We start from the raw sequence: 71,623 nt of genomic DNA, 5'->3' as shown, positions 1-71,623 counted from the left end.
ACCCACGAGTGACGTGGGGGTTAAGGAGCTGCAGGAGTTTGTAGCAGAGGGTGGCGGGCTGTTCGTTGGAGCCCAAGCCTGGTGGTGGGCCTTTAAGAACCCAGGAGTGTCCCCTCTGGCTCGCTTCCCAGGAAACCTGCTCCTCAACCCTTTTGGCATCAGTATCACAAGCCAAAGCCTCAACCCAGGCCCATTCCGCACCCCTAAGTCAGGAGTAAGGACCTATCACTTCCGCTCGACCCTGGCAGAGTTTGAGGTGATAATGGGCAGGAAGAGAGGGAATGTGGAGAAGGGCTGGCTAGCCAAGCTGGGACCAGATGGGGCAGCTTTTCTGCAGATTCCTGCAGAGGAGATCCCTGTTTACATGTCCGTGCACCGACTCCTGAGGAAGCTGCTGAGCCGCTATCGGCTCCCAGTGGCAACCCGAGAAAACCCTGTTATCAATGACTGTTGTAGGGGGGCCATGCTTTCCCTGGCCACAGGTCTGGCCCACTCTGGAAGTGACCTCTCACTACTAGTCCCAGAAATTGAAGACATGTACAGCAGCCTCTATCTGCGCCCCCCAGAGTCTCCCATCACCGTGGATGTCAACTGCACCAATCGAGGTATGGCAGGAGGATGAAAGCTTAGTTTTATGTGCATCAACAAAACGGGGACATGAGATTTCTGTGGTGTTGGTAAGTTTGGTCACCTGCAGAGGGTCATTGCTATTCTTCACTGTCTTTCTCTTCAAGAAGACAGGGGTTGGGTGTTGAGCAGTGTTTGGAAGAGTCAGCACTGAGGCGGGGAAATGAGTGGTTGGCTCCATGGGGTCTGTGCAGCACTGTATGAAGCAGAGATAAAGTGCCCTTCCTGTGCTTTGGCAGGCACACGATACTGCTGGATGAGCACTGGACTCTATATACCCGGAAGGCAAGTCATAGAGGTCTCCTTGCCTGAAGATGCTGCCTCTGCTGATCTGAAGGTAAGGCCACTCCCCATCTCACCAAATGCTCTTGCTGTCCCAGTTGGCATTGTATGGGGTCGGCATAATGCCCTTCTGGTAATTCAGGGCAGTTTTTAAACACTTTTCCCTTCTTAATGATGAGGAAACTATGTTTTGATATATAACAAAATATATCAAAGTGACACATTTTGGAGCCCAGGACTCTGTATCATCCTGCCTCAGAATACCAATCTCTGCTCTTAAAATTTGTTCTTTTGACTTATATCATAGAGTGAGGACTAAGAGACCTCAATGGAAGGTTCCCTGACATTCTATAGGTGTTCAGTCGGTGAATATTAGTTTACTTTCTACCTCATAACTTAGCGCATATGAACTCAAGAAATGCTCTGATTTCATGACTATCATACACGATATCATCAATGGTACATGGGGTCATAGCCTAATGCTCTTTCCTGAGTTTGCCTCCTATTCTCTCTTCTACCACCACCACCCCCATCACTCATGTGACTGTGAGGGTGATGTCTCTGCTCTAGATACAAATCGGCTGTCATACTGATGACCTGACCAGGGCCAGCAAGTTGTTCCGAGGCCCCCTTGTGATTAACAGATGTTGCTTAGACAAGCCCACGAAATCAATCACCTGCCTCTGGGGTGGTCTCCTTTATATCATCGTGCCTCAGCATAGCAAGTTGGGGTCTGTGCCCATCACAGTGAAGGGGGCTGTCCGTGCGCCATACTTCAAGCTTGGTAAGTCAGCACTACAAGGTACACAGTGAGAGGTGGGAGATGCGGAGAATGAAGAAGTTTCTGGGGCTATTTATTACAGGGGACAGGGGTAGACCAGTGGAGGGAGGTGGTTGGTTTCTTACGTTCTGCTTTGATGCCAAGAAACAAAATCAAATTATACCCATAGGGGCTTCCAAGAAGGGTGGAGAAAAGGGATGTCACTGGTTTTCATCTTGGGATTCTCATCTGGGGCCCAGGTTGTAAGTATGTTTTTACTTAAGGGATTTGAAAAAGGACAGTTCAAAGTCTATTGCCTCTCTTCATAGGGGAAACATCCCAGGCAGAATGGAAGAGGCGTCTCCAGGAACATCCTGGTCCGTGGGGAGAGCTGGCCACCAACAACATCATCCTGACTGTGCCAACTGCAAATCTTCGAGCTCTGGAGAATCCCGAGTCCCTGCTTCGCCTCTGGGACGAGGTGATGAAGGCTGTGGCGAGGCTGGGTGGCGAGCCCTTCCCTTTGCGTCTGCCACAGAGGATTGTGGCAGATGTGCAGATCTCAGTCGGTGGGTATTCTGAGTGATGCTCACTTCCTCAAGTACTTTCCTTCTTTCCACAGCCTTGAAGGTACAGAGAGTAAAAATGTTTTTGCTAGCAAGACATATAGACATATTTCTTGTGGTTTAAATGGAAAGGGGAGAAATTACATCAAGATAAATAGTAGCTTAAGTTAGCATGTCAAGAAATGTCATCAAAGAAGTCAAGAGATGTCGCCTGAGCTTTGCTAGGTTCCCCTCAGGGAATCTTAAGAAGTGGGAAAACACAGTAGAAGGCCTTGACCTAGTTGAGATTACTGGAAGACTCTGAACAAAGAGCTAGTTGAAAATGAACCAAGGAGCCTGAACAAAGGGGGTGGGTACAAACAAGGAAGCCCCATGAAATTTCTCTAGATCCTCATTTTTACATTGCATAAATAAATCCTGTAATATGGTGTCAATGTAGGTAATCCCATATTGAGGAGTGGGGCAGAGGCATCTTCAAAGAATCTTAGAAAGGGTTGTAAATTACACAGTCTCCCGTGGGTACCACCACCACCCTGCCCCATAAAATAGGACACTCCAATAACAGCGTATATGGACCTCAGCAACCTATACTCCCCCAGGGCTCAAGTCAGAAGAAAGATGAAAATCCCACTGCAAAATGAGCAGAGGGAAAACCTGGGAGTGTCTGGGCTTGGATGACCTCTTGAAGCAGTAGGGTGTTAGAAGGAGCCTGGGGCTACTATGTGTTTTGGAAAAGAAACAGTTCCGAGATAGATTTCATGATGAGGTGGGAGGATTCTGACCTTATCCTCTTTATTCTGCATCTCCAGGCTGGATGCATGCAGGGTATCCCATCATGTGCCATCTGGAGTCAGTGCAGGAGCTCATCAATGAGAAGCTCATCAGGTCCAAGGGACTGTGGGGCCCTGTTCATGAGCTGGGCCGCAACCAGCAGAGGCAGGAGTGGGAGTTCCCGCCACACACTACTGAAGCCACCTGCAACCTGTGGTGTGTTTACGTACATGAAACAGTGCTGGGCATACCTCGAAGCCGTGCCAATATTGCCCTGTGGCCCCCTGTTCGGGAAAAGAGAGTCCGAATCTACCTAAGCAAGGGGCCCAATATAAAGAACTGGACTGCCTGGACTGCGTTGGAAACGTACTTACAGGTACTGAGAAAGACTGGGAGGTGGTAAGACAAGTGGGGCCACCAAGCCCACATGGTTAATTCATAAGCTAGTGACTCTGGAGATTACCTACTCCATCCGGTTCCCACATTCAGCCATATGAAACCCTGAGAGAGTCTGGGGATAACAGATAATGTAATGATGCCTCTCAGTGCAATCCTTTGTATGACCCTACAAAGTGCATAGCCCTGCACTGACTTCACAGTGTCAACCACACCCCCAGAGAGAGGCACTGAGAGCATAGCACAGAGAAATCTAAAATCTGGTTGAGGCACATGGAGTACTACAAATACACTTTACTCAATGTGGCTTTAAAGCCAGGCATACTGATGATCGAAGCCAACCTTTCCTACTTCACAGCTATCAGGCCACCCTCCTCACACATTCTATGATGGGTTGTGACCCAATTTTTCCTTAGATGAGCATACTTCTTCCTTGCTATGGTTTAGCCTTGCCACAGATTCCACTGTATGTAGGCAGTGCAGGACTCCTCTCTGCCTTGGGTCTGGAGGTTCACCTTGCCTTTGAACTGTCTTTCTATGCCCCAGTTTTCAGCCCCAGTGCCTAGATCAGTCCCTAGATCACTGCGGGGGGGGGGGGGGGGGTGACATTATGTTGGATTCAAGCCCGACATGATTTATTCTGGTTCTTCCACCTGTTCATATCCTTCACTGTCCATGCTCACTGCTACTTTCTCCTCACGTGAGCTACTTGGCTCATCCATGAAGTAAAGACAGGTTAGTTGTAATAACTACCAAGAGGCCCCTTAGCTCCAAAACCCTGTGACCGTAGATAGCATGGTCTCATTCCAATAGTCTCATGAGGGTTACTTTTTTTTTTTTTTTTTTTTGGTTTTTCGAGACAGGGTTTCTCTGTGTAGCTTTGCGCCTTTCCTGGGACTCACTTGGTAGCCCAGGCTGGCCTCGAACTCACAGAGATCCGCCTGGCTCTGCCTCCCGAGTGCTGGGATTAAAGGCATGCATCACCACCGCCCAGCGAGGGTTACTTTTAAACAGGCCCTATGACTTTGTCAAGCATGGGCTCTTTCCAATAGCCCCAGAGGATGACGACTTCTAACACTTCTAATGAGCTCATTCTTTGTTACAATTATCTAGACTGTATAGACTTCTACCTGATTCACTTTCTACCTCAAAGGCCATTTTTAGTGGCCTTGTGAATTAGTATTAGGATGAATGAGGGTTGTGGGCATTTCCAAGCTATTGGAATTTAACCTTGCAACTGTGAAAGATAATGAGGATTGTTCCACCCCACCCAGTGTTAAATCCCCGTGTTCTTATCACATTATTCTTTCCATGATCTCACGAGTAGATGAGCAGTGACAGTGGAGGGAAGCACTGATCATTGGAGCTGCTTCTGCAGCTGCCACTCACTGAGGGTCTGCCAAGCGCTGTGCTGTCCTGGACACTTTCCTTAAGATTAGTAAATGACAGAGGAGGGCATGAGGCCAGCACACAAGATGGTCAGTGAAGGATGCAAAGCTAACTAACATTTAGGAGACTGAACTGACTAACTTCACTTGTGTGTGTTGGGGGGCCTTCTTTTGGTAGATTGGATGTCTCACCTACTTGGAACTTTCCCTTTCCAGCTCCAAGAGGCCTTCGGTTGGGAGCCATTTATTCGCCTCTTCACTGAGTACAGAAGCCAGACCAACACGCCTACAGATAATGCCGACAAAATGAATCTGTGGGTGAAGTTGTTCTCCCAGCAAGTGCAGAAGAATCTGGCTCCGTTCTTTGAGTCCTGGGCCTGGCCCATCCACAAGGAAGTGGCTACCAGCCTAGCCTATCTGCCTGAGTGGAAGGAAAATATAATGAAACTGTACCTCCTCACACAGATGTAAGGAGTGCCCATCGAGGTGGCAGGTAGAGAGGTTTGGGGAGGTAGGCAGAGGTGGGGGTTTATTCCTCTACCTCTGTCTTCAAAAGTTCTGGCTTTGTCTTCTTAATTCATTGCTCCTGTGTCTTATTCCTGACTCCTGTCTCTAGGAAGTGGGTTAAGAACACGGCACAAAGTGAAGCCAGAATCTCTTAGGAACAAGGCCTGTCTGTGTTTATGAGCTCTACCCCTTTGCTTCTCAGTTGTCAGGTACCCTCCTGACCCTGCCCAGTGCTGGGAGCTTGAGCATTTGTTTCTGTGCTGGCCCTTGGTCTGTCTTGATGAACCGTGGAGGACAATCCTTCCCTTGGCCTCCATGTCTTCGGGATAGGTGCAAAAGTCTCTGCCTCTTGGAGTGGTCATGGAGTGTCTGACTGATGGTTTTAAAGGAACGTGTGAACTATGTGGTGCCTGATAACTAAAGGGTTGCTTCATTTCATGCTGACCCATTCTCTTTCACAGCTCAGAGGTTAACATCACCCTTTTTCTTAGTAGACTCCCTGTACTCAAACTCTAGGTCTTTTATTGACCATTTCTATGTTATTGGCAAGATCCTTGACTTGTCCATGGCTCTATGATCTCATTCTATAAAATCAGATCTATTGCATCTGATTATTGGGAGAATTGAGTTTTACAATGCCTCTAAAGTGATTACAGCAGTAAGAGGGTATTGAGGAAATGTCATTTGGCATTTTTATTTCCTAATTAACCCAAAATTATTCTAGAGCCAGACTTCACTTTTAGGTGGTATTAACAGATGCTATCATAGCCTTTTAATTTTTTAAACTGATACATGAAAATATAAAACCTGCATATATCAACAAGATACCATGTGATGTCTAATGCATGGATACATTTTTATGCCTGAATTGAGTACAACACATCTGTCTACTCGAGCATCTGTCATTTCTTCAAAATCATTTATAGGTTTTGTTTTTTTTTTTTTAGATAGACAGTGCATAACTGTTACTGAAGGCCAGAGAGAGGACTCAGTGGGTAAAGACACCTGCTGCCAGGACTCAAAACCTGAGTTCAATCCTCAGAAGTCACATGGTGGAAGGAGAGACCCAACTCTTATATGTTGTCCTCTGGCCTCCACATGTGTTCTGTGACACATACACAAACACACTAAACAAACTTAAAAGAAATAATTGTTATCTGTCCTACACTATCCTACACTACACATACCAACCTCTAAGATTATTTTGGTATATTACTTTATGAATCTAAAGGAAGTATTCTAAACTCACAATGGAGTTTTTTTGATGGTTGTTTGAGACCAGGCTTCTCTATTTAGGCAGGGCTGGCTGACTTCAAACTCAATGATTTTTTTCATCCTCAGCCTCCAAGTGTTGGTGTTACAGATGTGTACAGCCACACCCAGTTACACAATGCAGTCCTTTTTCTTTTGTCTCTCACAGCTACTTATATTTGATCCCTTTACCCAGTTCCTTGAGCTCAAATTTCTTCTTTGATAAAATCTAAAGATCTTGACAAAAACCAGAACAATCATGAGATAGTGTTTAGCCTTAGCAAACAATAGATACCAATCTTTTATTATTTTTCCACAGTGAGATTCAAGACATAGTTGCTGTCAAGGGTTACTGATTACACGCATATAGAAAACTTCACTTTGGGACAAGATAATTCCACAGAGCTAACCCAACTTTAATTTAATTACTACACATTCAAAGATCTCTTGGTTTTCCCCATTTTCATTTAAAGTATCTTTTGTGGTTTTAATGAGTGTTACCTCTAGGATTGATGTTGTGCATAACCAGTTTTCCCACTTATTTTCAATTTATTTTAGTCTAATCTATTTTATTTGCATAGCTTCTCAGTGAGTGAATGCACAGACTATAAAATTTGTGTGTGTGTGTGTGTGTGTGTGTGTGTGTGTGTTTATTTACCATGCAACTTCTCAATTCTAGATTTATTTCATGTATATTTATCATTTAGGCATTTTGAACATAAACATTCAATCTTTAAAATAATTATCAATTACAAGGTATTGAGTGTTTCCAGGCATTATACTCATCCCCATATATAGGTATATCATTTAATCTCCCCAATAATCTTATGAAGTAGAAATTATTATCACTTATTTCATGAATAAGAGAAAATAAGATTTTATGGAGATTGTGTCAATTATGTAAGATACCACTGCTAATAAATTGTAGGTCCATGATTTTGAAGCCAAGCATTCTGATTGCAGAATAGGTATTCATAATTGTGGTGCTTTGAATAAACAAATTAAGAAACAAGCCAGCAATGCAGAACATTTATATTCCGGATTGTCAGAGCCTGGACTCTTCATACTTAGCCCTTATCTAACCTTAGCAGGACAAAAAGTCTCTGATTCTCCCGAACATCAGTGGAGAGGAAGAATTTAAAACAGGCTCCTAAAGCTCCTCCCGGTAGAAGTGTGAGTGAGCCATTAGCATCAGGCAGCTCCTTAGGTTCTGGTTATTCAGAGTGCTTGTCATTCTCCCCTGGGTACATGAAAGCAGTTTTTGGTTTATTGGATTTTGAGTCACGGGCTATTTTAGTGAAGTACCTGATTTCCCAAAGTCCCAGATGCTTCATGTTCTCAGAGAAAATTAGATTCTCAATCTTTTAGAATAAGCTTTTTTCCATTCTCACTCCCTTCCCCTTAATCTGTTTCCATTCCCACCCCACCCCTTTAATCTGCTTTCAGCAGTAGAGCCTGGGATCTTTTAAATCAAGTTATCTATGCTGTTCCCCTGTCTGAAACTTCCAGTGGTACTCCCGACGTAAGATGATGGACTAAACATGTAAGTTTGTCTTCCCTCCTTTCCTAGGCCCCACTGAAACTGAAGTGAAAGAATACAAGAGAGAATTGAGACCATGCAGCAAAGGAATCTGAAAGCATTTGGTTGGAGAAGATCTCAACACATTTCTGGAAGAGATAAAGTAAATGAAGCTTGTTAATGAATGGGAAACACGAAGGCACATTTCAGACAGAATACACAGATCTGACCACCGTAACCCCAAAGAGACTTGAGCACTAGGAAAGTCTAGCTACTAAATAATTGTACCAGTTGTAAATTGACCCCCATTCTATTCTGCCCCAACCCTTGTACATAGAACACAGAAAATCTCCCATTGGTCCTAGTGAAGCTGTCTTTGTTATTGTTGTTTGAATAAAGGAATCAAATAAACCACCTGAGGAGAGGGAAGAATTAGTGCTCCAGATGATATTCTTTTCGTGGATGTAAGTGGCCCCCTAGCCTGTCTGTTAATTTTCTTCTGAGAATTGAGGCCCCTACTCACATACCCAGGGCTTCTAGTCATAGCAGAGATTTGCTAGAGAAACAGGAGTCCTTTAAAAAGACAATAGTTAGCACGGTTCTTAATGTGTGTTTTCTGATAGGAATTTCCAAGAGAGACTCATAAGAAAAATAACCACTTAGATGTAAAAAGATTGAAAAAGTATTATAAACTAGAGGAAACAAAGTTCATACAGGGAAAAAAAATCCTTAAAATTTTGACCATCTCTCCAGAGAGATTTGAGGTGCATTTGTAAGATAATATACTAAGAGAAAATTCTGAACATTTGTAAAGCAAAATAAGATTGCCAAAAATATTCCACAGATAGGCTGGAAAATGAAGTAGAATGAATCTCCTGATATAGGCAACAAAGTGAAATAACAAACAATAGGAAGGAAGGAAAGAGAAATAGACAATCACTGTTTAACCATTATGAGTTCCCAGAAGACAGGCTATAGATAGCACGGATGAAGAGTGAAGAAGGAAGACTTGAGGAATACCAGACTGAGGGAACCCAATACCAGCTACATCTAGGTACAGTGCTAAGAAAACTTGCAATGGTAGGGTTAGAGAGAACTTACTCAGAGTTCCCAGGGAAGGGAAGTCAACTGAGTCAAACCTGAATGAGAAGAGCCTGGCAATGTCAGCTGAATGCTAGAAGTCAAGGCAGCAATGGGTTTACTTGTGTTTGCTTTTGAAAACTTTTGTTTCCAGAACTCCATATAGGGCAGACTGATGAGAGCAATGTAAAAATAAAGATATCTTTTGACAGGTGAGTTTTTAGAAAACCTACTTCTCTCCTTTGTACCCTTATTAAGGAATTTTTCCATTTAAAAAATAAGGAAAAAAGTCCAAAAAAAAATAGAGGAGGAAAGAGGATCTGGCCACCAGTAGACCTCACCCAGGATGTCTTCCGTCCAGAGTGGTAGTTATCTAATAGACTCACTTTAGAGAAGAACACAACCTTGGGCTCTGAGAAGAATGTGCCAGAGTAATACTGAGTAAATGAGACATTTGGAAATGTGGAGGACATACAGTCTTTTATCACACACACAAAAAATAAATAAACAAACAATCCATCAAGAAATGTAGGCTCAACTGTGAAGGAAAACAAAATGAGATAGGATTTCGAAGACTCATAGACTGTGAGAAGAGACTTGATTGGTCATTGGCAGTAGGTAGGTAAGTTTCCTTTCCAATGGTACAGGCATCATGACATTGGGAGTGTAGGAACATGTATATCTTCCACTTGGCTCAGTAAAAAGTATTTTAATAGCCAAAATAATGTATATGCCACTTAGAGATCTTCAGTATGGATCCACCCATGAGCAAATCCTGAAAGGCTAAATGTTTTACCCAGAAGAGAAGTTGAATTGATATCAGCCAGCTGAGGCACAGGAAAGTGGAGACTGAATTAGTTGGGAGAAGAGAAGTAGAAAGAAGAGTGGGGCTACTTGAATATTCAAAGTGGGGTTGAACAGACACTGTCTTCAATTAATGGAACACAGCTATATGGTTAGTGTCCTGGCCAATGCTATATGTTAGACCCTCAAAAGAGTTAAGGTATACCTATCAAACATTTAGAGAAGGACAGGCAGAGAAAGGTGGAGATGGTGTACGTTAAATTCTTATCTTTTGTAAGGGTGAATTATTAAAGATTGTCTACAGTTAATAAGTCAAGAGATTATTGTTCAAACATGTTATTTAAAGGTAGGAAGTTAGCCACCAGAAGATCCAAAAGTAGATATTGTTAAAAGCATCTAGGAAATGGGATTAGAGAAGAGGGTGGGATGGGAAACTCTGTTTTCATTTCAAGTTCCTCTGTACTATTTAATTTTTTACCTTGTGCATGTGTTACTTGGACAAGTTTGTAATAAACTGAAATAAAACATCCTTCAGAGGCTTCAGATTGACGAGGATGTGGTTAAACCAAAACTACTGACTAGCTGATGAGGGCAGCAGGTATTGGGGTTCGTCTGCTGTGCCAGTCTAAGTGATCACAAGTCCTCCATGATTGCAATTCTAGCCACTCTGTCTGGCAAGATTCAAGGACACTTCACCTTCCCTTATTTCTATGGCTATTCTGCAAAACACAAAACCTGCTGCTCTTCTTCCATGTCTTGTGACTAAGGTTCGTATTTAGCAGGCTTGCAGGATTTTCGGAACGAAATAGTGTTCAAAGGGGCATTGGTATTAGATGGTTAATTACTATTCTTTCCCAAGGCCCTAGTGCATGAAACACTTCATGAAGAACCAAAAAGGACTTTAAGATGTTCTGTTCTATTCATTTGCTAACTTTAACAAGTTTTGCTCTTGCATGGGGCCAGTTGGTAGAAGATTCCTACCCATTTCTCAGGTTTTGGCCACTGTCTACACATTATGATCTACTTTTCAGCTATATTCCCCTTGCACTTGGAAGAATCTATCTTCATATTACCACATTTTTTAAGCTTCTATGTGACTTGAGAAGCAGTTTGGATACTTTAGGAGAGGGTGGGAAAAAATAAGGCTCTCCGGTGGATATGATGCTGCTGAGGAGCACTGGCAGTTCTTCAGCCAGAATCCCAATTAAGTTCATCTGCACGGAGGCAAACTAAAGTGGATATAAAGCGGCTTCTGCTTTTGAAAAAGTTGCAGCTGCTCATGCTCGAAAAGACAGAAATTGTCAGCATTTTGTGGCTTGCTCAGACAACGTGGCCTTGTTTCATCTCCTGGTGGTCTCAAAATGATCTAGTCTGATAGTGTGTTAGGAACTTGTTTATCTACCACAGGAGAGTATGGCCTGGCTGAGTGTGCAACGAAGGTTCCTGAGTGCCCAAGGCTTTCACAGAGCAGGAGCCTTTGCTCCTCAGACAGTGGTTCCAATCTGCATTCCTCTTAACTAGGCACAAAGGACAAATTTTTAAAACAATGAGTACAAAGTACACAAGAGGTACCGTGGGTAAGAACTATTTGATAAACTTGTTTGGTAAACCAGAATGAAACTGGAATGGTATCAGCTCCTCCGAGTCACTTGTTGGATGGTTGAAGGCATCTTCACTTCCCAGTACAGATTCTCTGAAACTTTCCTGGGAACAACAGGAAGTGCATTGGGGTACTTGTCTGTATTTCCTTGGGAGAGGTAGCTATGTCCTTAGGGTCCATGAACCCTCCAGCCAGAGATCCATTCAAATATTCATAAAATCCACTTGCAAAGTGCTATTAATTGAACCACATGGAAAGAACTGAAAGTCAAAATGAATTTAAACATTCATTTACATTAGATTGTGTGTGTGTGTGTGTGTGTGTGTGTGTGTGTGTGTATGAATGAATGTGTAATCTAACAAAGGGTAGTACAAAACATTTTCTTCAGTATCCAAATTACCTCACTGAATATGTAACCTGTGTGCAACAGGAAACTAAGCTGGTAAAAATTTTGGCTTCATTTGACTTTCAACTTCTCTGAAAAACTAAATGGAACCACAAGGATAATTACCTCCCCAAGTTAAATCAAACCTCTTCAAATGGAAGGTCTAGAGGGATGTCTCAGCAGTGAAGAGCACTTGCTACTCTTCCAGAGGACCAAAGTTCAATTCCTAGAACACAGACAGCACACAACTGTCTGTAACTTTAGTTCCAAGGGATATGATGCCCTCTTCTGGCCTCTGCAGAACCACCCACACATGGCACACAAACATACCTGCAGGCAAAACATCCATACACATTTAAAATTAATTTTTAAAGAAACATTCATTGAATCATCATAAATTTGGGGCTTTTGTACAATAGCTACTCAACACTGAAGTGCCCTATTTTAGTCTAGCAAGTAAATTCACTCATACATATTTATGTACATTTACCAAAATTGTTCTAGGGCCTAGAAATATAAGTAAATAAAACAAACCTCTTGCTACTCTAGTTTTCTTTCTGTTACTGTCATAAAACACCTTGATCAAAAGCAGCTTGGGTAGAAAAGGGTTTATTGGGCTTATACTTCCATTCTTATATACTAATAGTCCATCACTGAGAGAAGTCAGTACAAAAGCTCAAACAAGGACTTGAAGCAGAAACCATGGAGGAACTCTCTCACTGACTCATGCTTAGCTATCCTTCTTATAAAGACCAGGATCACCTACTTACTTAGAGAAAGGTACCACCCTCATTGGACTGAGCCCTTTGCATCAAATTATAATAAAGGCCACGCTGATGTGAGCAATCCCTCAGCTGAAATTCCCTTCTCAGGTGACTCTAAGCTGTGTACAGTTTAGGCAAAGTTGACTGGGACACTGGTCCTTATGGTGCTATGTTCTAATATGAACATAAAAGTTCTAAAAGAAGATGTGATATGATGTATAGAAGGAAAATATTGTAGCTAAGGATAAGAAAGTGGATCTCTGGGTGGGGGCCCATAAAGTGGGCATGCTTGCTGTTTTATGTAATGTGGTCTAGGGAAGCTTCTGAAGGTGATATTTAAGCTGATTCTCAGAATGATGCAACGAACCATGCAATTAACTCAAAACAAAGGGAAGTAAAATTATATGAAGCACATTGAAGCAGACACTTTGGAATGTCATCACTAGGTAGCTACTTTCCAAGATGTAAATCTTTTTTTCTGATATTTATTTTTATCTATGTGCATTTGTATGTATCTGTGAATGTGTGTGTCTGTCACATGTATGCAGGTGCCATGGAGACCAGAAAGGGGCATCAGATCAACTGGAATTACAATTAACATGTGAGTCACTCAACATGAGTGCTGAGAACTGATTTCTGTCTCCTCCTTGAGAACAATAAGCATTCTTCATGCCCAAGCCATTCTTCCAGTCCCCACTAGATGAAAGTCTTGACCACAGAAGTCTAGTGTAACCATTAGTAGGACTCACCAACTGTTATAGTTAGAAGTATAACCCCCAGCCCCACAAAAAAAAAAAAAAAAAAAAAAAAAAAAAAAAAAAAAAAAAAAAAAAAAAAAAAAAAACCACTCCTGTGTTAAAGGCTTGGACTCAAATTAATTAGGTCCCTTTAAGAGGAGAGACCTAACAGAAATTTGTTCATTAGGAATGTGGCCTTGAAAGGGGTGTTGGAAGTTCAGCTCCTCCCTCTCTCTGTTTCTCAAATGCCATGAGGATCACAAGTATGCTACACTACACATTCCCTGACATGATGTTCTGCCTCTTCCCAAAGCAACAGGAAACAGAGCATAGGCAGGCATGTCTGAAACTTTACGCCCCAACAGACCCTTTCTTAAGTTTTTCATTCCAGGTATCTTGTCGCAGCGATGCATGACTGACCAACACACTGACCTAGTAGAAATTCAGTTGGGACACTTGAAAATGAAATCGTATTTTTCAGTAAAATTTTTGGCCTCTCCATTCTGAAATTACTGTCTAATAGGGAGCAAAGTAGGTTCATTTTAGTAGTTGCCATGTCTTCTGTCAAAGGTAATGAATGGAAATACTCTATATCTTAACACACTAGTATCTGGATCCTTACCAATGACCTGATGCATTCAGGGAACCAGAAATTTGAATCAAGTTCATATGAAGAAAATTGATTAAAAATATGGTTTGCTCAACCATGAAAGTTTTAGTCTTATTTATTGGAACTTACCTGGACAAAAGATGAGAGTACTGGGTAACTTAGGTCCTGTGATTCTGGGCTTCTCATTCCATATCCACCCTCATCCTACTGACTAGACTGATGTCTATTTGGCTTCAGTTGAAATTAAAGACATCCATGATCAGAAATCTCAGTATAATCGGAGACCTTGAGAAGAATTTGTTTTAATATCATAAGAAATTTGGGGAGAGAAAACAATAATTGTTTGTGTTTTCAGAAAAAACAATAAAAGTGCTAGTTTTGCATGCACATGGATATTAACTTACTCATTCTCTGCAAGAGGTTTTCTGGTTTTTTGCTTTTTGTTTTTAAATAGAATCTTTGTTTTGTGGTACTGGGGTAGAACCAGAAGACTTGAACATGGTTAGGTAAGCAGTCTATCCCTAAACTACATTCTCCATCCTTCTTGTGGGGATATTGACCATCAGTGAGTCCCAGTTCCCACTCTCTAACCCCATTGATATCTCAGTATCTTCATCCTGAATAAAGTTGTGCATTAAAATATATATGAAGATATGGGCATCATATTGGTCATGTTGATTAAAGATGATTTTTCTACTGTGCCTAGTGGATACGATATTTCAGAGTCTGAGATGAAGTTTCAATTCTGAACATTTATGCCCCAAACACAAAGGTACCCACATATGTAAAAGAAACATTACTAAAGCTTAAATCACATATAAAACCCCATACATTAACAGTGGGAGACTTCAACACCCCACTCTCACCACTGAACAGATCTGCCAAACTGAAACTTAACAGAGAAATAAAGAACTTAACTTATGTTATGACTCAAATGGACTTAATCGATATCTACAGAACATTCCATCCTAACAAAAAAGGATATACCTTCTTCTCAGCACCCCATGGAACCTTCTCTAAAATTGAGCACATACTTGGCCACAAAGCAATTCTCAACAGATAAAAAAAATTGGAATAACATCCTGTGTTCTATCAGACCACCATGGTTTAAAGTTAGATTTCAACAACAACAAAAACTACAGAAAGCCTACAATCCCATGGAAACTGAATAATGCTCAACTGAATCACCAATGGGTCAAGGAAGAAATAAAGAAAGAAATTAAAGACTTCCTAGAGATCAATGATAATTGTTAGTTTCAGATTAACTTAATTTTGCTGAATCCCAGACAGCTCAAGTCTTCAATAAAATACTGAAGTTTGTATATGACCTAGAGGTGGCAGAGTTTACACATGTAAGACCACCTTTGTTTCTTACTAGAGGAAGAAATCTAGACAGTAATCTGTATCTCTGCAGTGGTAATGTGTTATAATATGTCACTAGAGTATTAGTGGCTCTCACCACAGATGTTCCACACACCTCTAACACCAGCAGACAAAAAATGTAGGTCCTAGTTAATTTCACAAATCTACCAAAGGAGAATATAAAAGCTTTTCTAACTATGACTTAGGACTGGGCACCTGCCAAAATAAAAGCAAAGGAGTCCATTGTTTTCAATGGAGCAGTTTGATGCTTGTCCTTGGAGACAGACTTTGAGATAATTCAAATAAAAGTTATCACAAACATAGCAGAAAATGAAATTGAAATAATGGGTCTTCCATGAATGTGCTCATTAATAATTTTCCCCTTGCTCCTATTAGAAGACAACTTTAATAAATACACTTGAGAGTTAGACTTTGTGGAGCTATATTTCTAATAGTGCTTATGCTCTTCTATCTCCTCTAAGAGGAAGATAGGATACCATGTGTTAGACGTTTATTAAGGGAAGTGACTGTTAGACAATGTGAAGAAGGAGTCAGAGTAGGTTAGAAATAGCACTGGACTGCAGTATAGGAGAAAGAAGGAGCAAAGGCTGACTTTCATACAGATCTCATGAAGGCCACTGTGGAGTTCTTGAGCCAAAATTACCATCAGCATCATCCCTTGTCTTACGATTCCTGTTATACTCAATCATTGGCTGGAGGAATCCTTTGGGCAGAATAGCCTTGGCGCCAAGAGTTCCAGGACACACCAGCTGAGACCGACTGGCACTTGCATGTCCAGCAATTGGAAATCTGAGAGCAGCACTTTCATGGCCAGAACATTATTTGTTCTTAAAAACAGCTGTAGACACCTGTTTTGGAACATCTCTGTGGCTTAGTGAACCTCTCCAGTGACTCACACCAGTAGAAACACATCGGTGGGTTCAGCCATCTCTTTCCCTAAATTAGATCAGAACTAATCTTTTGCACATTCTTAAGAACATTATGGGAAAGAATATACAAGACCACATTAAGTTTAACTCATAGCTAAAAATAATTGTAGAAGGACAAGGACTATTAATAATAGTTCACAGTTAGAACACATGCATATAAAGCTATCCTCATTTGGCTTAGTGATAAACCAGAATAACCACAGATATTGCCCTCTAATCTACAAAACTGGACCAGCATACCATGAGTAATAATAACTATTCAAATTTTCTCTTGTATGGTGGACAATTAAGTCTATTTACTATATGTGTCTTTGTTAAGGTTTCTATTGCTGTGACAAACCAACCATAACCAAAGGCAATGTGGAGAGGAAAGGGTTTATTTCATCTTACAGCTTACAGTCCATCATTGAGGAAAGTCAGGACAGAAACTCAAGCCACAAACCTGGAGATGGGAACTAAAGCAGGGGCCATGGAGGAATGCTGCTTACTGGCTTACTCTCTGTGGCTTGTTCATCATACTTTCTTATACATCCCAGGAACACATGCACAGAGATAGCATCACACCACCATAGGCTGGGTCCATGTGCATCAATCATTAATTGGGAGTTTTCCTATAAGCCACCAAATAGAGTCATTTTCTCTATTGAGGTTCCTCTTCCCAGATAGCTCTGATTTTTTTTGAGCTGACACAAACTCTAACCAGCACAATTGACCTTTTGTCATCTTGACACACCAATACGTTACCATGAAACCATAACTATTCCTTTCTTGTTTATCCCCCAAGATCTCACATTAATATCAACATCATAGCATAGAACATAAACAACTTAGAAACACCCACAGTCTGTAAAATGTCAAACACTTTAAAATTTCAGTCTTTTAAAATATCCAACATCTCTTTCAAAGTTCAAAGCTTCCCTAAACTATTCAAGACTCTCTAAAATACTGAAGTATGTTAACTGAGGAGCTCTCTTGAAATCAAAACACAAGTTAAATACTTTCTTATTCCAATAGGGAATAAGCAGGTTACATCTATACTCAAATCAAAGTAAAACCCAAGTCTAACCATGTAAAAAGTTCACTGTTGAGCATCTGGGATTCTCACAATCTTCTGGGCTCCAAAGGGCCTTACCAGTTTCATTCCTCTAGCTCTGCCCTCCAAAGCACACACAGCTTGTCTCCTAGGCTCAGGCTGGCTCCCCTCCACAGTTGCTGTCTTCAGTGGAATGTAGCATACAGTCTTAACTCCTCAATAGAACAGACAAGTCCCTCCAAACCCAGATCAAATGTCTCCATGGAGCTTCCCATATACAAGACCTACTGACAAGTTCACATGGCAATGGGCATATTGTCCTTCTCAAATGAAGCTTTTCCTATTTATCTGTCTTTGTTTTTTTTTTTTTTTTTTTTGGATATAACTCAGTCTCATACTCTAGCATCATCCACTAGACTCTTCTTGCAGACACTGTGTGGCTTGCTGTTGTTGTTTTTGTTTACTGTCTCCAAGTTCTTCTCTGATCAGCAATAACTGCTTCCCCCTTTTCTTCTATTGCCTTAGCTTGCCGACAAATTCTGGCCCTTAGATGAAATTTTAGCTGTGATGTTATAGTTGTTTTCATGTCAGCTGCCCTATCTTTATTGACTTAAATATTTACCTATAGACTTACCAACCCTAGTATCATTTCTGTCTGACAGAGTGTTCTCAGGATGGCTGTATAGAGAAAGAACAGATTGACCTTCACCTTCATAGTTTCTGGTTAAGCCTAAGGTAGAGGAGAGGTCAGGGGTCTGAACCTTTGCATGACCAATGGCCCTTAAGTTAGCTCCCATGTGTCTCATCATCCTTTAATCTCCTAATTTTTAATGATCTTTGTAATGTTCTTGTACTATTTTGGTTCCATTCCTCAGGCAGGATGTCATTTTGAATGGCAGGTATATTAGCAATGACAGACTTGCTTCTTCACTCTGACTCTCCAAAAGTCTTTTTTTTTTCTTTTAGAGCTAGAGATGGCTCAGAAGTTAAAGGCTAAAGATTGTAACTTGTGGTGGTTTGAGTAGGCTCATATGTTTTTAGTTTAGTCATCAGGGAGTGGCACTACTTGAGAAGGGTTAGGAGGAGGTGGCCTTGTTGGAGGAAGTTTCAAGGGCCCAAGCAAACACAGTAGCTCTCTCTTCTGGCTGCCTGAAGATCCAGATGTAGAACTCTCAACTACTGCTCCAGCACAACGCCTGCCTGTGTACCACAAATTCACTCCCATGATAATAGACTAAACCTCTGAAGCTATAAGCAAGCCACACTTAATGCTTTCCTTTATAAGAGTTGTGGTGAGATCATGGTGTCTCTTTACAGCAATAAAGCAGTGGCTTTGATATAACCAAAAGGATAAGAAAGTCATTTTAAGAGAAAGATGTTAATATCAACACTAAAATACTTAGTTTATAGAATCCACAGCAACTTCCAGTCAGAGAGAAATTTCTCTCCTGAAAAATGACCTCTTTTCTCACCTCTTCTTTATCAGTGCTACCCTAGATATTCCTAACCACTAGCTTCCTCCAATCCCCCTTCCTTAATATGAACAAAATGAGATGGGCATGGTGAGACATGCCTATGATCCCAGTACTCATGGGGGCTGCTGCAGAAGGATTGTGTTTCAGGCTAGCCCAGGCTACACAGTAGTCCCTGTCTCAAAACAAGCAAGAAAACAAAGAAATAACAGATGTGGTACTTTATCATAAAGAGTCAGGTTGACGAAGGGAGGATCTGACTAAAGCCTATGAGCACCATGTGTACAAGAGGTGCTGGGCTGAGCTTCCAATGTAGAGGTTACAGACTCAAGCCCTGTGTTCTCTCTCTCTGTCTCTCACCTTAGTTCTCAAAGGCCAGTGTCTTAGCATGAACTATAAGAATTCAAACTGTTTCACGGCACAATAAGTTTTTAGCATGAGATATTCTGAAAGCATGATAGGTCCTTTCTCATCTAAGTTTATCCTTCGTATTATGTCTGAAATCTGAATGTGTGTTGTTCTTTAGCAACCAGATTTTCACTAGTCCCCCAAAGACCAGTTATTCCACTCATCAGCAGACATTTGTGAGACACTAGCTATGTATTGACTTATGTTTATGCAATTGTTTAGAAGCTAATATCAGGACTGGAGTGATGCTCAGAAATGAAGAGGCACTTGCTATTCTTGCACAACATTAGGACTTGGTTCCTGGTTCCCATATCAGCAGCTCACAATCTGCCTATAATTCCAGTTCCAGGAAATCTAGCCTCTGCAGATACCTGCACACATATGGTGAACACACATATATTCAAGCAGACACCTGCACTTAAAATAATGAACAAAAAAATCCTTTAAAAAAGAAGCTAATGTCCACTACAAGACTGAAAAAAAGAGGAGACAAAATTCATCAAACTGTACTCCTGGAAGGAATGACTGATAAGACATAGGAAAAATAGGTTTGTTTTCTAGGAGGAATTTCCTCTTTAACAATGGGGGGCTGCTGTGCATTCCATAAATTTAAAGGAATTAATTGGGCCAGAATCCTAGGAGAAAATAGGAACCACAATGTCAGTTAAGGATGGTTATCCGCACAAGCCCATGTGAATGACATGTGTCTCGATCAGGATCCTGGGGTTATAGAGAGTCAGCGCATGGCAGCTAACATGATCATCATTGAACTTTGGAACAGACACTGCAATGATACCAAGATGTCTCGGTGGTAAGAATGCTTGTTATACAAGCTTGCTAACCTGATGACTGTCTGGATTTTTTAGTAAGTAATTCTGAACTGTCACTTTATTTCAAATAACTTGGCCATGAATATCTTCTGCTAAACAACCATCGATCCATTTACATAGAGTGAATTTCTAAAACTGAGATTTCTAGGCCATGGAGAACATGCATGCAAATACACACTTTAATAAACACCCATAGATTTCCTTACTCTTACCACTAATATTGCTTGTTCTTTTATATTTTATTTATTGATTTCTTCTTGGCAATAAGTGGAAGGAGAACATGGTTTTGTTGTAAAAGTGAGCCTTGCAAATGTATTTTCTACCCTAAAACCAAATCAGGAACTGGGCACAATTGTATGCATGTATATGTATGTGTGTACACATGTGGGGATAACATATGTTTGAACGAGCATATGGAGGCCAAAGGATAATCAGTACCATCATCAGAGATGCTGTCCACCTCCTTTGAGACAGGTGCTCTCATTGGCCTGGAGCTTGCCAATTAGGCTAGACTGACCGGCCAGAAGGCCCCAAGGATCCTCCTCTCTGTCCCTGAAGTGCTGTGATTACAAGGGTGAACCACTGCACATAACATTTTAATGCAGGTTCTGGGGACAAAATCTATAAATGTTTGGGATGCAAACACTTTACCAGCTACCTCACCCCAATTTGTTCTGGGTCTGTGCAGACCCAAACAACAACACAAAAGTACTTGCTTGATTTTCCTAGGAATACACCTTTAACGTTCTGTAACATGCTTACAGTAAGAGAAGGGCATGTGTATTATTTGTCTAAGACACAATCTGTCACAGGCCGGGTGGCTTGAACAAAGGTGCTTCTGGCAGCTCGAGAGCCTGGCAGTCTGAGATCAAGGGACATGCAGTCTGCCTTATCCTAAGGCCTTCCTCCTTACATCTTTTCACAGTGTCATCACATCTTATTTCTTCTGCATCCTGTCTCCTTTTCTTCTTGTAAGGACACTGGTTATTGGCTGGGGGCCCTACTTTAATGGCCCCCTTTTAACTAAATCATCTCTTTAAAGACTTGCCCTGCAAATACAGTTATATTATGAGATACTGGGCATTGCAACTTCATTTGAGAATTCTGGGGTAAGGGGGCACAAGATATTAAAGTTCGCTATACAAGATCTCAAAGTAAGGAGACAGCCCTAGACTAAATTTAACTTAACTGAAAATACACCCGATAAAGTTCCAAACAGAAACACAGTCAACATTTGCCAGCTGTGAGCTGAAGTCGAGGAGGGAAGCCCCCACTGGTGACCCTGGAAGAACAGGAAGTGCTAGAAGCAGAAGCTGGTTAAGATGTTAATCCTCCTCACCAGCAGAGGGTGGACAGCAGGAAGGAATGCCCTGTGTATACAGAAAAGCATGGATGAGAGTGTAATCAAGTAAACTCTCAGATATCACAAAATAAAAATGCAAAATGGTGGACAAGTTGTCAGCAAGGTCCTGGGGTAGATGCTATTCACTTATAAAGGGAATGAGCCAGAAATCTGGCTCAGCAAGACAGAGCGACTGCTGTAAAAATTCAATATGATGTTTTTGAGAAAAACTAGTGCTTTTAGATAATGCACAAATAGGAAAGCAAGCATATAGCTATTTTAAAAAACACATAGTTTGATAAACTGCAATGTTTAAATGTATGGCTAGTGGTAGCACCAAAGGATCTAAAGTCTCTTTGTAAGTATTCTCGTCGTATCTTCTTACCTCTCTTTTTGTTCCCTTCCTTCCCATCAACAAACAAAACCAAATAATATATGATAGAAGTAAAAACAATATACTGCTATGCAAAACTGTGCTCAAAAGGACATGCTAATCTGCCCTTCCTTCAGCCTTCATTTTTCTGACCCCTTTTGGGCAGAAATTCGGGCAGTATCCACCCTTTAACTTTAGTTTAACTCCTCCAGCTTAGTCTTGCCTGTGTAGATCACGTCACGGTCATGTTTTCTGCCCAGTAACAGAGTCTCTGGAACAGATTACTATGCATACTCAGGCCAAAATGCCTAGCATGTCCTCCCAGCAGATCCCTACAGGTGCACGGCCAGTATCAGCCACCAGGGGGCAGGCCCTGACGCCCGAGCCAGGCTGGGGTTAACCCCGGCAGTGAAGCCCTGGAGTGCTACCAAGCCAGTCGGTGCCAGATTCCGGGTCTGGGAGTGTAGCTGTTTGGTGATTTTTCGCCCTGAATCTGATTTATTGGAGATTTGGAGTTTTATTTTTCTCCCTTGGTCCATCAACAGCTTTGCAGAGTCCTCTCTCCAGGTAGGGTGGGGTCTAGAATCAGGCAGATCTGCGTCAAGGTGAAGTTCCCATCAAGGGTGCAGCCAACCCGCCGGGTTACGGTAATAGCTCAGCTTCCCAAGGGCCTCACCTCTGGGACAGCGCCGCACCTACCCAGCCCAGTTCCCAACTAGCCCACCCCACTGGACAGCCCTGCCCCTAACCACCCCAGTTCCCTGGTAGCAGGGCTCCTGGAGAAGCTCGGCTCTCCAGACCCAACCAGGAGCCCTTCTGCATGACAGCCTACTTCTGTGATAGCCCCGCCCTCTACAGCCCCGCCCCCGGGAGGCCCCGCCCCTAGGCAGACCTTCATTCTGACTGCACTCCTCCTGCCCCTACATTCGGCAGGCACAGCGACCTCCTCCGCGTGAGATTTTTGGTCCTGGTGTGCTCTAGGGTGAGGCTGGGTGTTCGAGCAGCTGGGCTACGCTGGGAGGAAACCCCTACTAAAGTGTCAGAAGGCTACCGGACGTCATTCCCGAGAGTCAGTGTGTCTTCCACAGGTCTGTTTTTCTTTTAGTTTCGTTTGTCTGGTACAATTTTCTAGTTAACTCAGAACTGATTTATCTCCGCTCTTGAGTCGCGAATTTGATGAAGGTGTGTGTTCGCGTGTGCAAGAGCATTTAGTTACAGAGTGGTGGGCCTGTCGTTTCAGGACAGATTACCCACGTGGCTTTTGTTTGTTTACTTTTCCTGCCAAGCTAGGGAAAAATAAGAGAACTTTCTTCTCAGGCAAACTTAACAACAGATTGAGCTTGGGGTTCCTGGTCTATCTGCTGCCTTTTTCTACCCCAGACCACTAAGCGGAATTTCCCACTGTTCACTTTCCTGGGAGCAGTGCCATGAAGTGGGATGGGAAGTGGGGTTGGTGGAGCACATACGGACATGCCAAGACCAATACTTTCACCACACGGGGAGTGGTTGAAATGTGAGGGCTCTATAGAGTTCTTAGTCAAGCAAGAGGAAGGTGGGAATGCATTCTGCAGGCTCAGACCAGCTCAGTTCAGCCTGGTCGTGGCCGAGAGCTAAGCGGACTGGACTATGAGGACAGATGAGAGGAGACTGGCAACATGAGCTATTGACAGTTCATAAGAAGAGGAGGAACAAAGGAGACAAGAGGCACAAGGGTCTGATATGCTCAGGTTCTCCCCTGAAGCTTATTTGGGAAGAGAGCCCTGAAAACCCTAAGTGAAGAATCTGGGTCAAACAGGAAAGGAGGGAGCCTAGCAAGGGTGAGTGCTGGCTGTCTAGAACTGAGCCTGCAGAGCTCAGTCCTTGCAGGGACCCTCCTAGGATGCACCTCAGGGAGGCACTGGGCGTGTATCCATAGTTCCCTCCAGTACCTGAAACTAACTTAAGATATCAGTCACAGCCAATGGAGGGCTGCCCTGTCAGTCATGTGAATGGACAGAAAGTCCCCAGTGGTGAGCTACTCAGATGTGGGGATAGAGAAGTTGTGTGGGACACCTGCTATGATCCATGGCACTTGGGGAAATGAGAAGGGGAAGAAGAGAGAGGGGAAAAACTGAAGGAATACTGGAATGAGCTCAGCTGTCAGCATACAGACTTCAGAAGAATTTGAAAAGACCTCTGACCAGACAGTTGGGGGTGGGGGCTTGCTTCCCATTAGGGCAGATTTGATCATTTGGAAGCCATTTCCAACAGTAAGGAAAGCTGTCAGAACTAATGCAGTTTCTGACAGGTGGTGTGACCCTAACTAATGCAGTTTCTGGCAGGTCATGTTACTCTTTTGTCTGACCGAATACAACAAACACTAAGTCAACTCCTGCATTTGATCCGCCAGGCCATTTAGGAACCTGCACCTCCTTATCTACCTCAGGTCCTGTTCCCCTTTCCCTGACTCTACTGCTGCCCTGGTGGGCCTCTTACCAGCATGTTCTTCCCACAGCACGTCAGGTTTCAGCTTCAAGGCCATATTCTTAGGTGGTCTTTCCTGTCATTCAGTCTAAAGCAGTCTTCCAGTTGACTGGTCTGTATCTCATCATCACACAGCAACTGGAAATTGCTGCACTTTTATTTATAAGCCTACTTATTTATCTTTACTCTTCTTATATATTGGAGTCATAAAAGTGGGGTCCTAATAATTTGCAGATTTAATGCATTTAGTTGCTTGCCTTTTTTTTTTTTCTGGTTCCTCAATCTATTTTGACCAACATGGGTCTCTGTGTCCTCTTGCAGCATCTGGAAGAACCATGGCAACAGCTCCTGATGCTGCTTTTGAGACCCTCATGAATGGAGTGACCAGCTGGGATCTTCCTAAAGAATCCATTCCCAGTGAACTCCTTCTTACTGGGGAGGCTGCCTTCCCAGTGATGGTGAACAACAAGGGCCAGGTGCTCATTGCTGCCTCTTCCTATGGCCAAGGCCGCCTGGTTGTCATATCCCATGAGGGCTACTTGTTGCATGCTGGCTTTACCCCATTTCTTCTCAATGCAGTGAGCTGGCTCTGCCCCTCCCCAGGGGCTCCCATTGTAGTGCATCCCTCCTTGGCATCACTAGTAAACATCCTAGGTGACTCTGGCATAGAGGCGCTGGTTCAGCCTGAACCTGGAGAGACTCTGGGTGTTTACTGCACGGATGCCTACAATGACAATTTGACTGAGAAGCTGGTCCAGTTTGTGAAGCGTGGTGGGGGCTTGCTCATTGGAGGCCAGGCCTGGTACTGGGCCAGTCAACACGGCAGTGACAAGGTGCTATTCAGTTTCCCTGGGAACCAGGTGACAAGTGTGGCTGGAGTGTATTTCACAGATGTCTATGGGGATGGAGATAGGTTCAAGATCTCCAAGAAGGTACCCAAGATCCCACTCCATGTCAGGTGAGTGTGCCACTACAACCCCTAATAGATTCTAACACTTTTTAATAGTGCTGATGTTCCTTTTCCAGTGAGTATCCATTTCAATGCAAGTGATTATTGTTATTCAGTTTTCTAACTGCTGCAAAATCAAAAACACGGTCACTAAAATGCCTCAAGGCACAAGAAAAGCTGGTCCTGCTGGCCACTCCCTTCTATCCACTTACGAGAAAAGCTTGCGCTATCTGCCATTGTTTCTCCACATGGAGTGTCTGAAACAGACTGCTTATCAGTGTCCTAAATGAGTCAGAAAACACTGGTATATCTACATGAACATCTACGATTGGGCCCAGCCCTATGCTGGACACTGGGAACGTAGCAGGAATCAAAACAGACACTGTGTGCTACCATAAAGCTTATGTATCAGTGGAAAAATAAGCAGGTAAGCAAACCAATAGACAAGAAGCCCATCAGATGTTGATAGGAGCCACAAGAAGGGAAGAAGGCATGACTTGAGATATAACAATAAAAAGGAGAATAAAGGCTGTTTAACCTCTTCAGGGAAGGTATATCATTCTAGTTTGGTTGGAATTCTATGGTATTTCAAGCAGAAGAAATTTAGCATACAGAACCCATAGTTCAGGTGAGAGAATATTAGAAAACCACATAGGACTGGACCTCAGCCCAAATAGCAGGGCAGATTGAAGAAAATGGAGGCACTACTGGGGCCCAGGTGTGGTGATCACCATATGGATGCTGAACTCATGATCAGTCTGCCAAGCATCAGTAAGACCCCCGATAAGAGGTCAGTCTAGTGTTAACTGGAGTCCTGGAGAAGACCTGGTATTCAATAGAGATAAACCTCGAAAAAAACCACCAACCTTGGGGCCTTCTTCCTTCCTGCTTCACTGGCTAGATAACCTCTGCCTCTCCTAGCTGAACTCACCAGGGTTAGGGTAAGGGAGCCCAGCAAACACAACACAGAAGATGGCGGAGTACAAACAATGGCCATAAGTGCGAACAAGCCAATGGCCAGCAAAAGGAACCCTATGGTGAACAGACGGTAGGGTGCAATGGAGAGGAGGACACCCATAAGAGGCCACTGAAACAGACCATGTGAGAGCTGCTGATGACATGTCTAGGATGATGTAATAGAGCTACTGGAAAGAGGTATGGCTGTGGCTTTGCTCCCAAGGTAGGATCCAGCAGGCTGGGTCAATGGACTGGATATGGAGCAAGAAATGAAAAAGAGAAATTGATAATTTTGATCATAGTGATTAAAGGTGATGTCATTTAATGAGAGTAGAGGGGGTTGAGAGTTTAATTTTAGATTTTTGGGGTTTTGAGATATTAATGACTAATTGTGCTTTTTCCATATGTAAAAAAGTTACCATAGTGGTTTAACAATTTCTGATTTTATATATCTTATGAAGCCCAGGTAGCCAGTCCAGGGTTATGGCAGTTTCTCCATGATGTCCCCAGCTACATGCTTCCCTCTCTGTCCCCATTTCCACTGTGGTTTGTTGCTTTCACCTTTTGTGGTGATGGCCAGCACTGCCCCGCTCTCTAGTTACACCCAGGTGTGATTCCTGGAGCAGACACACTAGCTGGGTCTATCTGGTTTTCTTTTTTGTAACTTAGAAAATAATCTATTTTCTTGCAGTCTTAACATGGATCTCCATTGATATTTTAGTGAATAAAACTTAATCAGGTGGTCAAATTTAACCACCAAAGGGTCTGAGGATATTTTTAAAGGGGCATCTCTGAAGAAATCAAAATCCTACCCCAAGGGAGAAAGGGAATGTCAGTGTTGAGTGAGCAGTTAGCAGTGCCCATGGCCCTCAGCCCCAGAGAAGGCACATGGGAGTCCTTCCCTACAGAGAGGGTTGGGTTAACCAGTCACAGAGAGGTGAATCTGATTTGCTCTAAGCTGGCTCTGATTCTCTAGCCAATTGAGAAGCTCAGGCCTATGGGCCAGCCCCCTGTTTTTGTAAATAGGGTTTTTACTGGAGCAAGGTCATGACCATGTATTCCCAAATTGCTTGTAGTGCTTTCCAAGTTACAGTAGTCCTTCCAGGAGAAACCATGAACCCCTAAGTGTTGACCTGGCCCTTTAAATGTCTCCTGACCTTAAGTCTCAGCACTGTAGTTCTCTTGGTTGCCTCAAAGAATTCTCCCTTTCAACAAAGGAAAGCTGTTTTTCCTCATCTCCACCTACGTTTTCCATCTCTGCTACTAAACCTGAAGTTTCTTGGTTTTCTTGTTTTGTTTCATTTTCTATGGAACTTTAAGTATATGCAGAAATAGAGCAGTACAATATTCCTCTGGGCAATTGTGGCCCAGTATTGAGAATGGTCAACTCGTGCTCAGTCTTATTTGTCTATTGCAAGAAACTAGTTAGCGGAGAAAAATGGAAGAGTAGATGCAGTTCAACCTCAAAATGGTAAGGGCAGACTTGATTGGCTCAGTACTGGAAGGTCCAGGAGAATGTGCTGTGTAGAGTCTGAGAGTCAGCTCTTTTTCCCCATTTTGTAAGATACCAACATAATGAACTACTTGCTTTACCGTAATATACACCCAACAGTTGCAAAATTCAAATGACAGTACTACCAATAGCAAAATGACTGTGGGATTGCTGACTGATGGGAACTGCAAGGAATATTTACTAGCATTGCCAAGTTGGCTGTATCAGTTGGCTTCCTAAGAAGAAATATATAAATAGACATAGAGAGTTCCCCTTTGGAGGTTGGGTTTCCCAAGAAGCTGACTTGGACAGAGTCATGGAGTGTGGGGAGTTCCTTAAAAACTGCTCTCAGTGAGGAAAAAGAAGGAAGGAAGAAGGTTGGACAGAGGGAAAAGGTAGGCAAATAGCAGCAAACATTCCTTAGCAATAAATAGCAGTGATTATTTCCTGTGCCTTTCATCCTCCTAGCATATTTTCCTAGGGATATTATATGAAGTTAGATCAGTGAACTTTGATGCCCTTTAGAACAGTTCCCTTTTTTTGTGCTTATACCACTGGGTACCTGGAAATGTCCTGTTACTTGTTTATTTGCTTTTGCTATTTAACTTTTAGAATTATGCCAAATAGTTCTGTAGTAGCTCAAAAATAAAATTTTAAACCTGTATTCTCTCCCCACATGTAATGTCTTTCTCCCTTCACTGTTTAAATTCATTAATGCTGCATTATTTCTTTGTATACATGAGCAGACATATGCATACGTATCAGCATTCTCTTTGAGAAAGCAGTGGCACACTATCAGCTTTTCTCCACTTACTCTTTCTGCTCAATAGTATTCTGGATTATCAAGCTAGGTACAGATACATAACAGAATGCTAAGATGCCCTGTTGTTCTGTTGTGCTTCCGTGTGTAGATATCATATAATCTATTAAGTTCCTTAATGGCAGACATTTGAATTGCCAGTATGAATTTTTATTTTTCCAGTATTTTTACTATTACAGATGGGCTGCAATGAATGTCCTGATAGATGTATCTTTATAACCTCGCTGTGTCTGTAGAATTGGGATAGCTGGCTGATGGGGCATGAGTGTGTAATTTTGTTAGCATTACCATGTTAACCCTATTACAGATTGGGTAAGAAGCTTCCTCAGAGACAAAGACGGGTATGCAGAGTCCTCATCAAGAAGCATCCTCAATGGGGGAAAAGAACAAATATAGGACAGAGGCAGAAAGTGGCCTATGAGGCAATATTCAGTACATATTTCTTAGTGATACTGTCACTATTAAGTGAAACACAGTAAGACACATATTGTCTGCAATAGAAGATCTTGAATAATGTATGGTATATACTACAGTTGCAGAGTGAATAATTATGTGGCCATTAAAAATCACATGTTCAGAGACCTCAAAAGGAAAGCAATATACTCACAATACAGTAAACAACATTAAGATACACAATTCTGTTAAAATGATGCCAAATTCATGGAATGGTACATATGCAGGTAGGAATATGAACATGAGAAAACAAATGTGATAACAGGCAGTATATAACTGAGGTTAGTTGATAATGATTATTTTAACATGTTAAATCCTCACCAAATTCCCTATAATTACATTGTAATTACATTTTAAATAACTTTATCTTATTAAACCCATTAACATTAGGAAAACGCTTCTTGATCACATTAAGACGTCATCCTTTTACCTACGTCATGCTGTTACTTGAATATGAAATGTCCCTCACAGGTGTATGCATTAAAGGCCTGGGTTTTTGGTTCATGAGGACTCTGACTTTGCCAGTGCGTTAATCAGCTGATGGAGTCATAATTTGATGGCCTTGTTGGGAGGCGGTAGAAATTAGAACATGGACCACAGCCAAGGAAGTAGAACACTGAAGACATTCCCTGGAAGGGCGTATTTGTTCCCTGCCTTTTTCTTTCTTTTTTTTTGTACTTTCTGCTTCCAGGCATCCATGAGATGAGCAGGGTTGCTTCACAGCATTCTCCCAGCTTGGATGTTCTGCCTCAGCACAGCCTCAAACAGTGGAGCCTGCTGACCTGAGCTGAAACCAAGAGCTAAAATGAACATTCCTCTTTTAAATCAGTTTCTTTAGGTATTTTGTCATAATGACAAAAAGCTGGCTAACACAATTTTTGTTGAGTTTTCTATTTAAAATTTGTTATATATATAAATAAATAAATATATGAGTACTATATATATATATATATATATATATATATATATATATATATATATGTACAATATGAAGCCTTGATGCTTTTGGAACAACCAAAAATGGGTTTTCTTATTGCTCCTTTTCTCCACTATACAATATTCTCTTACTTGGCTCACATGTAGGTTGTCGAATGCCTGTTAAACTCTACCCATCATTCTTGGCAATGGTATTTAGACCTTAACACAGACAACCACTACAAAAATGATTTTTCACATTGCTGCTTTTCATAATCTAAAAAAAAAAAAAAAAAAAAAAAAAAAAAAAAAAAAAAAAAACAAAAACAAAAAAAACACTAAAAAAAAGCAATGTGACACTAAAGTAATTGAATACTTGGAGTTTTCATTAATGTTCTCACAAAGTATTTATTTGCATGTATCTTTAATCACTGTGCAACCAATTATTGGTGTCATTATACACTCCTACTTTGTGTTCTGTTTAAAAATAATTTGATGTTTGAAAAGAATCTTCTTAATGAGAACTTGTAGCCACAATATAATATCAAAACTTTCCATAACTAATTAATTATTTTCTTTTGTTGAGTGTGCAGAATTTTATAGTTTTGTACTTTGAGGAAGAAAAAAAACCCTATAATCATTAGTTTGGCATTCTCTACCAAGGCAAACACTATAACATGTAGGATTAAATGTCTTGTTTTATTAAAAAAAATAGGTATCAAGGCATTTGGAAATCTGGCTATTAAAAAAAAATCTAAGCAGTTAATATCAAACACTTGACTTTCAAGTTGCTTTCTCTATCATACAACTCTCAGCTCTTAAGATGCAGATCCTCCTTATCCAAACTGACACTAACATGCTGAAGACAGGAGCCCTCTCCCAGCCCTATTAAATCAGAACTATGTTGGAGTTTCACTTTACCATACTTCCCAACTCCTGGGCACATCACCTGGCACCATCTCCATGTTAGTCACCTGGCCACCTGCTAATGTCTCTAGCCTACCAGAATGTACAGCTTGGACAAGGTCTGCATGTCATCTGTCCTGCCCAACGTTTCATTCTGTTACGACCTTGGGATCTTGATTGGTTTTGTTTTCTCTGTCAGTTAAAAATTAAAAGGCAGGACAAATCTCTAGGATGGCAGATAGCAGCAGGGAAAAATCGCAAACACAGCTGATTGCAGCAGACGGACTCAGCTGGGAAAGGAAGGCTTTTGTTAGGGGTGAAAAAACACACTCATGCCCCGAAATACACAGAAAGAAAGACCCTCCACAGAGCAGAGCAAGGAGGCATCTCCTGGAGGCCTGGGGGTTTTTGAAATCTTTGAAGGATCTTCTTCCCCAGCGTAGGGTTGGTCAGTTTGAAGAAAGATACACTAGCAGATCTGCCCACAGCTGCTGTGGATCATACCCAGATCATACCGGGAACTTGTTGAACCAGTTCCTCAGCAGGGCCACTACTGATGGGAGGGAAAGCCCACAAGGCCTCTGTTTGAAACTGGCATGCCTTTGTCTCTGGTCAGGAGGGTGAGGAAGAAACCAGCCATCTTGGAATTTTAGTATCTTTATTACCTAGTTATAGCTCCTGTCCTAACTGTCGGCCTACCAGGAAAACTAAATCCTAGCCCCTCAATTCTAAGTGCTCAAAATGTGAAAAAGCAGAGGCTAACAAACATTCGTAAACTATATAAATTAATGAAAAACGTGAGGCAGAACTATCTACCACAAGAGAAAGGGTGGCCTGTGCCCCGAGTGTTAGCTCTGCAGAGAACTTTGCATTATGGAAGGCAGTATAAAACTGAGTTTCAGGAAACAGAGGAGGAGGGCTGACTACACCTTTAAAGTCTAAACTCTGAAAAGATCCCTAGCTTAAATTCTCCTCTACTTCTTCTTTCTGCCTTACAGTTGAGGTTTTCATGAATTTTCCTGCTAACAAGTCTTGGCCAATCACTCCCACCCCCCTCCCCCACCAACCTGACAGGTTCCTTAACTGCAAATCATTGCTGAAAGGTCCTAAAAGCTAGGTGATTGTCCTTTGCACCACCCAGCTTTATCTGCCTAAAGGAAGGGAGGGTCATAAATCCACAAAGGTCTCTCCCCTCCTAGCACCAAGAGCAGCTAATGTACCTGTTTGTAGAAATTCACCCTCACCACAGTCTTGTGAAGTAAAAAGATCTTCACCCAAGGACCTCAGCTTGGTTCTTAGTTCATAGTTTTGTATTTCATATACTCCATAAACATTGACCATTTCCAGGTAAGAATTTGTGTGAAATGAATGAATCAAGGTACTATAAAAAGCCTCACAACCAACTGTAGGTAATGGAAAATTAAAAACTGTGAAAGGGAAATAGCACATAAGCAGGCAGACATGGAAGGTTTTGCTAACGATGCTGTACATGGCTAAGGTACAAGCTGTACCTAGCTAAAGACTGTATTAGCTTGCTAGAGCTGCTATAACAAAGTGCTGCACATTTCTGGCGCAATAGAAATTGATCATCTGATAGATTTTAGAGGCTATTATCTGAGATAAAATATTTCTAGGTTAATCCTGCCTGGTCATGTGGGAAAAACTGTACAGTGCCTTTCTCTGATTCGTGTATTTTGATGGCAATCTTTGCTGGCCTGTCCCTTGGCATCTAGAGGCATCGTCTTAGTGACGTCATTGACACTTGGTATTCTTGAATGCATGTTCAGTGTTCCGGTCTCCATGCTTTATAAGGACTGGCCATAATGAGACACCCTACTTGAATATGGTTTTATAGCTAGCTAGGGTGCCATTTTTCCTCAAGGTCACATTCTGAGGTGCTGCAGTCTACACTTCAACATATGAATTTGGGGTGGGACAGAATTCAGACCATAACAATGACCAGTATTATGTTCCTTGTTTATCAGGTACAGAGTCCCTAAAAAAAAATCAGATCTTCTTAGTGTATTTGTATTTGTTAAATAATCACTAGCATGTTCAAGGCTTACCGTATATATCAGACACTGTATTAGCTAATGCATTAGTGATCTCTTTAAACTCCCAGAAATAGATGAGAAGTGGTGGCTTGGAGGAGGAGAGTAGTTTGCACATGATTGTCTACTTACTTGCCAGAATACAATGATTACACTTTGACAAGTCAAAATACTGAGTGACCCACTTTCTGGATCATAGCAGCTGTGTACAAGCAAAAACATCCATACCTTCATGTAGCTGACTTCTGTCATTCCCACTCCTTGTGCCCAAAGCTTTCTGCCCGCAGCTGAGATTTCACAGAGCGTGGCCTGTTTTACTATTCGTTCTTGTTGCTCAGTGTCAGGATGGCTCAGAATAAGGCTTGAGCCTCTGAAAGAAAAAAAGAAAACAAAACAAAAACCTGAATCCTGAGTCCACATGACACTTGTTGCGTGTGTTTGAAAATGAGATGATGAAATTGAGACATGATTTTTGCTTTATTCTGCACTGATATGGAATTAAGGAGAAACGGCACAAGATGTACTTTCTTCTGTAGACTAATTTCTGAATGGTCTTATTAAATAAAAAAAACACAGAGCCAAATATAGGGGTGATAGACTTAGAGATCAGGGAAATAGGGAGAGCCACCAGCCAACCTTACCTCACCAACCCTGCAGCTTCTAAATGGGAGTTACTTCCTGTCTACCCACACCTTTATATGCCTTGCTTTTCTGCCCTCTCATTGGCTCTTAACCCAGCTACCTCACTTCCTTGTCACTGCCTGTCTGTACAGACCTCCAGGTCTCTATGGTTGGTATTGGGATTAAAGGCGTGTGTCACCATACTTGGCTCTGTTCCCTAGTAAACACACAGAGACCCAGCCTGCTAAATGATCGGATTAAGAGCGTGTGCTGCCTGACTTTGTTTACTTAAAATGGCTGGCCCTTCCCCCTTGATCTCCAGGCAAGCTTTATTTATCAAAGCACAAATAAAATATCACCACATCCTTACAGTGATTAAATGAGCTAACTAATTTTACTTTGAGAAATATTGTACTTTTATTTATAAGTATGTTGTTTTTAAAGTTGAAATGATAAAATTATACAAAAATGATTTAAATGACCTATAACTCTAATAGTCAAGATGATCCCAGAAGACAAATTTTGACAAATATGGGGTAGATTCTGTTTCAATGTCTAGTTTATGATTTTTGGATCTTAGCATTTTTAAAATTTGACTTAGTCTCTTGAGGGTCTAATTTTTACATTCCATTAATCCTCTCCCAATACTGTCTAATTACTGACTTACTATATAATGTCAACATGATTTATTTAATCCATTTCTTATTGTTTGATGCTTAATGTATCTAGAAATTGTGCTTTTTAATTTTTGAAATAAAAAACCTTTTAAAAATTTGTTTTTTATGTTGACCACTTCTAAGTAAAAAATGGTAAATACTGTCAGATTTAAATAAGAATTTTTAAATATTTTTTGTACTTACTTATTCAATGAGTGTGTGTGTGTGTGTGTGTGTGTGTGTGTGTGTGTGTGATGTAATTGCATGTGTGTGTGTGCATGAGTCTGATGTACATGTATGTGTGTGTGGGTGGGTGCACATGTCTTGGTCAGAGGACTTTCAGGCGTTGGTTCTCTTCTTCCAGGGATTGAACTCAGGTCATCAGGCTTGGTGACAAGAGCCTTTACCCTCACCTGCCCTAAGTAAGAATTTCTAAAAGATATATGACTGTATAAATTAAGTAGAAGTTTAAAAAAATTATTTGTAACATGTCCCTGTTTCTGAGCAAACCTGTGGAGCGTCCAGTGTGATGTTTCTACAGTCTGATCTTGTATCTGAAGACTTACTCCAGGGGAAGAATTGGAGGAGTGCTGTCTCCATCCAATATTCTAGATTTTCCAGCTTTGTTTACACGCTTTGATAATGTTCAAGACATGAAATTTGAGCTAGAATATTCACTTGGCTGACTAATGTCAAGAATTCTTGGAGGGGTTCATCTGGAGAATGTGGATTTGGGTATGTATGAACAAGATCACTGCCTCTCTTTTCTTCACATCTGTGATAACCTCAGTTATGAGAAACACTGGTGTTTTGTGTGTTGCTAAGCAAGAGCAAACATGAACAATGATATGTGATTAATGGTGAGACAAAGAAAAAAATGCATTATGTTGATAAGACACACATTATTAAACCCCATAATACTATTGGTAAGAAAGGAAAATTGGTGTGAACTATGTCATCTTTCTCTCCTTGGTGGGATATAGTGAGTGGCTCATTAACTGAATACGGGCTCTTCATCTCTCTCATCTTCTTCCCAGGTGTTGGGAGGAGCTCGGGCATGACCAGGAGCAGCTGCTGAATGGGATCTCTGAGTTGGACATCAAGACTGGAGGTGTCCCCTCACAGCTGTTGGTGCATGGATCCCTAGCCTTCCCTCTGGGGCTCAATACCTCCCTCGGCTGCTTCCTAGCAGCTGCCCACTATGGCCGTGGTCGTGTGATACTGGCTGCCCATGAGGCCATGCTCTGTGCTCCTCAGATGGAACCATTTTTGCTCAATGCTGTACGTTGGTTGGCCAGAGACCAGAGAGGCAATATTGGGGTGAACAAAAGTCTCAAGAATCTGCATTCCCTGTTGTTGGAGCATGGCTTGAGTTGCAGCCTGGAGTCTCGTTTGACCAGTGACATGTGTGTCTACTGCTGTGGGGCTTATAGTGATCAGGATGCCAAGAAAATACAGGAGTTTGTCGCTGAGGGCGGGGGGCTGCTCATTGGTGGCCAGTCCTGGTGGTGGGCTTCCCAGAACACAGGCAGCTCTGCCTTGGAAGGTTTCCCTGGGAATGTCATCCTCAACACCTTGGGCCTCAGCATCCTGCCTCGGACCCTCAGCCCAGGCTGTTTCCCTGTCCTTCCTACAGAGATAAGGAACTACCACTTTCGAAGGGTTCTCTCTGAGTTCCAGGCTGTGTTGAACCACAAAGGTGGGAACTTGGAAAAGAAGTATTTGGCAAGGTTGGGAGTAGATGCCGCAGGCTTCCTTCAGATTCCTGCACAGGGAATTCCTGCTTATATGTCTCTGCACCGGCTGCTGAGGAAGATGTTGAGACAGGCAGGCCTCCCAGCTGTGAGCAAGAAAAATCCAGTTTCCAGTCACTCCTGTGAGGCTGCAATGCTCCATCTGGCCACAGAGCTGGCACATTCTGGGACTGATTGCTCCCAGCTAGCCCAGGGCCTTGGCACTCAGACCTGCTCCTCCAACCTCGGTCCCTCAGAGCATCCCGTCACTGTGGAGATCAGTGGAACCAACCCAGGTATAGAATGGACAGGGAATGCTCGGAGTATTCTTGGCCTGGGAGAAGGTGGGTTTGGTTAACTTTTCAGAACCTGGAAGGTTCTGATCCTCAGAATGAATAGCTCCATGCTGTGCTAGACAATGGGAGCTGGGATTGTGCTTAATTAAGGCCAAGGAGGAAAGGGTACAGGAAGTGAGGATGGATGATTTGGAGTTCATGGAAGAAGCTGCATCTGTGGGAGGCTCCAGGTAGTGTCAGGCCATGTAGAAACACAACTCAGCCTTCTCTGTGACTTGTCAGGTGACGGTGACACCTGGATGAGCACTGGGCTCTACCTTCTGGAAGGTCAAAGTGCAGAGGTCTCTCTCTCTGAAGCTGCTGCCTCTACTGGCCTGAAGGTAAGGCTAGACACTGGGAACCAGCACTTCCCCAAACATAGCCAAGACTCTCCCACATCACAGAGTGGTTTATATCTCCCTTACTGAGTTTATCCAGCAGGAGCCCATGGGAGGGTTATTCTGCCCCTCTTATAGATGGAACAGCAGAAAGTCCAAGCTACTGATGACCCAAGCTCATTCCTAAGCCTGATTTCCACATGTGGCAATTTTACCTACTTAGAGGGATAAGGAAGAGTGACCTTATTACTTATCAGTACTCACCAGTTTTCCTGGTAGCAGAGGCCGGAGTTTGACCTCTTCATCTTGACACCCCTTTAAAGGATGTGTTTAGTCCCATTACCTGTATCATGAAAATATATGACCTCCATGCGGAATTTAAATTCTTCTGCCCTCTCAGTTCTAAGCATCATTTCCTACTACAGTTAAGGGCTCTTCTATCGGCATTCTGAGATAACAGAGTTATCTGCTTCTATCTGACAAAGGCAAAGAGGCAACCCCACAGAGCATGTAAGGGTGAGCTGGACAGAGGAGAGCAGATGAGTTCTCTGCCTCCTGGCTCTACTTGGTAGCATCTGGATGGACTTGTATCTGCTCACAATGGGTAGGCAGCCTGAGATGCCCTGCATCATTCAAAGCATCAGAGTTACTCTGCTGTTTAAGTCTGATATAAGAGCCCAGGATTCTGCCTGGTAGTGAGACTCCACGAGTGCCTACTCAGTTACACCTAGTAATTAGCCAACTCATATCAAATGGAAATTCACTATTAGACTGTTTTACACCCCTAAATAAACCTTAAATTTACATTTGAGTCCAAAAGACTTTGGAGTGCTGCAGTCTCATAGATTACATGTATCCTTCACAGAAAAGGGAAGTTAGGATTTCATATATAATCACCACCATCCATATGTCCCTAACAAAACCCTACATGCTTCTTGGAGGCTCATATTCCCTTCATGTGGTGCAATTGTCTGTCCAGGTACAGATTGGATGTCACACTGATGACCTAAGTGAGGCCAGGAAGCTGTCTCGAGCCCCTGTGGTAACTTACCAGTGTTGTATGGACAGAACTCAACGGTCAGTCTCCTGCCTCTGGGGTGGTCTCCTCTACGTCATTGTGCCCAAAGGCTGTCAGCTTGGTCCTGTCTCTGTTACTATCAAGAAGGCAGTGCCTGCCCCGTACTACAAGCTAGGTGAGTAGACTGGGCATTGAGGGAAAATTGAGCTCCAGGTGCCTTGGTGACTAAGGGGTTATTATTGAAGAGAGAGAGAATAACAAGGATCACTAGAGGGGGAAAGGTAGAACTGTTCAACATGAATGAATCTATAGACAGGAGGTAGGATCATCCTTGTCTATGGAGACTTTGGGTACAATGGAGAGGGGTCTAGCAGTTTGACCTTCACCTGCAGCCTATGGACCTGAATGATAGCAAGTCATTGGTTCAGTGCTTTCCTTCTAGAATTTCACTCCTCCTTCTGTCTGTCTGTCCTCTCTCTCTCTCTCTCTCTCTCTCTCTCTCTCTCTCTCTCTCTCTCTCTCTCTCTCTCTCTGTGTGTGTGTGTGTGTGTGTGTCTGTCTGTCTGTCTGTTTCTCTCTGTCTCTCTGCCACTGCTCAAAGGGAAATGGGTGGCAGGTTCCATGCTATATATTTCCAGGTAAAACATCCCTAGAGGAGTGGAAGAGCTGTATCCAGGATAACCTGTGCCCCTGGGGAGAGCTGGCTACAGACAATATCATCCTGACGGTACCAACTGCAAGCCTCAAGGCTCTGGAGGACCCAGAGCCTCTGCTCCAGCTCTGGGATGATATGATGCAGGCCGTGGCCAGACTGGCAGCCCAGCCTTTCCCTTTCCAAAGACCTGAGAGAATTGTTGCAGATGTGCAGATCTCATGCGGTGGGTGCTCCAGGGGAATGCTCCTAGTGAGCAAACTCCATTTTGTTATTATTTTACTTTTCTTGTAGTGCCCAAGAATTGTAAAGCATAATTTTGTTATTAAAATGCAAGGAAAAAAGGACAAAAAAAGCTTGGACCATGACGGAAGAGAAAGATGTTTACAAACAAAAGGTCAATCATTGACATCTTACAAGATACAATTTCCTAAGATAGTAATCACACCCAGAAACTCGATGCTGGGAGGCCACCAGTGTCTGTCAAGATCTTTTCAAAAAGCATATTCAAAGTGGACTACTTCCTTCAGACATAAGTCATAACTGAAAAAGAAGGGGGAGGGTGAATAAAGAAGTCTGAGGGAGGTATGAGTACCAAGGACTTTGCAGAGAAGATACTTACATGTAGGGAATCAGTTCAGAGTCCAGCTCCCACATAGGGAGGCTAAATTTTTATCTACAAAACTATCTCTATTATGTCATGCAAATCTGGTTAACAATGCTGATTGGCGGGGGGGGGGGGGGGACTGACATTACCCTAGCTTCTCTAGTCCAGGCTCAGGGCATCATGCCATAGACTCACAGGCAAAGGAAGATCTTGAAAACAAAGCAGTAAATCCCAGCAAGGACAGTACTGCGAAGTATCTTCCCACCCTTCAGAATGAGGACCAGGACAATACTTAATTGGGAGAATCTGGGAAGGGTCAATTACTGTAGAAAAGCCAGATGCTTTCCAAACGGCACAGATGTCTGGAATCACTGGGTACAACCATGATTGTGAAGGAAAAGCTCAACAGTGGAAGGAGGAAGTTGAGGCAGACCCTGCTTTCACACTCCATCTCTTTCTTTGCATCACCAGGCTGGATGCATTCAGGATACCCCATCATGTGCCACCTGGAGTCTGTGCAGGAGCTCATCAATTTGACAGCCATGAGAAGTACGGGCCTGTGGGGACCCATCCATGAGCTGGGCCACAATCAGCAGCGCCACGGATGGGAGTTCCCTCCCCACACCACCGAGGCCACCTGCAATCTCTGGTCAGTCTACGTGCATGAGACAGTTCTGGGGATTCCCAGGGCTCAAGCCCACCCCGCACTGAAACCTGAAGAACGAGAGAAGAGAATCAAAGACCACCTTCAGAAGGGAGCACCCTTGGATAACTGGAATGTCTGGACAGCGCTGGAAACATATCTGCAGGTACTGAGCACAAATGCAGGGAGATGGTGCTGACAGACTCCTCAGTCATGTAGTGTCCTGCCTCCTAAGAGCTCTCTGATTCCTGCATGACCCCCTAAAACCTGGGACCACCACCACCACCCCTGGATGTGAGTCACCGGTGGTACCTCTCAGCTTATATACTTATATGATAAAAGTGACACCCATCCCACTTCCAGAACCAGGATGTTGGAAGATGCAAGGAAATGGAAAGTATTCTGAGAAATTACAGGACACATTTTTCTGTACTATCCCGAACTTTGACTGAGAGGGAAGGCTCTGAGTCATTTTCCTGACTCCTCTCACCGGCTTTGCCCTTCATCTCTTAATAGCTATTCCATAATAGCCGTTGTTTGGTTATGTTTTGTTTTCCTTACTTTTATGGGTTACAATGACAGGGACATGTCTCCAGAGCAACTGCATTATAAATAGGTATTGTAAGAAGAAACCTATCTACTAACAAGGTCCTCAGGCTTTGAAGCAGAAGCATTGTTTGAATAAATAATGACCAACCAATAGGATAGCAATGAAGTCATAAAGTTAGTCCATTTCCTGTGGATAAGCATCTATCCCTGCCCTCTTTCAAAAAATGTGCTTCCAATTTTCATGGCCAGTCATCAAAGCTTCTGACCACACCAGACCTTTTGCCCTGTCTACTGCAACCCTGTGCAGAGGGCTTATCTAGTTCACTTGTCACAGAGGCTTGTAAACCCTAAGTTAAGAATCCAATCAACTTGTTCAAAAGCCCCTACCTAAACGACAGATCAAGAACTTAGAATCAGGAGTTAGCAGCAAGCCCTGGCTTCATAGACTGCTACACTCTAATGTTTCTTTTCACTGGTTCTGAAGAGTGAGATGTGGTCTCAGTTGATGAGCAACCCAACTCAGTCCGGCTGGAGAAAGCACTTAAGATCTGGATAATACATTAAAAAACAAAGCTAATAATAGTAACCGTCTTTTATTGAGTAACTCTTTGTACATTAGGGTTCTAGAGAGCATCGTTACTAGATTGAGGGGTAAAATTTGGTTGCCAAGAGCCACTGAGATCCAATAAGGTAGATTTATAGGGAGACACAGGATGGGAAGTGGGACAAACAACAGGTTTGAAGCTGATGGGAAGCAGTCCCTGATATACCTATGACCACACACACAGGCAGCAGTCAGGTTCACAAACGCAACACCTTATTCTTCCCTTTCTTTCTCTTTCCAGCTCCAGGAGGCCTTTGGGTGGGAGCCATTCATGCACCTCTTTGCTGAATACCAAACCCTCTCTGGCCTCCCCAAAAACAAAAAGAGCAAGATGAACGTATGGATGAAGAAGTTCTCTGAAACCGTGCAGAAGAACCTGGTCCCTTTCTTTGAAGCCTGGGGCTGGCCTATCCAGAAGGAAGTGGCTGATAGCCTGACCTGCCTGCCTTGCTGGCAGGATCACCCTCTGAAGGTGTACATGAGTACGGAGGAGTAAGGGCTATGGAGCAGGTGGGGCAGGGGTGGGGTAAGGAAGGACTCTGCCACACTGCCAGCTTCACCACTGTGTTCTGGCTTGAGACACTCACTGCCTTAACTATTTTTTCCTCAAACATTTGTCTTTAAAATATATTTTAGGTTGTTTTAAATATCATTACAGGCTTTCTTTAGAGCCCAGAGTTTCTTGTGATAATGAACCTAGAGAATATCCCTTTTTACATTCCATCAAGTGCATCCTCAACTCAGGGACCATTTCCTTAGATATTAACATTCCTTAGGTATTTGGCAAGTGCTTTGCACATGAAAGGCATTAAGGAAATACGTGCTATATGAAAGAACACAAAGGTCTCCTGACATAGACGGAAAAGTCAGTCCATTGTCCTAGGAACTGCGTACAGCAGTTTCTGAGTTATGTGAATGATATTCCAGCAGACTTCCAAGGAAAATACAGTTAACATTACCTCATCATACAGGAGAAAATGACACGGATATTAAACAACTTCTGCAGTCAAAACTGCAAAGAGGAAATGTCAGGGTTTGGCAGATGTCCATAACAGTGATAGACTGTAGAGCTTATCCTCGACAGATTTATAATTGTAACACAAATTTGCCTAAAAGATAGATGAAAGTTTAAAGACCTCTATTTTCCCCTGTGCTAATTATTGCATTTTGACTAAATATCAAATTGAATCTCTAAATGGTTTTGGCGTCTGATTTTCTCATTACCTCAGCCTAGACTCATCTGCCTTAGGGACCCAGCCTTGGGAAGGTATTTGAACCAAGGCATTTCAGTTCCCCAACTGGTGATGTCTTAATCCTGATGGGAGGAAGGGGTGAGTAGAGGGATGATGCTGGAATTAGGAGGTTACCTAGGAGACAAAACTGAAACCTAAGCTTGTACACACCTCTGTGTAGGACCTGGAGCCCTGTGGTGGTTTCTTCTCATTCCTGCAGACAGACACTAGCTTTGCCTCTTGTTTTAATGCTCATGGTGTATTTTTTTTCTTGTCTGTGGCTGCAACTTCCTCAGGTTAGTCTTGGATGCATAAAAACCAATTTTATGCCTTCAATTTTATTGTTCTAAGTTTAGAAACCTTATTAGGAGAAAAAATATTCAAGAATTTTAAGCTAAGACCAAGTCCTAGCATGAGTGTTGGGGGGGGATCATGAAGTCCCACCCCCAGCTGAAGAGCTGTTGGCAAAGTATCGCCATCAGTTCTCCTTTGTCTACAATACAAAGAGTCAAGCTGGTTTGGAAGAGGTTGATTTACATGTAGCTGAAGCAGGCACAGGATCCCAGCTTGGTACATCTGATTCATACCTTCTAACCTCAACTAGTTCTAGTAATGGAAGGTGGTCCAGGTCAAGCTGATGAATGGCAGGTCACAGACTTCTATTGCATAGACTGGAAAGCAGACATTGCTTTGGTATTGCGGACAAAAGCTTGATTAGATTGCCCAAAGCTTCAATCATTGTAGTTAGACCAAGAGACAGTTGAGGGATGGTAATTCATTTTCTTTCTTTCTTTCTTTCTTTTTGGTTTAGAAATTTCATAATGTGAGCATATTACTCATAGCTATAGAAATAAATTTTAATGATTTATTTGCTTTTACTTTGTAAGCATTGGTGCTATGCCTGCATGTATGCCTGTGTGAGGGTGTCAGATCATTTGGTGCTGGATCACAGACAGTTGTGAGCTGCCATGTGGGTGCTGGGAATTGAGCCTGTGATCTTTGGAAAAGCAGCCAATGCTCTTAGCTGCTGAGCCATCTCTCCAGAACCTAGAAGTAATTTTTGTAAAGAGTTTGAAATAATCTCTTAGAAAAAGTAGATCTGAAAGTGAGTAGAGATGGAGACAGAGTGCTGGAATGGACTACTCTTGTTTTAAGTTCTTTGTTATTTATTTAATATTTCACTTCTGTTGTATACTACCCTGGTTATTTTTATTTTTATTACAGTTTTGCATACAATACATTTTATTCAAAATTTTCATATATTTTGATCATATTCTTTCCTCTCCTCCAACTTCTCCCAGGTCCTCCCTACCTCCCTACCTCCCCAACTTTATGTTCTTTCTCTATACATATAATAAAATAAGTTGATGCAGTTTTCTATAATTGGATCCCTACGTATATTTCCAGATCTCTCCCTTTCTTCTAGCCAAGATGCCCATGTCATTTATGGACATCCTGTTTCTCATCTCCAGACTGTTCTCTGCTTCTATATCTTTTTTGCCTCTGTCTACCTGGATTTCTTGTACTTCATAAAAGAGTAGAGATACTTTTGGCTTCTAGGTTTCCTCTGTGGTAGAATGAAAATGAACAAACCAACAAAGCACATGTCCTACTTGAAATTATATTTACCTGTTATTTAAATATTGGTAAAAAAAATCCATATGGTTTAGTATTGTATTTAATAAAATCTTGCCCTGTAAGGAAAGATGTACCATCTTGGAGCCCACACTATAGGGTTCATGCAGGGTGCGAGGGGCACATCTCACCACTTGGGGCCAACAGAGAGATCTTTCCTAATTCACATAAATCTCCTGTGGCTTTAAGGAAGAAACCTCTGTGTATTAACTTGGGTTAATATGCTATTGCCTTTAAGGTCTCCTCCTCCTCCTTCACCAGCCCCTCCTTCTCCTCCTCTGCTTTTTTCTACTTCTTTTTTCCTGGACTTGTCCTCATGCTTCAGGCTTTGATACAGTCTGTTTTTCCTTAAACATCAGTCATCCCCTTGGAATTGACTTGTGTAGTGTCCCCCAGTTCATGGAGACTTTGTCAAGGCAGGGACCATGTCGCTCTTATGCACTCCTGTGCCTGCTACCCCAAGCAAGAGCATGTCACATACCATATTGGCTGTGAGCATGCCCTGCACTAGCATATCCAAACAAGCCTGCAGCTGCAGGGAAGACCAGAAGTGGAACTGCTGCTTGTTCCTGCTCAGTCTTCAAAGGGCCATCCTATCTATCACTGTCCAGGAAAAACACTTCCATTCTTCCAGAGTAAAGTTTTAGAGGTGCAGTTGTCCATTCCCCAGGTCTAGCCTCTGAATGCAGGTTTCATTATGAGCATGGCTTTTCCCATTCCTTTCTTTCCTTTAATTTTCTGTGTATGAGTGCTCTGCAGCTGCCTGGTGCCTCCACAGACCAGAAGATGTTATTGGATCTCTTGGAATGTAGTTAAAGAGGTTGTGAGCCAGAAGAGCAAAATTTACTTCATGAAAAACATAAAGTCACATCTATACACACCTACAGGTGATGAAAGAATAAGAGAGCATCACTTTCACATGTTAAGGATAAATTGAGAAAGAAGGGATTATGTGGGGTGGTTAGGATTAAAACTGGAAACTCCAGGCTGGAGAGGTGGCTCAGAGGTTAAGAGCACTGGCTGTTCTTCCAGAGGTCCCGAGTTCAATCCCCAGCAACCACATGGTGCCTCACAACCATCTATAATGAGATCTGGTGCCCTCTTCTGGCACGTGGACAGAACACTGTATGTGTAATAAATAAGTAAATCTAAAAAAAAAAAAATGAAAAACAAAAAACTGGAAACTCCATCAAGCCCCGGTCTAAGGAACAAAACTGAGTGAGAAGCACTATAGACAGTTGGAGAAGGGAAACTCTTCACCCTGGGGAATAAAGAGCTCACTCTGAGGTGCAGCCCTTCAGCAATCACTTAAAATGACATACTACATCTTACCAACAAGGTCCCACATGCTGCCAGCCCAGAGGAGCAGCTGTACTAGTTCCATTGAAGAAGTCTTAAGTGGGGCCTCTATTTTTTTATGGTTTCCAACAAATTTCTGAACACTGCTTGACTTCATTGTCCTTCCAAAGCAGCAGGTACAGAATGGGAAAAGGTTGGGGTTTTTTGTTTGTTTGTTTGTTTGTTTTTACCAACCACACATCTGAAAGAGGGCTGTATTCGTCAGGGTTCTCTAACAGAACTTAGAGAATGAGCATATATACATAGAAAGGGTATTTGTTAGAATGACTTACAGGATTTGGTCCAGCTAATCCAACAATGGCTGCCTGTGAACATAAGGTTCAAGAATCTGGCAGTTGCTCTTATTCCACAAGGATGGATACCTCAGCTTGTCTTCAGTACTTGTTGGAATCCCAAAGAAGTTCTAATGCCAGTGAGTATGGTAAGGCCTTGCTGGCTGGTAGAGGTTACAATCTCTCTGGCCTGGCAGCTTCCTCCCCAGCAAAATTTCCTCCCTCTACCTGCCCTAATCTGGAGAAAGTCCCTGGGCCTGGAGGGCTGACATTATTTGAAAGCTGTCTCTAAACCAGATGCCTGAGTTATCTTTAGCTTGACCCTTGGCAGAGGCCCTGCTAAGACTTGTCTAGGAGCTCTGCTGTAGGACCCAACTGCCACATATGAAGCCTTGTGGTAGGAGTGCACCACTTCATGCAAATCAGGGTTTGTCCCCAGGCTCCCTAATCCTATATATTCCTTATACTCTGGAATAAAGTTGAGCTGATTCATTGAAGTCTGTCTCCCAGGGGGCTGTCTCTGTCGTACCCACAGCCCTCCTAACCCTGTTCCTTGCTTCTGCTCCCTCCGCTCTCATGGACCAGTGAAGCCAAGGATCCCAGGGAAGAAGCAGAACCACAAGTGAGGAGGACTTGCTATGGAAGGCTTCCTTCTTTCATGTCTTGTATGTAGGTTGCCAGCAGAACATGTGGTCCAGATTAAAGGTAGATTATTCTACCTCAAAAGATCTGAATTAAAAGTTTATCTTCCCACTTTAAAGATTCAGATTTTACAAGTGGGTCTTCCCACTTCAATTGATTTGATTAGGAAAAAAAATCCTTCACAGTTGTGTCCAATCATTTGGGTTTTTGTTAATTCCAGATGTAGTCAAATTGACAACCAAGAATAGCTGTCACAAGGGTTAATATCTAATATATATATTAGATATTAATATATTAATATATAGATATTTGAATATATATATATATATACTCAAAAACTGGAAATCAAGAAAACAAATAACACAGTTTAAAAATGGGGTATAGATATAAAAGAGAATTCTCAAAAGAAAGGAAACATAAATGGCTGAGAGGTACTAAAAAAATACTCAAAATCCTTAGTCACCACGAAAATGAAAATCAAAACTACTTGAGACTTCATCTGATACCAGTCAGAACAGCCAAGATCAATAAAACAAATAACCACTCATGCTGGTGAGGATGTAGAGCAATGGGAACACTCATCCATTCTTGGTGGGAGGGCAAAATTGTACAATCACTATGGAAATCAGTGTAGCGGTTCCTGAGGAAGTTCAGAATTGATCTACCTCAAGATCCAGCTATACAGCTCTTGGGCATATACCCAAAGGATACTTCATCCTATTACAGAAACACTGACTTAACCATATTTATTGCTGCTCTATTCATAATAGCCAGAAATTGGAAACAATCTAAATGTTTTTCATGAAAGAATGGATAAAGAAAATGTGGTATATTTACACAATAGAACATTACTTGGCTGTTAAAAAAATTACGTCATGAAATTTGCAGATAAGTGGATGGAGTTAGAAAAAAAAATCATCCTGAGTGAGATAACCCAGACCCCAAAGAGACAAATATAGTATATATTCACTTATATGTGGATGTTATCTGTTAAGTCTTCAATAGGTAGTCTATAATTCATATAAGCACAAGAGTTAGGTACAGAGTAAGGGACTGGGGGGCACTGAATCACTTTTGGAAAGGGAAATATACTAGATGGATGGGGGAGGCTAGAACAGGAGAATCAAATGGGGAGGGGGAAGGTAAGGTTAGGGAGGAAATATGGGGAAGAAGAGCTAAAACTAATGGCCATTTGAGGGGCTGTATGGAAACCTAATACAGTAGAAGCTTCCTAAAATATATACATATATGAAGGTGATCTAAATTGAATTGCCTAATAACAGGGGAAACAGAGCCCTAACTGGGCATCTCTCGTCACCAAATGAAACCTCTAGTGTCAGGAATGAATTACATGTAATCAAATTGTTGGCCAAAGGGGTCCCATGGCCAGACAATCTAGGCTTATGCTAAGACTATAGGCTGCTATCCACAAACAGATAATAAGCCACTATTACTGAAGTCAACACCTACACAACTCATTGAATATAGAGAAGTTGAGCTGGTGCTTACATAGAGCTTCGCACCTACTTACTAAAGTTCACAGTACTGGAAGGTACTCAGCATACTACCAAAGGAAAAGGTAAACACCAATCCAGCTACTAATTCTTCAGTTTGTAATGGTGATCTGCATGAAAGATGTGGCATAAATCTTGTGAGATTAATCAACCAATAACTGATTTAAGGTCCATTGTAACCTATCCCTGATACTGCTTGAATGTCCAAGAACCCTTGATTAGATAGGCCAGGGACCTAGGGGCAAACCAATTACAGTTATTTTGCTAAAGGAACATAGCAATAAAATGACTCCTAATGGCAATCCGCTGTACTCATAGAACAGTGTCTTGCTCAGTTATCATCAAAGAAGTTTCTTCCTGCAATAAATAGGAATAAATACAGAGACCCACAGCTGGACAAGGTGCAGAGAGTGAGAAACCCTGAAACACTTAGTCTTAAGTAAGACATCTTCTTCAATTCCCACCCCTCCCAGCTCAGAAAACCCTGAGGAATAGGAGGAAGAAAGAGCCAGAGGGGACAGAGACTACCAAGGAAAGAAAGGTCTTCTAAACACAGCAGGATCAATGCACATATAAAGTCACAGAGACTGTGGCAGCACACACAGGATCTGCACAGGTCTGGGCCCAATGGGGCCCCAGTGTTGAGAGGAGAAGTGGACACATGCCCCCATCTTTAATCAGAATCTGTCTCCAAGTGATAACCACTCACAAATGGAAAGTTAGTTTTCTCCAACAGAGCCTCACTGGAGATATAAACCAATTTTCAGGCCAGGTCCCATGCCCACCAGTAGATTCCCAACACAAAATGAACTCAAGGATACTTTTGGAGGTTCGTTTGTTTGTGTTTCATAATGCTTTGCCTGGCCTTACCCCCTTACCCTACAGGTCCTTGCATATATAATATGGTTTCTGATTTTGTGTTTTTGTACTTAACTCTGCATCTATATGTATTTCTTGTGATTTTTCTTTTGCTCTTTGTTGTTTGTTTACTTGTTTGCTTTATTCAAGTTGGTTTTCTTACTATTATTTTTTTCTTTTTGTTTTTGGGTCATTTCTTTCTTTCTTTCTTTTTTTCATAAGATTCCTGTTTGTTTTCTAAAGAGACAAAGCAAGAAAGGATGTGGATTTGAGTGGATAGGGAGATGGGGAAGATCTAGGAGAAATTGGGGGAGAGACAAGCATAACCAGGATATATTGTATGGAAAAAAGTTATTTTCAATAAAAAAATGAGTTAAAATTATATATAAAAGAATTTATTGTCCTTTCATGAAGAATAGCCTAAGGAAATGCTATCATTTTTGTTGAGGTTACCTGTGGAAGGGGAGAGAGAAGCAATAACAACAAGAAGAAGGAATCTACTCCCCTTTATTTCTGGTCCATGAGTAGCCCCAAAATGACTAAGTCTCTGTTACTGAACCAGCAAAGGTAGACAGACCTTGAAAACTAGCATCCAACACAAGTGGCCTCACTGTGGAAAACCAAACCATGCAAGGCTACTCACCATGATTAAAAATAGTCTACACTTAGGAATGACATTCAAGCAAAGAAAGACTTTCTTGTTTCTGCAGGGACAGGAACTCCAGCAGCTGTGTGCTTTAGTCAGATGAATGCAAGTTGGATGCAGGAGACAGCTTTATTGGGGATGCTGCCTTTAGGATGACCAAGGAATCCCCTCCTCAGTAACACAACTTTTACTTCTCTTGAATAATCCTTAATAGATCATTTGAATAATTAGAGTATGTGATCATTAAGCGTCATTCAGAATTGAACTAGTTATTTGTGGATCAGATTGGTGAACTATATTAACATAGGTGAGATGGTTGTAACAACAATAACAAAACAAAAATAATCTGCCTTTATATAATTTCACTGAAACTAAACAACCTAAAAATCATATCTCAACATGTATTTTTCTCCCAAGGATCTAGCAGTTTGCTGTTTAAAAATGCTTTATGCTTACTTTTCCATATAAGAAGTTATGTTATGGCCCTTATTACTTGAGGAGAAAATAGAGACACAAAGCAAATGAACAGAAAAGCTGCATTTCTGACTACAGGAATTGCGTGCCAGACCTTCTGACATGATAGTACTAACCTGCTATCAGATCCGCCATGGCCCATGGTTCTGCCTGCATCAGACCCTGCTCAGCTTCTGGACTTGAATCTTGATTCAAGCAGAAAATTATAACTGGATAATAAAGGTCATTCATCCAAGGCATACATCCAAAGTCAGTGGTTCTCAACCTCCCTAATGCTGCAACCACTTAATACAGTTCCTTGTGACATGGTGACCGCCAACCATAAAATTATTTTTGTTGCTACTTTATAACTGTAATTTTGCTACTGTTATGAATTGTAATGTAAATATCTGTGTTTTCCCGTAGTCTTAGGCAAACCTTATGAAAGGGTCATTCAATTCCCCAGAGGTCGTAACCTAAAAGTTAAAAACCACTGATTTAGGGTGTGATCAACATCCTGTCCTATCTACACTAGTTTAAAACTTCCAGAACTGAGGGCTTTGTGGTGTTTTGGAGAAAGTTGTTCTTAAGTTCAGGGCCTTTGTTTTTCTTAAGGATATTCCAGCTTCACCATTACTGTATTGGATGAGAAAACCCGGCCTTCATGTAGGGTATGAGATCCAGTGAATGAAAAAAAAATCTACATTCCTATCGAGATGAAAGCATTTTGAGAAAAGAAGTCACCCTAACATAGTTTAGAGGAGTACTTATTAATAATTGTAAAGAAGACTTACCTCTATGTCCTTTGCTGAATGTGATACAGCCAGTAACTTGATAAGAGAATGGACAATTAATATCAGAAAACCAGAACACTTGTATGTTGTCTCACTAAGTGAACCACCAAATAGTCTCCCGCTGGGAAATACTGCTAAAATGAAATAACAAACATAGCTAAGGGGAATCACTTAAGTTCTGTGGTGAATAGGCCCTAGGTAGAGTCTAGTCTGTGCTGCCTACAGCGTTTTTCTCTCCCCCTTGTGGTCACATATGAACATTACAGTTTCTGCCCTTCAAATACAATGTAAACTGTTTCATCAAGGCAAACTCAGTCTCTTGCCCTAGTGTTAGTTAAAAAATAAATGTTCCCTTTTCCTGAAGCAAATTATTTTTTCAATATTATTTTCATCTCCTGTCTCTAAAATTCTCCCAAATTAATATGCTTTAGTTGGAGGGAAACGTTCACAAATATTGTGCTAGAATGGATTTAGGATTTTAGGATACAATAGCTTTGCCTTCACCAATTACATAATACACTAAGTCTAAATCACATATTATTAATTTTATATATTCTAAAAATAAATAAATAAATAAATATTAGAAATAACCCAAAAACCTTCTAAAGCTGATGTTGTATGTTTCTAGCTAGCAAGACATCTAAACTGCAAAGAAATATGTGCACGAAGCAAACATGGATTCTCTCACTTAGACATAATCTTCTAAAGAAAACACTGATAGGTTAGCATGATTTTATAACTAATAGAAGTCACTCATTCAATATTTGAACAGACTTCTCCCATTCAATCCTCTGTGGGTGGGGGTCTCTGAGGGAGGCAAGAAGGTAGTTCAGTTCAACACAACTAAGTAGCTGGTGTTGTTTCAAACTTCAGGAGTCTGACCCCAAGTAGTTTATTTTACGTATATTTGGTAAATTTGGTAAAATTAAGTTTAGGCACAATTTGGTGAAAAATTTCCTGGTGATAAATAACTCAGTCCCGTTGCACACTAAAACTTAAGACACAACTACATTGAAAGTCTTTGTAAACTACATGTAACATCTTCTATAAAGATGGGTTCTACAGATTGACTACATGCGACACCTTCCATAATAATTCGGTTCTGTAGATTGACAAGTTTACAATAAGCGTCTGGGGGAGGATCCTGTGTGGTCTCAGCCACACAGTGTAAATGTCACCAGGCTATTAACCACTTCCATTCCCAGCCTTCTAGACAAAAGCAGGTTATACATCCCTCCCTTTGAAGGGACAACTTCTTTAACATTCCTGGTTCCCCTGGTGCCTATCTGTGAGCACAAGACCTCCCACATCTGGAGTATGCATAAATTTGTGACCTCTCACTGGAGAAAGGAAGTAACGTGAAATCCAAGATCTCATGGAACCACAGTAAAGGCTACCTTTCTGTTTGGCTCACCTTACATGAAAAAGGACACTTAGCCAGATAGAATCTCCTCTTGAGCCGAACAAACAAAATAATTCTACTCTCAGAATAACGTTGAGTATGTATTAGTCTGTTTTTCTTTACTATAACAAAATACTAGAGGCAGCTACTTGACAAAGAATAGTTGACATTTGGCACACAGTTCTGGAGATGCAAAGTCAAAGTGCCAAATTGTGCAATGGCCTTCTTTCTGTCTAGGTGTACAGGACAAAAGACAAAGAATACACAGATGGTGTGTGTGTGTGTGTGTGTGTGTGTGTGTGTGTGTGTGTGTGTGTGTTCTCTTTCTCTCTTCCTTTAAAACTATTAAGAGTCAATAATAGGGAGTTTATCTTAATAAATTATCTAATCCTAATCATTCCCCAAAGGTTCCATTTCTCAACACTAGTGTTAAGCTCCAATCCTTTTTAATCTCATACAGTAGGTATTAATTTCAACACACAAAGACTTAAAAACATTCAAATCATGTCCAAAGCAGAGCAAAGTCATATAAATTACTGAGTTATGACAGCTTCCTTTAGGCAAAGCTCTAGTAAGATTAAGTCAACATATTACAGAAACAATTGTATATCAATGATTTTTGAAGCACTATTCACAAGAGCTAGGCTGTCTAACAACTGAGGAGCAAATAAAGACAATGCAGTAGACATACACATGGGATTTATTTCAGCCATAGAAAGGAATGAAAATATGTCATTTGCAGAAAAATAGATGTAACTGGAGATGTTAAGCAAATTAGAAGCCAGACTCAAGAAGACAAACATAGCATGGTTTTGCTCATTTTGGGTTCCTAGGTTTTATATAGTTACATAAAATTATGCATGTATATAGAGCCTATCAGCTTGAGGGGAAAAGCAGGAAAGCGAAAGCACAAAACAGACAGAACTGTTTAACACTTTAGTTTTAGTGTTGTGAAATACACTTTGAAGAAGGAGAAAACGTACTTTTATGAATGTTGTCTTGGTTTCTACCCAGGTTATGCTCTTATAAGTAAAGCATCCAATAATGTTCCTTTTATCATAAAATATAACATGCTCACAAAAATGTATTGGAAGTAAATATAAAACTTAAATGAAAATTTTGAAAAGAATCACATTAGATTGGGAGATTATAACCAATAACCAGATACCACCACTACCACTCACTACTTCCCTTCAAGATATAGACCCTCCTGCCACCAGGTAGATCACTAACCATCAACTTTGTCAATGAACAAAGTTATAGTTTATTTTTAGTTCTGCCTAATAGTCCATAAATGCAGTACCCTCAGTTATTCTTTGTTATTGATAGATATTTTATTGTTTCATTTAGGAACATTTTGCTGTTGTCTATGTGTAACAGTTCCTCTGATGTACACTATAAATAAAATTGATGTTTCACAAACACATAAACACACAAACCTTCAACTTTGATAAAGGCAAGTTTAAGAGGAGTTGTACCCTTTTGGATATCTGAGTTTCCATTGCTCTGGGCTCATGAACAGAATCTCACTAGATACTCTTTAGCCAATGTGGTGGCTACATAGCAGTTTTTCATTGTTTTAGTTTGTTTGCTTGACACCAAATGAGACCAGTGTTTGAAGTGTGTTTTATGTGATCACTTAATTCTCTTGGGTACTTTTTATCCCCCATTTTAGGCATGATTGTGACCATTTCTGTGTTGCCAAGTGACTTGTGCTCTGTGCACATACCTATCACCTTTCTTAGACAGTCATTTACTAAAGACAATTTCTTCTTAAATTTAATGTAATGAGTGAAATCAACATTTTCTGTACTCACATCAGGAGTGAAGGAAGACTATTTACCCAGATTTCTTTGTGAAATTTTATATTGGAAAATCAGTCATGGGTCTCATCCCTGGAAAAGACTAGTTCTCCCTCTCTCAGAAGTCATTAGTTGTCTATAGTATTGTCTAGGGTCCACCTCAAAACTATATACACATAAACCAGCAAAATTGACTCAGCAGGTTATGTTTATATATTTGTGATCTCTTTCATATATATATATATGAAAAAGAAGCTGTCAACTTGACAGCTTGGGACATGGGAGAGCCTGAGAGAGAAAAGAGAAGGGTGTAATTATATTTTAATTTAAAATGTATTTTTTTTCAGGAATAAGCTCCATTTTTTTAAATAAGAAAATTTTTTCACTCATTTTACACACCAAAGATCCCCTTCTTTCCTCCTCCCAAGACCCAGCCTCCCCCCACAACCCACCCCCTACTCCCCCTCACAAGAAGGCAAGGCCTCCCATGGGGAGGCACATCCAGTAGAGGCAAGTCCAAGCCTTTCCCCCTGCCTCAAGGCTGCACAAAGTGTCCCATTATAGGTAGTGGGTTCCAAAAAGCCCGTTCGTGAATTCTGATTCTACCCAAGCAAATCAAACTACACAATTGTCTTGCCATGCAGAGGGCCTAGTCCAGTCTCATGCAGGCTCCACAGCCATTGATCCAACTTTCATGAGTTCCCACTAGTTTGATTTGGTCATCTCTGCAGCTTTCCCTATCATGATCCTGGTACACTTGCTCTTAGAATCCCTCCTCTCTCTTTCTGACTGGACTCCTGGAGCTCTGCCTGGTGGATCTCTGCATCTGCCTCCACCAGTCATTGGAGAAAAGCTCTGTGATGACAGCTAGGGTATTCACTGATCTGATCACTGGGGCAAGCTAGTTCAGTTCAGGCACCCTCTCCACTATATCTAGTAGTCAAAGCTGGGGTCATCCTTGGGGATTGCTGGCAATTTCCCTAGCACAGGGTTTCTCTCTATCCCCATGATATCTCCCTCCATCACAGTATCTCTCTCATTGCTTTGCCACTCCATCTCTGTTCCAGCTTGACCATCCCATTCCCTTATGTTCTCATCCTCTGTCCCCTACCCTCCATTGCCCACCCCTCACCCCAGTTCACTCATGAAGATCTCATCTATTTCCCCTTCCCAGGGCAATCCATGCATTCCTCTTTGGGTCTTCCTTATTATCTAGCGTCTCTGGAGTTGTGGGTTGTTGTCTAGTTATCTTTTGCTTTACTTCTAGTATACACTTATGAGTGGGTACATACCATGTTTGTTCTTCTGAGTCTGGGTTATCTTATTCAGGACGATATGTTCTAGTTCCATCCATTTGCCTGCAAATTTCATGATGTCATTGTTTTTCTCTGCTGAGTAGTACTCCATTGTGTATATGTACCACATTTTCTTAATCCATTCTTCAGTTAAGGGGCATCTAGATTGTTTCCAGGTTCTGGCTATTACAATAATGCTGCTATGAACATAGTTGAGCATGTGTCCCTGTGGTATGATTGAACATTCCTTGGATATATGCCCAAGAGTGATATAGCTGGTCTTGAGGTAGATTGATTCCCAACTTTATGAGAAACCACCATATTGATTTCCAAAGTGGCTGTACAAGTTTGCACTCCCACCAACAGTGGAAGAGTGTTCCCCTTGCTCTATATCCTCTCCAACATAAGCTGTCTGCAATGCTTTTGATCTTAGCCATTCTGACAGGTGTAAGATGGTATTTCAGAGTTGTTTTGATTTGCATCTCCCTGATGACTAAGGATGATGAGCAATTCCTTAAATGTCTTTTGGCCATTTGAAATTCTTCCTTTGAGAATTCTCTGTTTAGCTCTATAGCCAATTTTTTAATTGGATTTTTCGTTATTCTGATGTCTAGTTTTTTGAGTTCTTTATATATTTTGGAGATCAGCCTTCTGTCAGATGTGGGGTTGGTGAAAATCTTTTCCCATGTAGGCGTAGTTTGTCTTATTTACTGTGTCCTTTGCCTTACAGAAGCCTCTCAGTTTCAGGAGGTCTCATAAAATGTATTTTTAAAAGAAATCTCCTATTATCTTCTAAGAGTTTTATGATATTCTTTAAACCTTGCATTTTTCCATGAGTTTTGTGGTCGTGTAAACTAAGAATATAATAGTAGTTTTGAGGTTGGGTTGAGCTCATCGACAAGTCAACTCTTTCTCACTCATTTTCATGCTTAAGTGTCTGTGAATGTGAGGGTATCTTTGGAGCCTGTCTTCCTCTCTGCTGTTTATCTCTTTATTTCTCTGTCATGACATCTTATTGTATCATCTTTACAATAAATCCCAGTATTTATTATACTTTAGTTTTCTTTAAAAATTCTCAACAGTGCCTATCTCTGAGGTCCCGTTCAACACTCCTCATGGGCTTCTACTAAAGCAAATAAGGATAGCAACACTAAACCTTTCTGAATTTTGATCCCAAATGATTTCTTCAGGCCATAGATCAATACATAGAGAGAGCTGAGTGTTTAAAAACTAGTTTTCCTCTTATACCTCTACTTTTACATATTGATACTTTCTCTCATAGATGATGCAGAGGTTCTTATAAACTCACAAAGACTGTACCAATACACCCAGGGCCTGCACAGGTTCGAGCCAGATGGGGTCCCAGTGCTGAGAAGGGGAAGTACACACAGGCTCTCATCCCTAACCAAGAAGCTGTCTGCAGCTGATACCCACTGGCCAAGGGGGGGAAAATCAGTTTTCTCCAGTGGAGTCTCACAGGGTATATTAACCAGAATTTGGTGTAGGAGCAGAGTTCGATTTTCAGCATCTGTATTGGATCATTAACAATGACCTGTAGCCCTAGCTTCAGAGAATCTAACAGCCTCTTCTGGCCTCCACAGTCACCCACAAATGCATGTCTCACACAGACATACACATATATAAAAATAAAACCTTTTTTTTTAAAGAACGAAATGTCATTATGCATTCCCAAAGTGGATATAATTATTGTGTGCCAGATAAAAATAAAGCATAGTTTTAATTCCTGATCTCAACAGGAAATCTTTGGCCTTTTTACAACTTAACTATTCTGTTTAACTAAGATTATACACATACCTATTATCAGATTTGGAAAGTTTGCATTTATTTTTTAAGAGATTTTTATGAAAAACCTTTGATTTCACAAAAAGTATTTGTTCAACAGCTAAACCATCATGTAGTTTTTTCATCTATTAAATTGATGCATGTAGTGATTTGTTTTCTGATGTTAAACTAACATTCAGTCTCAATTAGTGTTAACCTAATTAGGTATGCATATTATGATCTATATAAATTATTGTTTACAGTTGCAATGCTGTTCTTTGGACTCTTTCATCTAAATTTACAGGTTAGACCTGCCTGGAATTACAATGTTTTGACACCAAACTTATATCCTTCTTCATAAGACAAGTTATGCAGTGTTCCTTACTTTATTTTATTAAGAATGTTTCATAACTTGTAAAATGATCTGCTCTTTGAACTTTTCAAATAGCTCACGAGACACAGTCTGGAATTTTCTTTATAATAAATTTTATTTTTATATCAGTTAACATTTTCAGTTCAGTTTGGGAAGCTATGTGTTCAACAATCCGTTTATTTTTGTCTGAATTTCCAAACGTTTGAGATGTCTCTCGGCATCTCCATGCTATTCTGCCATCACTGTACCACTTCCCGTTGTTCCTTTTTCAATTGTAATAGTAGTTATTTTTGCTTTTCTCACTCCTCCTTTTTTCTTTGCAAAGATTTGTTACTTCAAATAACTAATGCGCTTGTTTGTTTCTACTTTCTCTATAAACTGTCTCCTCTCAGTTTCATGCCATGTTTTCTGCTTTGTGGGAGCACTGAGATCACACCATCATCTTTTAAGTGCTTTAGATGGTGTCTAGCTTAATCTAGTTTCCATCAGTTGTTTTTTCTTCTTAAATATTAACTTTTAAATGCACATTTTCCTCTTCACCTATCATTTGCCCAATAGGGCTTATTCTACGTTCTGTTTCCCTTGAGCTACACAGTAAGAAGTCTTTGGTAGAAAGAATCATTGAATAATCTTCTAGTTGTGGTTATGAATTATAAAATATGGCCTGGAGAGATGGCCTAGCAGTTCATATGTTTGTCATCCAAATGTGAGACCCTGAAGATCCCATGTCAATGCTGGGTGGGCATCGCAGCCCCTATAACGCTTCCTAAGGCACCTGCATATCCCATGTCAATGCTGGATGGACATGGAAGCCCTTATAATGCTTCCTAAGGCACCTGCAGATCCCATGTCAATGCTGGGTGGACATGGAAGCCCTTATAATGCCTCCTAAGGCATCTGCAGATCCCATGTCAATGCTGGGTGGACATGGAAGCCCCTATAGTGCCTCATAAGGCACAGACAATCTCCAAACTAAGCTAGCCAGACTAGTTCATTGACAGACCCTGCAATATAATGCATATGGTGAAAAATCAGTTGAGGAAGATTCCCAAATTCAACCTCTGACCTTGACATGCATACACACCTGTCCATGTGTACCCTACAAAACATATGCAAACAGGCATACTCACATGAATATGTACTCCACACATGAAAAAGAAAAAATAAAATAAAATAATTAAAATAAAAACTAGCCCAAATTTAAATTAGACATATATTTTCATAATTCATTAAAATATAAACTCATTAAAATATGTCCTTCATTTGGTACAAAACACTGAGTGTTGTTCAATAGCAAAAAGAAAAACTAAAATAACAAATGAATTCAACAAATTAGGCAGTAGGCATATAGATCAATGGATTGGTGGGTAAATTCTAGTGAATGAACATTTGACCTATTGATTTTTGGTAAGTCAGTTTTCATAGATGAATCAGCACTAATCCTGGGAATCTTAGAGGGGCCACAGCTAAGCTGCCCATGACCTATAAAACTATATATATGTGTGTGTGTGTGTGTGTGTGTGTGTGTGTGTGTGTGTGTGTGTATTGTTTTGTGCCTCTCATCTCAGTGACAATCACCCAACTCACAATTCCCCATTTGGTCCCATCTGGCTAGTAGTGATATTTCAGTTTCCTAATTAAAGATCAAAGAAAAGGACTGGGTCTTTGGAGGAAATTCTTCAATGGGATTTGACCATAGAGATCTTGCTGCTTTCTTTCATATTTTCAAAGCCTTTGCCTCACTCAGCCATCACAGTCTATAATATTTACCCAGTCTCCTAATTTTATTTAGCAATGAGCAATAAGGTCTTATTTTGCTCATTGATTCAGGTTACAGTGCAGTGAGGAAGCCACGGTAACAGGAACTTGGAGCAGCTAATCGCATCTACAGTCAAGAGCAGAGAGAGAACACATGAATGCTTGCTCACTTGCTTGCTCGTACTCAGTTCATTTTCTCCACTCTTTAACAGTTCAGGATGTACTGCCTAAGGAATGGTACTACACACAGTGGCCTGGATATTCCAATATCAGTCAGCTTCATTAAGACAGTTCTCCATAGACATGACACAGGCCAACCCAATGTAGATGATTCTTTATTGAGGCTCTCTCCCTAGATGATTCAAGGTTGTGTCAAGTTGATATTTAAAGCTAACACTCCTGGTTTGCTCCTGCATATGAGGAAAGTTTTGAGAGATCCCCTTGCTAACCACAGGGAAAGGCTAGCTTAAAGAAGAGGAAGCTGATTCCTGGAGACATAGCTACCATTGCAACTGAGGAGGCTGAAAATCTCAGAGCTCAGGTCACTTCAGCAAGGCTTATGGAGATAGACTCTCAAGAAATGACTTACAGACTCACAAAAAGCACAGACTCAGTGTCCTTGGAGGTTTAGAACCATCTCGAAGCCAAGCACCACCCTTCCAAGAGGAAACAGGAAGAAGGATACTACTAAAAAGTGATCATACCTCCTTTCTTATGTACATAACCTCCAGATTGTTCACCCTAAGTCCACACAGACGCCTCTTCTCCTTGGGAGACCTGAGCTACAGTCAGAAGATATCCAGGTGAGTGATGTGGCTCTTGCAAAAAATATTAAGTCTGTGTTGGTAAAGCATGGAAGGAAGGGGATGTTACCAACATCCTTTCTTTGGATTTTAGATTTGAGAACTGTGCCTTGGGCTTGTGGTTACACCTTGGTTTATTATGTTCTCCGTTGCTATTAAAAAAAATACCTTAAAAGGTGTGGTTTATAAAGAAAATAAGCTAAGTTAGGTTTATGGATCTAGAGGTTGCAGAGTCCAAGATCTAGCAGCCACACTGGTAAGGGTCTTGTGATTTTACCTCATATCAGAAAGAGGGAAGTACACACTAGCCCATGCGGGAGAAAACTTTGAGGAGAAGCCTCACTTTATGCAAACCCATCATCTCGGGAGTCATCCCAATCCTAGAAAGAATCCTTCATTCCTGCAAGAATGAACTGGGTTCCTAGAAAAAGGCATAAATCCTTCTTGAAGACCCAGTCATCTATTAAGGGCCCACCACTTCTCAATAGTATTACATTAGTAATCAATTTCAACGCAAGTTCTGAGTGGGAAAAACATAATCAAACCCTAGCACACAAAAAGATGATGTGGTCTTGGGCCCACATATTAGTGAAAGGTGTAAGTGTTGGGCTTGGGCTTGGGCTCAGCTGGTAAAATGTGTGGCTAGCTTGTGTGAATCTCCCAGTTTGATCTTCAGCACTGCAAAAATTGGGTGTAGTGGTACATGTCTGTAATGTCAGGTCTCAGGAAGTGAAGGCGGGAGATCAGAAGTTGAAGGCTATCATCAGTTAGAGAGTTGAAGCCAGTCTGGGTTAGAGAGCTAGCTTTTTTTTAAAAAAAAAAATGAAAGGAAAGTAGGAGAGCGAGAGCGAGAGCGAGAGCGAGAGCGAGAGCGAGAGCGAGAGCGAGAGAGAGAGAGAGAGAGAGAGAGAGAGAGAGAGAGAGAGAGAGAGAGAGAGGTGGTGCCAATATGGAAGTCAGAACACAGCTCCTGGGAGTCAATTCTCTCCTCCCACCATGTGGGTTCTGGGTACCACACACAGGTTGCCAGGCCTAATGGCAAGCCCCTTAACTCACTGAGCCATCTTGCCCATCCTGCTGACTAAATTTTGAATAGGGATTTGTGCTATGTCCTTAACACAAATCTCTACACATGTCCTTTCATCCAAGGTACCTGCTCCTCATCCCTCACTTACAGATGCTGAAGCTAGCAGATTCCATAGAACATCTACCCTGTGCATGGCCTCCTGTCCCCTATCATTAGGTGGGTGACAGTATGTTTCTGTCTCCCAGTTCTGGACTGGTTCTACCACACCTAGAATTTCTGATAAGATCTCCTGCAACTCGAGAAGCCAAACACCACCCTTCCACTTTTGAGCAAAACCGCTAGAAGAGTTTTTAAAGCTCTTTGAATACTTAGCTTTACTTCTGAAATGATGCTGAGTGTGATGAGTACTCCTTTTAAAATTTATTTATTGAGCCAGGCAGTGGTGGTGCATGCCTTTAATCCCAGCACTTGGGAGGCAGAGCCAGGTGGATCTCTGTGAGTTCGAGGCCAGCCTGGGCTACCAAGTGAGTTCCAGGAAAGGCGCAAAGCTACACAGGGAAACCCTGTCTCGAAAAACCAAAAAAAAAAATTATTTATTGAAACTATCCATTTATGGGCTGGAGAGGTGGTTCAGCAGTTAAGAGCACTGACTGCTCTTCCAGAGGCCCCGGGTTCAATTTCCAGCACCCACATGGCAGTTCCCAATTGTCTGTAATTTAAAGATCTCACACTCTCACACAGACATACATGCAGGCAAAACACCAACACACATAAGAGAAAAATAAATACATTATTTTAAAAAAGCAAGAAATTATCCATTTCTTTTTCTAAGTAAATGTTTCTTTGCCTATGTCTCTGGCTACCTCAATAAAAGACAAAATAATCCATGTGCTCATCAGAGTATTGGCTAATCTGCAGCTACACAAAGAGTACACAGAGGGTAGTGTGCTTACACCTGTGCTTTCTGAAACTTGCATGGGGTAAGCAGATCTTTTAACTATCTGAAAACCAGTCACCTAGTAGAGCTGACAGGCTGAGCTAGTGCTGAAATTGAAGCATCTTGCCTAGCCTTGTTGCTTCTCAAAAGAACAAAGCTCTCCTCTTATTCACTCTTCAACAATCTTGATAGATAGAAAGGTGCCATGCACTTAGGCTGTGCAGTCAAGTAGGGAAGCCTCTCAGTGCTGTACGGATAGCAAAGCAACTCAAAATAGTAAAAAGCATGTACTACAGCAGTGGTTCTCAACCTTCTTAATATGGTAACCCTTTAATACAGTTCTTCATGTTGTGGGGACCACCAACTATAAAATTATATCATTACTACTTTGTAACTGTGATTTTGCTACTGTTATGAATCATAATTCAAATATTTTTAGAGATGGGTTTTTGACAAAGGTTTGAGACCCACAGGTTGAGAAGCACAATTATAACGGATTTACTAATAGATTTATTTAGGAGACATTAGGTCACACACGGGGAATTTAGGTTAAGGAGCACCACCTCCAAAATACCCCAAAGAGAATAGTCTGCTAACCAGGCCTGTTAGAGATAAGCGAAATTCAGGATGCTAGGATTCACATGTTTATTCAACTACCACTAGGCTCCCTGCCCATAACAAAGAAATAGCCATGACTTACAACCAGCCATTTTGCCCATCCCAAGTCATACCTAAGGGCAGCTCAAGAGGGGCAGCACAGAGTCACAACCATCATTAAGTCTAGTCTGCCATAAGTCCCCTGTGCTCTTATCAGGAGAGACATGATTCTGCCAGTTGAGCAAGATCCTGGATAACAACTCTTAGAAAGAGCAACACAGGCATAGTTAAGAAATAACTGGCAACAGCTTTGCTGTGTAAACCTCCTATCTGTCGAAACAGCCAGACTTGCAGTCTCCTGTCTCTGCATAAGTTGTTCAAAGTGTTCAAAGTCCTGAGGCCGAGACAAGATTTATAGATGACAATGTTTGGGGAATACATAAGCCTACAGTGTATATATCTTCTGTTCAAACCTAACTCCTATTTGGGGCTTAGCCCCAGCCAGCTAGGCACTTTAGGCAAATAGTTTCCCTTCATCTCTAAGTGTGTGGAGTGATCTCTCACTGGGAAGGCATGTTATTCCTATAACAATACCTGTTCACAATTGGACTTCAAAAGAAACCAGAGCCATGCTCTGCGTCTAAAGATCCTGTACCCTGTGCTTTCTATGAACAAATTTCTGTGCTCAGAATGAAGGTAGAAACTTTGTCACCTGGCTTCTTTTAGTAAATGAGTATTGGAAATCAGCAAAAACAGGGAGAAGAAAAATGGCAGTTTGCAGGAAACGAACTGTTGCAGAATAAAAGTCGCAAGACAGAGTCACATTTTTGTTTCTTGTTTTTTTTAAATAGAGTATAGAGAAAAGAATGAAATATAAAGCTGAAATGTCATGGCAAGGCAGATCCCAGACTTCCATTTCCAGGCTAAAAGGAGGGTTCCGATTTTCCCAGGAGTGAGACGCCTTCTCTGGTTGCATTTCTCTTGGCCTAACAAAGATCCTGACAAATAGTCACTTAGAGGTGGAAGGATTTATTTTACTCACAATTTCAGGTTACAGTCCATAATTCCAGAGGATTCACAGGGGTAGGAGCTTAAAGATGTCATACCACATCCCTAGTCATGAATATAGAGAAATGAATACATCACGCCTACCACTTGCTTGCTGAGGGCCCAGCTAGCTTCATTTATTCTTACACAGTCCAGGACCCAACACAGGAAGTGGTGCCTCCTTGGTTCTTCCTACCTCAATTAACAATCACAACAATCAATTCACAATCGAGACAACCACCCCAAGACATGCTCACAGACCAACTCAATCTGGATAACTCCTGATTTCTTTTTCAGGTGGGTGTAGTCTGTGCCAACTTGACAGTAAAAACTAACCACCAGTGACGGATCCTCACCGGGAGAGCGCATGGGACAACTGGTGTAGTTCAAGCCTGAAATCTTAAGATCCTGGAACAGGCTAGAGGCACCAGTAGTGGAAAGAGGTGGAATTGATACATTGCAGAGTTTGATGGTGGGGTGTTGGATGGAGAAAAGAAGAGGGCAAACGTGATTCTAAAAATGTGCTGCTTCCCATCATTCTGAGCAACTGGGGAGAATGATAAACATCCAGGAGTCGGCTTTTGACAGATGCATTGCCCGTCTCCAAACAAATCAACCTTTGCATCAAACCTCTCAAGGTTGATAGCATCTTCCTTACACGGAAAGAAATAAGTTCAAATGTTTGCTCTTCTGACAAAGTAAATATGAGCTCAGTTCCTCACAAATAAGAATTGGAGCTGATAACTGTAATCTGCTTAGCAAAATAAAGGATTTATGTGCATTGAAGAGTTCTGGGCTGGGGTAAGCCATGGGGATCTTATAAATGAAAAGTAATTACAGGGTCTTGTGGGTAGCATAGAGCTAGAGGAGAGGTGAGCTAAGACAATGGAAGAGAGCCATGGGGAACATCTGGGTGGAAGTGAGGAAAGACATAGCAACAAATAACTGAGTGATGAAAATACATCCTAAGGGTGAAGCTCCTCAGAGGAAATGAAAGGAGAGGTAAGTACTCTAATTTCTTCTTAAGCTTGAGTACAGGCTTTCTTGTGCAAGACACTGTAAAAGAACATTTATTGCTTTCATTCATTCACTATCCTGAGTCTCTGTGTCCTCTGCAGCAGCTGGAAGAACCATGGCAACAGCTCCTGATGCTGCTTTTGAGACCCTCATGAATGGAGTGACCAGCTGGGATCTTCCTAAAGAATTCATTCCTAGTGAACTCCTTCTTACTGGGGAGGCCGCCTTCCCAGTGATGGTGAACAACAAGGACCAGGTGCTCATTGCTGCCTCTTCCTATGGCCAAGGCCGCCTGGTTGTCATATCCCATGAGAGCTACTTGTTGCATGCTGGCTTTACCCCATTTCTTCTCAATGCAGTGAGCTGGCTCTGCCCCTCCCCAGGGGCTCCCATTGTAGTGCATCCCTCCTTGGCATCACTAGTAAACATCCTAGGTGACTCTGGCATAGAGGCGCTGGTTCAGCCTGAACCTGGAGAGACTCTGGGTGTTTACTGCACGGATGCCTACAATGACAGTTTGACTGAGAAGCTGGTCCAGTTTGTGAAGTGTGGTGGGGGCTTGCTCATTGGAGGCCAGGCCTGGTACTGGGCTGACCAAAATGGACATGATAAAGTGCTGTCCATTTTTCCTGGAAACCAGGTGACAAGTGTGGCTGGAGTGTATTTCACAGATGTCTGTGGGAATAGAGACTTGTTCAAGGTCTCTAAAAAGATACCCAACCTCACACTTTATGTCAGGTAAGTGATGTTTCCCTTTCTTGTTAAGTATCAGCCCAATCAGTCTATTTTAAAGTGAGCTTTCAGCCTAACAGTGGATATGTTGGTTATAACCAAGTAAAATAGTTGTTGTTGTTGTTTCTGTTTTTTCCAGTATTGGGGTTGCAACCAAGGCCTTGCACGTGTGTGGTGAGTGCTCTACCACTGAGACTCATGCCCAAAGATAGGCTGTTCACACACTCTATTTAATACTGTTAATAATTCAAAGGAGCAACTTAAATATCAGAATAGGTAGCAATTCACTCTGGGAAATTCCACTAGGATGGTTTCTATGTGTGTTTCAAGCTTCATTGTGTGACAGATAAAGATCTTGTGTTGTTAAATGTCCAGTTAAAACCGATTTGAAGATGCAAGTACTGCGATTTGAAGATGCAATTATCGCTCTTCTGTTCACTCTCTTTTGTTTGTTTCTTTTTTGAAACAAGGTTTCTCTGTGTAACAGCCCTGGCTGTTCTGGAACTTTGTAGATCAAGCTGGCCTGGAACTCACTGAAATCTGCTTGCCTCTGCCTCCTGAATGTTGGGATTAAAAGTGTGCAGAAGGTTTTGTACCCAAAGAACTGAGGTCCTGGACAACCTCTTCTCCCCAACCTATACTCACTTCTCTTCACTGACTTGAGAACTGTCTCTTTCCAGGTGTAATGATGAGCTCACGTATGACCAGCAGCAGCTCCTGGAAGGGATGTCTGAGATGGACATTGGGACAAGGGCAGTCCCCTCCCAGCTGCTGGTACATGGGCAGAGGGCCTTTCCCTTGGGAGTTGACAATTCATTCAATTGCTTTCTTGCAGCTGCCCACTATGGCCGCGGTCGTGTGGTGTTGGGCGGGCATGCGCGTTTGATGCTTAATCAAACGATGCTGCCGTTTGTGCTCAATGCTTTGCACTGGCTGATGGGCCATCAAACAGGCAGGATTGGGTTGGCTTCAGAAATGAAAGCACTGAAGTCTATGCTACCAAAAAGCGGCTTCCAGTGGACTGAAACCGAACTTCTGACCAGTGATCTGAGTGTCTTTTGCTGCTGCTCATTCACTGATATAGACGCCAAGAAAGTAGAGGAATTTGTTGCAGAAGGTGGAGGTTTGCTAATTGGCGCAGACGCCTGGCTATGGGGCCACAGGAACCCAGACTCTAACTGCATGACTGAATACCCAAATAACATCATCCTTAAATGCTTTGGCCTTGGAATCATAAGCCAGGTAGTCAATCGAGGATCCTTCCCAGTCCCAAATTATAAAGTGATAAACTACCACATCCGTACAGCCCTGGCCCAATTTGAGTCCATGATCTACAGCCAGGAGAGCATATTACAAGAGAGATGGCTGGGGAAGCTCCTGAAAGACTGTTCCTACATGTTTCAAATAACACATCAGAGGATTTCTATTTATGACTCTGTGAAGAAACACGCTCTGAAAATCATCCAAAACAAGGGCTTCCCAAGTGTGAGTGAAGAACACCCAATCATAAATGGCAGCTCCCAGGCCTTTCTGCTTTTCCTGGCTTATGAACTATTCAAATCCGGAGTTGACATATCTCAGTTACTTCCTCCTCCCTCCTTACTACCTTCCACAGAATCTCCCATGACCATTAAAATCAGCACAGGTAAGGAATGGAGTGGGGACACTGGGAATTCAGGACTAGAGAAACAGGGGGCTGGCTAGCATCAGCATTGCTACATGATGCTTTCTTCTCAGAAGTCCATCTTCCTTCTTTTCTATGAACTTTTATGAAGGTAAGTTGAGGAACACAGGTAGCTTTGGTGGCTAAAGAATGGTCTGGGAGATCTGTCGCTCTGTTGGTGGAGTAGGGACTCTGAGTGAAGGTGGAATCATGAATGGAAAGACTACAACCTTTCTTATGACTCTCATCAGACTACTGCAATTCCTGGGTGAGCACTGGACTCTACTTGCCTGAAGGTCGGGTTGCACAAATGACACTTCCCAGTGAAGCGACTCAAGCCAACCTGAAGGTAAAGCATTTGGCTCCCTGTTAAGTGAACTTTTGACACGTCCGGTGCAGTTTCACGTCCTCTTCTAGTAACTTGTTCGTTCATTTGAGACAGGGTCTCTCTATGTAGCCCTGGCTGTCCTGAAACTCACTGTGTAGGCCAGGCTAGCCTCAAACTCACAGAGATCCTCCTGCCTCTCTTCAGTAACATTTTAGATTCTCCCAACAACCTCATCAGGAATATAGGTCAGAAAACACCACCCTTTATATAGACAAAGACAGTAGTCATTGCAAAGCTGAATCTTGGCACATAACAGAGGCTTAGAAATGCACTTCCTCTTTCACCTCTCCATCTTGTATTTACTGTCAAAATTTCTCTCACTGGTTTTCTTTCTTGGAGTAACTGAAATACTGTCCAAATGTTTTCCAAGCTTCAGTTCCATAAACCACTTCCATAGTCCTCTCTTGTAGAGACCCGAAGGAAATGGCAGTGTGCTCTCTGAATCAATATTTACCTTGGAACTAGTTTTATTTTTTTTTAAATCCCTAAACTCTACAGAGAACAAAAAGTGGTTATGAACAGGAAAAGGTGCCCTAGAGAAAATGTTTAAGTAGTAGCAATATTCTACTTACACACATGACACTTGTCATTCTGAGGTTCTCCTCTTGCCAACTCTGCCAGGCTTCTTACATACATATACATATACGTACAGAGGGGAGGTGGTTCGGTCATTCTCATGATGACTTATGCTCACTATGATAGGTCCTCATTGGTTGCCATACGGACAACGTAAGCGAAGCAAAAGTTTACCACCGTCCCCCTGTGATGACGTATACATACCACTTAGATTCATCTCAGAAGTCCATCTCGTGGCTCTATGGGGGGCTTCTCTACATCATTGTTCCCTCCAAGTACAATCAGGATGATGTGTCTGTCACCATCACTGGGGCTGTGTCTGCTCCATACTTCAGGATAGGTAAGTAGGAGGCTCAGTTTCATAATGGGACACAAAGCAGAGGGAAACCTAGAGCAGGAGAAGGAACTTGGCTTGAGAGAAGGCAGTGGAATGGTTGGGGAAAGATGAGTCCCAAGACAGAAAGTGGGCTAAGAAATATGAACAGCCTCTTCTAGGAGGTCTAAAAGGAGCACAAAGAAAGACAAAGTGAGATTTATTACCAAGTTATCTCTCTGTGTGGTCTACAGTTGAAGGGGTGCAATTGAAATCCAGAATAAAATGGTATGTAATCTTTATTTCCAGGTGAGACAACCCAGGAGGAATGGAAGAATCTTATCAAGTACAGCGAAGCTCCCTGGGGAGAACTAGCCACAGACAATATTATTCTGACGATCCCTACGGAAAACCTCATGGTCCTTCAGGACCCATACCCGGTGCTCCAGCTCTGGGATGAGATGGTACAGGCTGTAGCCAAGCTGGCAGCCAGGCCCTTCCCTTTTGAAAGACCTGAGAGGGTTGTACTTGACAAACAGATTTCACTTGGTAGGTATTCTATGGGAATGCTCTGAGAGTTTAGCTTCAACTGAACTGACATAATTTTATAGAGATCAGTGGAGAACATAGTCCATCATCATTTAATCTTAAAAATGCAAATAGTTACAGGATTGTAGGAATGAAAAGCAAAAATCTGTAGATTTTTCACGAGTCTTCATGGAAGATAATTGAATAGAGTCAAAGATGGGTAAGAGAAAGACAAGAGATGCATGCTTAGTAGCTCTCAACAGAGTCAAGGAGACTTGTTAATGTTGAATAAAACAGGAGAAATAATAGATGGTGTAGGGAACAATGAGAAAACTAATTGGCATCTGCAGACTTTCAAAATGATTCCTCAACATTAAGACTAAACTGGAGGAAAACCTTACTGCTTTCCCTCAGTGTTGGACACCTAGACACAAGACCTCATGACATGCATGCATCACCCATCTAAAAATAGAAAATAATGGATCACATTCCACATATACCCACCCTTCACAGTGAAATGCAGATGAGTGTCAAATTCTGTCCAAGAAAAAGAGAAGAAAGCCTGATAGGCTGCAAATAAGCTTAGGTAGTGAGCATGGCCAAAGTGAGCTTACTCAGTATATTTTAGGGCTTCTGGGATAGTGGAGATGCAGTCTACAAAATGTCATTACATGTATCACTTCATCGCTTATTTCCCCTTATTTTCCTCAGGTTTTCTCCATTCTGGATACCCCATCATGGGCTACACTAGTATAGCAAAAGGCATCATTGATGAGGTCACAATCAGGTCACATGGTATTTGGGGTGTGATACATGAGCTGGGCCACAACCAGCAGAAGGGTAAATGGAATTTCCCACCGCACACCAATGAAGCTTTGTGTAATCTCTGGGCTGTTTATGTGCATGAGACTGTTCTAAACATCCACAGGGATCAGGCCCACCCTTCTCTGAATCCTGAACTTCGGAAGCAGAGGATCAAAGATCACCTGTCCAAGGGAGCACCCCTGAGTAACTGGGTTGTATGGACAGCTCTAGAGACTTATCTCCAGGTACTGAACAGATATTCAGGGAGGTGGGAACCACCAGACTCCCCAGTTACCCCAAGATCCATACACAGTGCATGTCCTCCCAGGATATGAGAGAGAGGCAGAGGGTGTCATCTTGCTGTGGGTCAGGAATTGCAAACCTGATGTGGATAATATGTAGATAACTAAATGTGTTTCCTCTTCTCTGCCACATAACTGTGAAAATAAATAAAAGTGTATGGGCTCACTATGGGAAATACAGTGCAATTGAATAGCTGTACTCAGAAAATTTGCAGTGAAACTCAGCTTTGCCAAATGATAAATAGTTTCTCCTGACCTACATTGTTAGCTTAGGAGAAATTAGTGTCACCCCACTCCAACAATGTATTATGAAGATAGATTGTAGGGACAGTGACCTGGTAACAAGTTATTTAAGATGTTATCTTCTTAAGCAAACATCAAACATGAATGAAGTCAAGAGGCTTCATTGTAAAATAAATAATGTGCAGTATTTTACAGCATTTCAAAATTCTTCCCTTCTATGTCCTCACCACCTGTGGGAAATACATTGAAAAAAATATTCACATAGTCAAATTACATGTTCAAACTTCCAGGGTAACAGAGATGAGCTGCTTGCTGTTGATCTAATTAATTAGTGAAGACAAACCTAGAGCCTAGTTTCAATGCTTTGGGCATGAAAGCATTCTGTCTCTGGGCTTTCACTGCCTTTGTGATTTCAATGAGTCTGAGATAACTTCTGGACCACACCAGCTTCCTTCTTAATAAGTAATCTGTCTGAAAATCTACAGGATCCAGTCATGGTGTCAGTCAAAACCTTGTCATTCAAGTTCACTTTAAAGCCCCTTGGGCACAGACTGCTGCTCTGGGGTCTGGGACTGAATTCCTGGCCAGGTAGCTGCCTTTCACCACTATTGATGTTCTACATTCAAAATCACAAACAACATTCAATTCTCCAGCATCTTTCACTCCAGTCCTCCAGTACTTTTTTCACAGTCTCCCTCTCTCTACACTGGATCCCAAATGGACCTATCTTGCAGAATGCTGCCAGAAAACACTTCAAACCTAAAATCCACAGTAGCTCTTAGCCCCTTCAGGTAAAGCACCAAACCTCCTCCTTCAAGTCCCAGTTCTCACCTGTTACTCCATCTGCTACAACTACAAACATTTCATCTTCAGAATGGCTCACCATGGTTCATCTTGCCGGCATTTACTAATGATGGGTTTTTGTTGTTGTTGTTTGTTTGTTTGTTTTTTATTCAAAACAGTTTTGCCTCCCCCTCTTTTTTTTAAATCAAGAAACACCCATTGAGCTTTTAATATCAGCTTCTTTGGTGCTTCCAGTAAGCCTTCCTTTACAGTATCTGTTCCCTGCCCCACGTCTTAATGTGGCTTGTGCGCATGCTTCAGGTATTTGTCTAAGCATGCATGCGCACACAAGCCTCTGCAGCTCCGAAATCCACACGGACCTTCAATAACAGTTGGTTATAGTTAGTGTAAAACATTTCCTAATGACCTAGGCTGTGACTACAGTTGAGCAAGAGTGAAAGGACCAGCTGGTGCTCATTGAAATGTTTTAACTATTGCTCAAGGCTATTCCTAAGGATCACAGATCCATAGATGGTGAGCCAGGAATCTTTGCTTTCTAAACCTGAAGCAGGAGAGTCCCAGCTAGCCATCTCCAGTGTTTAGCTGCACAAGACAAAAGGGTCTAGCTCACCTCAGGCAGATTCAGATCTTCATCATTAAGTTTAGCAGTAACAGTAATAATAACACTGCTGAAATTAACTGCTGCTTACTGAGACCCTGGTAGGAATCAAATGAGTAACAACACAAAAATCCCTCTGACATTGTCCTGAGGAGCTTGAGAAATGGCACCTGTCACAGGGATAGGGTTCTGGAGGAAAAGGGATGAGAGACCCACTGACAGATTAAATCAACAGAACAGGATGGCTTATAACTAAAACCCACAATGTGGTTTCATGCATGTGTTCAGGGGGTGACTTGCATATGTGATTCTTCTATTTCTTTCTCTTTCCAGCTTCAGGAGAGCTTCGGGTGGGAGCCATTCATCCAGATCTTTGGTGACTACCAAAGCCTCTCCAGCTTTCCCCAAGACAATAAAGGCAAGATGAATCTGTGGGTGAAGAAGTTCTCTGAGGTTGTGAAAAAGAACCTGGCCCCTTTCTTTGAAGCCTGGGGCTGGCCTGTCCAGAGTGATGTGGCTGAAAGCCTGGCCTCTTTGCCAGAGTGGCAGGAAAACCCCATGAAGATGTACGCAGACGATGGTACAGAGAGAAGAAACAACTGAAGTTCTATCTGGGAAAAGATCATTTATTGGATGCAAGAGAAAAATCCTTATGATTCAATAGAATTCAATTTTAGGGACCCCCCCCCCCACTTCAGTCGTCAGAATCATCTTAATCTTAATCATTTTTTGCAAGGCAGTGATTCAGTTAGACAATGACTTCAAAAATTTGCAATAGAGATGGCTCAATCTGTTGCTTCTAGATCAATTTCAAGCTATTTGATTTGTCTCTTGACCTTCCTGTTTAG

The 71,623-nt window shown here is 41.8% G+C and overlaps 3 protein-coding genes across 7 annotated transcripts in view; all 3 read left to right on the top strand.

The window, feature by feature from the left end:
- LOC131906852 (TRPM8 channel-associated factor 1) overlaps positions 1–9,651 on the top strand; it is a 41,087-nt gene extending 31,436 nt beyond the window's left edge. For 4 of the 5 annotated variants that reach the window (XM_059257659.1, XM_059257662.1, XM_059257657.1 and 1 more), the window contains 7 exons: positions 1–605; positions 867–964; positions 1,480–1,693; positions 1,999–2,238; positions 3,045–3,382; positions 5,007–5,257; positions 8,119–9,651. The exon at positions 1–605 is cut by the window's left edge and continues 390 nt beyond it. In XM_059257659.1, coding sequence (XP_059113642.1) covers positions 1–605; positions 867–964; positions 1,480–1,693; positions 1,999–2,238; positions 3,045–3,382; positions 5,007–5,257; positions 8,119–8,128 — 1,756 coding nt within the window. In that variant the 3' untranslated portion in view covers positions 8,129–9,651. Of the gene's footprint in view, positions 606–866; positions 965–1,479; positions 1,694–1,998; positions 2,239–3,044; positions 3,383–5,006; positions 5,284–8,118 lie in introns of all 5 variants that reach the window. The other variant, XM_059257658.1, reaches the window with a different exon arrangement.
- A 13,092-nt stretch (positions 9,652–22,743) lies between these two features.
- LOC131906851 (TRPM8 channel-associated factor 2-like) lies at positions 22,744–41,746 on the top strand. The gene is made up of 8 exons (XM_059257656.1): positions 22,744–22,905; positions 24,602–25,238; positions 35,138–36,129; positions 36,412–36,509; positions 37,486–37,699; positions 38,163–38,402; positions 39,255–39,592; positions 40,821–41,746. Exons 2-8 carry the CDS (start codon positions 24,616–24,618, stop codon positions 41,073–41,075), a joined length of 2,760 nt encoding a protein of 919 aa, XP_059113639.1. The 5' UTR covers positions 22,744–22,905; positions 24,602–24,615; the 3' UTR covers positions 41,076–41,746.
- Positions 41,747–63,939: 22,193 nt separating this feature from the next.
- LOC131905786 (TRPM8 channel-associated factor 3-like) overlaps positions 63,940–71,623 on the top strand; it is a 7,829-nt gene continuing 145 nt past the window's right edge. The window contains exons 1-7 of the mRNA XM_059256599.1: positions 63,940–64,562; positions 65,237–66,195; positions 66,471–66,568; positions 67,310–67,523; positions 67,806–68,045; positions 68,736–69,073; positions 71,109–71,623. The exon at positions 71,109–71,623 is cut by the window's right edge and continues 145 nt beyond it. Of these exons, the coding sequence (XP_059112582.1) occupies positions 63,940–64,562; positions 65,237–66,195; positions 66,471–66,568; positions 67,310–67,523; positions 67,806–68,045; positions 68,736–69,073; positions 71,109–71,378 (2,742 nt within the window). The 3' untranslated portion in view covers positions 71,379–71,623. The remainder of the gene's footprint in view (positions 64,563–65,236; positions 66,196–66,470; positions 66,569–67,309; positions 67,524–67,805; positions 68,046–68,735; positions 69,074–71,108) is intronic.

This window comes from Peromyscus eremicus, chromosome 3 (genome assembly GCF_949786415.1).
Source record: "Peromyscus eremicus chromosome 3, PerEre_H2_v1, whole genome shotgun sequence".
Classification (NCBI taxonomy): Eukaryota; Metazoa; Chordata; class Mammalia; order Rodentia; family Cricetidae; genus Peromyscus; species Peromyscus eremicus.
This window is presented reverse-complemented; position numbering and strand designations above follow the sequence as displayed.

Bases quoted from the DNA above. Each gene is read 5' to 3' on its own strand.
- LOC131906851 (XM_059257656.1), top strand. From the start codon at position 24,616: ATGGCAACAGCTCCTGATGCTGCTTTTGAGACCCTCATGAATGGAGTG. The intron at 25,239-35,137 runs GTGAGTGTGCCA...TCTTCTTCCCAG, and splicing joins AAGATCCCACTCCATGTCAG to GTGTTGGGAGGAGCTCGGGC. The intron at 37,700-38,162 runs GTGAGTAGACTG...ATATATTTCCAG, and splicing joins TGCCCCGTACTACAAGCTAG to GTAAAACATCCCTAGAGGAG.